Source organism: Bos taurus, chromosome 13 (assembly GCF_002263795.3).
Source record: "Bos taurus isolate L1 Dominette 01449 registration number 42190680 breed Hereford chromosome 13, ARS-UCD2.0, whole genome shotgun sequence".
Classification (NCBI taxonomy): Eukaryota; Metazoa; Chordata; class Mammalia; order Artiodactyla; family Bovidae; genus Bos; species Bos taurus.
Genome location: NC_037340.1, coordinates 36,198,127 through 36,270,215, shown reverse-complemented (window position 1 = coordinate 36,270,215; position 72,089 = coordinate 36,198,127).

Here is a 72,089-nt window from a genome sequence, read left to right as displayed (position 1 = left end):
TTCAATTGTCAGCTTGTATTATTCTAATCTTTCAGTCACCTTCAGAAGTCATGAAATAGAGTTCTTGATTCCCACCTGCCTATCTTGCTGCTAATGAGGAGATTCAAACTGTCAAAATGATTGTGAAAACCCTGCAGCCAAGCTCCACAGGCATGTGATACATGACTCTATGATTTCCCCCACCTGTCACATGACAGACCTTGGGAGTCTCACAGTATCTCTGTGTTACCGATGGACTCATTCCCACTTTATACCCGAGAAAACAAGCAATGATTATCCACGATCAAAAGTCAGACGAATATTATAACTGAAAAAAGACCTCCTATTTCTAGTCCTTCCTGTTTTATAAACTTCCTGTTTTGAACATGGAGCTGTAGCAAAATTATACATGGAAAATGCATGTGATCTAATTTGTTCAAAGCAGCTTCTTTCAGTGCAGCATAAGTGTCACAGTGTTACCTTTTAAACTCTCAGCAGCTGGATAAAATATTAATTACTATGTATGTGCAAATTAAGTGATAGAAAGCACTAACCAAATACAAGGGTGATTTTGCTGTACATCCTATGATTATTGGTTGCTCTTGTTGCTGTTTAGTTGCTAAGTCATGTCCAACTCTTTTGCAACCCCATGGACTGCAGCCCACCAGGCTCCTCTGTCCATGGGATTTCCCAGGCAAGAATACTGAGTGGATTGCCGTTTCCTTCGCCAGGGGATATTCTCGGACCAGGGAATGAACCCGTGTCTCCTGCCTTGCAGGCAGACTCTTTACCATCTGAGCCACCAGGTTGCTGGGACCCAAATCAATTCCTTTATTCTGAATAGCCATGTTTGTGCCACTCCAAGTATTAATATTTTAATACTTATTGAAATATTACTACCCACTAATATGATACATTTGAGCATTTATTTGCCAATTTGTGGAATGATGTGCTTCTCTGAACACAAATTGAAATTTTCCATAAGGTAAATTAAGGAAATTTTAATAAATCTTTGAAGCCCAGTAAAACCTGCTTTACTGACAAACTCAATCATTTATGTTTCAGTGAGCCAACAGAAGAAAACCATTTCTTCTAGTTAAAAACAACAGTCACTATTCATAATTTTTTGTTTAAGAAATATTTCTCTTTTCAGAATTGCAAAGGTTGCTTTACCCTCCCCCTTGAAAAAAGCCCTATTAATCATTTTGAAACATTTTGTAGATAAATGATCAAATATTGGTTACATTACTTTAAAGCAACCCCCAATAAAACCAAACACCAATCTGTATTAACAAAAATTTCTCCAGTAATGATCAATTGATCTCTAATAATGATTTGTCCAATAGTTTGAGTGCTGATCTCTTTTAAAAAGGCTTCTACTTTCTTGTTGAATAAACAGAAAAACCCAGTAGGTTCCAGGATTTCCATGGTGGTCCAGGGGCTAAGACTCAGAGCTCCCAATGCAGCGGTCCTGGCTTCTATCCCCGGTCAGGGGACAAGATCCCATATGCTGCAACTAAGATCCCGTGCAGTCAAATAAATAAATAAATATTTTTTTAAAAATCCATTAAGTTCCAGAATAAAAAAAGAGCACAGTCTGACAAATAGATCAGTAGAACTGAATAGGAGTCCAGAAAGTAAGCCACATATCCAGGGTCAAGTGATATTCAACAAATCACAAGGGTAAATTAGAGCAAAAATGATTTTTTTCAACAAAAGGTGCAGGAATAATTGGATAACCATATGCAAAAAAAAAAAAAAACTTTGATTCACACCTCATGCCATATAAAATTCTCTTAAAAAGATCATTGGCCTAAATGTAAATATAAAACTATAAAATTTCTAAAAGAACTAATATTTCTAAACGATGAAATTTCTCCCTGGTGGCTCAGCTTGTATAGAATCTGCCTGCAATGCAGGAGAGCGCCTGCAATGCAAGAGACCAGCGCTGGATCTCTGGATCAGGAAGATCCCCTGGAGAAGGAAATGGCAACCCACTCCAGTATTCTTGCCTGGGAAATCACGTAGACAGAGGAGCCTGGCAGGCTGTAGTCTGTGGGGTCTCAGACATAACTTAGCGACTAAACCACCACACCATAAAATTTCTAAACACATCATTGGCCTAAATGTAAATAATAAAACCATAACATTTCTAAAGGATTTTTTTTTCAGTTGTAGCATTTATTTTGCTATAGAAAGTTATTTAAAACAGTACATTTTCTGTATCATACCTGAAAGTTCACATCCAGATGTCTTTTCTATCAAACCCATGAAAAACTACTTGTGACTTGTGGCAACATTTCTTAGATATGATCCACAAGAGAAAAAGGTGGACTTGATTAAAATTAGGAACATCTGCTTTTTGTAAGACCTTGTTACAAGAATGAAAAAAAAAAAAAACCTCAAAATGGGAGAAAACATTTGCAAATAACATGTCTGATAAAGGTTTTACATTCAGAAAACATAAAGAACTCTTAAAACTCAATAAGAAAATAAACACATTTTTCAAATGGGCCAAAGAGCTGAACAGACACATTATCAAAGATACACAAATGGAAAACAAATACGTGAAAGACATTTGAATCATGTCATTGGCACAATGGAGTGCTTTTTAATATCGGGCTGTTTAATTCATCTGAGAAAACTGCGTACCCTTGAACTGTAATTTGCATTTATTTAATAGTCTTTAGTGAAAGTTTCATAATTTATTTGACTTTATTTTTGTTCATGTGTAGTAAATGATGTCTTCAATCAATATAAATAATTAATTGATACTGAAACATTACTGTTTTCCCTGTACCTTTGAAGCTCTCTTTCTCTTGTATTCTTGAATAAAGTAAATCTTTGTTTCATATATTCATTCAAAATTTATAAGAGCTTGTTATGTGCTGGCTTCTGGCAAGGCCTGAGAATACAAAGATTAGTGAATCCAATGATGATTCTAAGGATTTATTGCCAGCATTGTGTGGTACAATTATCTGCTAACTCCAAGCTGTTTTATTTAGGTATTTTTCTGGAAGGTGATACCATACATTATTTCATTTTTATACTTTTCTCAGTCTAGAAACATTCCTGTGAAGATGAGGACTGTCTTAGACTCTCCACTGCAGGCAAAAGGACAATTATGAAAAGGGAATTAGGAAGGTTTACCTGGACCAACAGATTGCCAATGGGCTCCAGGATGCACAAAGAGCCTGTGGTCTCACTAGATCCCACACTGTTGGGGTCCTGTGTAGACAGCCCCACGAGTGAGTGACCAAGAGTGGTGGCCACCGCCTGTATTCGTCAGGGATCTCCAGAGAACCAGCAGGTAGAGATATTGATACAGATACAGATTTAGATATAGATCAGATTGAGTGTAATATATTATGGTATTACATATCATATATGTGTATAAAGAGATTTATTATAGGAATTGGCTCCTGTACTTATGGAGGTCAAGAAGCCTCACCATCTGCTATCTACAAACCAGAGAACCAGGAAAGCTAGTATATAATTCAGTCTGAGTCCAAAGGCCTGAGAACCAAAAGCACCCATGCGCAAGGGCAGAAGATGATGTCCCAAGTCCAACAGAGAGCAAGTTTGTCCTTCCTCTACTTTTGTGTTCTGTATAGTCCCTCAAGGGACTGGCTGATGCCCACCCATGCTGGGAGGGACCACCTGCTTTACTCACCAATTCAAAGGCTAATCTTTTCTGGAAACACCATCACAGACACACCTGAAGTTGTGCTTTATTAGCTCCCTGGGCATCCCTTAGCCCAGTCACACTAACATGTGGAATGAACTATATAGCATCAATAGCAGGAGTACGAAGGATTGTAAGTGAGACATGGGCAAAGGGGTACTCAGAGGCTTTTTTTGGTAAAAATATGGGGCACATTGTTCTTAGGATCAGTATTTCCTACAGGTGAAGGAGGGGATCTCCTAGAATTTGTGTAAGGGAGCACTGCAACAAGAGTAATAGCATATTAGAAAAAGAATAATAGAATAAAATGTGTTGCTATTCAACTAGTAACATCATCGAGTAATTGTTTTCATCTACTGTTTTTATTGATTTATTGATGCTGCCCTGGGTCATAGTTGCTGGATTTTCTCTAGTTGTGGTGAGTGAGGGCTAGTCTTCCTTGCAGTGCACAGGTTCTCTCTGTGGTGGCTTTTCTTGTTGCAGAGCACAGGCTCCAGGGTGCAAGGGCTCAATAGTTGTGGTGCACGAGCTTAGTTGCTTCACAGCACGTGGGATCTTCCCGGACCAGGGATGGAACCCAAGTCCCCTGCATTGGCAGGTGGATTCTTAACCACTGGACCACCAGGGAAATCTCCATCAGATAATTTAAATTGTGACTAACTAGATGCTGGGAAAGATTGAGGGCAGGAGAAGAAGGGAGCGACAGAGGATGAGATGGTTGGATGGCATCATCAACTCAATGTACATGAGTTTGAGCAAACTCTGGGAAACAGTGAAGAAGTGAAGCCTGGTGTGGTGGAATCCATGGGGTCGCAAAGAGTTGGACACAACTGAGCAACTGAACAAGTCAGCTTAAGGCTTCTCAGGTGACTCAGTGGTAAAGAATTTGCCTGCCAATGCCAGAGATGCAGGTTTGATCCCTGGATTGGGAGGATCCCCTAGAGGAGGAAATGGCAACCCACTCCAGTATTCTTACCTGGAAAATCTCATGGACAGAGGAGCCTGGCGGGCTACAATCCATAGGGTTGCAAAGAGTAGAACATGGCTAAGCAACTGTGCACACGGAGTCAACCTAATGACTAGAATCAAGAAACTTTTTCTAAAACAGAGGCTGCTGTGATGATCTGTTATACCAATTATTTTGAAAAAAATCTTTTAAAAAACTAATGATAACCTGTAAGGGAAGAGAATCTGGAAAAGAATGTGTATGTGTGTGTATAACTGAATCACTTTGCTGTAATATGAAACTGACATGATATTGTAAACCAATTATATTTCAATTTTTAAAAAAGAAAAAATACTAATGAAAAAATTTAAAAGGTAAAAAGTGAAAGTGAAAGTTAGTCACATATTTATGTCCAGCTCTTTGCGATTCCATGGACTATAGCCTGTCTGACTCCTTCGTTCATGGAATTCTCCAGGCAAGGGGCTGCCATTTCCTTCTACAGGGGGTCTTCCCAACGCAGGGATCGAAACCGGGTCTCCTGCATCACAGGCAGATTCTTCACCAACTGACCACCAGGGAAGCAGGTAGAAAAACCTCAATCTACCCACAAGTATGAAGCAACCATGCATACTTATAATCTTAGCCTTGATTTTAAAATAATATTGAAATATTTATAAGTCAAAAATTCTTAAATTATTTTTAATAGCTATTATGACAGTGTAATTTTTTTAAAAACATTTTAATGCCAGAGTACCATATGGAGACATTAAAAGAGGTTTCATCCTAAGCATTTCCTTGGGTCCCTATAAATGTTTAGAAAGACTCAGTTATTACTACCACATGAGCCAGTGGTTTCTCATCTCCTTCCAACATCAGGTTGTATGACATGAAATCCAGAACTTTCTCCGACGGTCTACAGCAGGGGGTTGGTGTGGAGGGTGGAATTTTAGAAGAAAGGGAGGTTAAAGAAGAAAATAAGAAACGAGGATTAGGAGAACAAAGTATACAGGGAAGGAGTTGGAGGAGAACAAAACAAAACAGGTTGAGAAAAATAGAAGGAAAAAATAGATAAAGGAGAAAGAGTAATGAAAAAAAAGTGTTAATAAAAGGAAACTGAAAAATGAGCTGCTTATGCAGATAGAGTGTTACATATAATTTGCTTCTATCTTTACAGATTGGGGCATGTGACCCAGTGGCTTTTAGGTTTTGGTTTTATTGTTACTGCTTTTTAAAAAGCTAGAAATCCTTATAATTTTCTTTTACTTCCTTCTCAGCCTCTCCTCACCCACCCACAACGTTCACATAGAAAAAGGGGAAGGAGAGAAAGAAGCGGAAGGGCTTCTAGTCACGTATGGCCTGTGGTCGTTACAGAGAATGCTTGCTGGAAAAGGTGAGCCTGACAGAAACCCTCTCATGGTGGACGCAGCTGAGACCCCTGCCAGCTTCCAAAGTGTGAGACGACGTGGCCTCCTCCGTGCTCGCTCTCTGGGCGGTCGTCACTTTTCTGCTCCTGAGAAGGGTTTCCTTTGCAGAGTCAAACTCTCTTGCCAAGCCATCTTTCAGCCAGAACTCCTGTTCCTCTAATTCACAGGAAAAGGAGGAAGACAGAATCCCACCCATCCTTTTCTCAGCTGATTATTTTCCATTTGGAATTAATGAGCTTCCCGCAGGGAGACCAAGTTGCTCTGCTCAGATAACGAAGCTGGACTTTTGCTTGTGGATCTCAGCCGTTTAGGGACAGTCCTTCCCATGGCTAAAAGGAAGAAAGGCCACTGTTTGATGGAGACTGAAGTTAGACTCGAGTTTCTCTCCAAATGTATCTGCCCACTCTTAACAGGGGAATTTCCAGTGAAAAGGTTAATGTTCAGTCAGGACCTTTCACATGTGGATAACACAGTTTATGCGTCTTCCGGGTGGCCAGTGTTTTAGAATATACACTCAGGACAGTAGAGGAAAGAGTGGTGATCCTGGACCAGGTATATGTCACCATTCTCTACCATACAGAAGGCTCATCTCACAGGAAAAGCCCACCTCCCTGTGAGTTGGCATCAAGGAGCCCTCACACCTGGGGGTCACTAGAGACTCACGCCTTCTCACAAGGAGCAACTGACAGAAAAAATACATAGCAAGAGTCTCCTTGGCATAAATTCTTCTCTACATCTCCCACCATCTGGATGCCCTTAAAGCTGGGAGAATTAAAAGGCAGAGCTAGAAGCTATTCCTGAGCACAAATTAGAAATTACCTTCAGTTAGAAGAATCGGAAAAATGTGGCTAGGACTTTCCTGGTGACACAGTGGATAAGAATCTGCCTTCCAATGCCCAGAACACAGGTTCAATCCCTGGACTGGAGCAATTCCACATGCCCCGTGCACGACAACTATTGAGCCCATGCTCTAGAGCCCGAGAGCTGCAAATACTGAAGCCCGTGCCCCTGGAGCTGGTGCTCGGCAGTAAGAGACGTCACCGCAAGGAGAAGCCCGCACACCCCAGTAAAGAGTAGCCCCCCGCTCGCTGCAACTAGAGAAAGTTGGCACATAGCAACGAAGACCCAGCACAACCAAAGACAATTAATTAATTAATTATTAATAAAATTGTTTTATTATTTAATAAATTATTTTGTTAATAAAATAATTATTAATTAATATAATTAATTAATACTAAAAAGAAAGAAAATGTGGCTATTTGTCCACTCAGGCTCACATTTAATGAAAGTACCCAAGTCATAGCCACTAGAACAGCTTTAGCTTCCTGAGAAAAGAAGGGAGATGGTGAGTGTCTGTATCCTGCCCACCACCTGCAGGCCCACCCACCCCTGGGCCAAAGGGCAGGGGGTGGTAGTAGAGGGTTCAGAGAGACGTGAACAGGGCCAGTGGAGGAAAAATCACAGTGGGTCAAGCTTCGGGGCGAGAGTGGCTCTTTCCTACCTATTGACGTGGGCTCTTGGAACAAACTTAGAGAGTAGTCTGCAGATGACTGAATGCATGTAAAATGTCAGCATTTTTCACACCTAAGCGTGAGTTTTAATTTGATGAATTTGCTGTTTTGCAGGTGAAGATGAAGAAGGCAGAAAGTAGACATTTCTATACTGATGAATTTTCGGCATGTGTGTGTGTGCCCAGTCATTCAGTTATGTACAACTCTTTGCAACCCCATGGACTATAGCCGGCCAGACTCTGTTCATGGGATTCTCCAGGCAACAATACTGGAGTGGGTTGCCATTTCCTCCTCCAAGGGATCTTCCTGACCTGGGGATCGAACCCGTGTCTCCTGCATTTTCAACAAAAGGTTTCATTTTGTTATATGCCTCTTTATACCCTGATCACATCCTAAAAGATGATGACACCAGGGAGAAGGGAATCAGGACAAATTGTGAAGTAATCACTAGTCATTTTTACCTTCACCTCCATGCAGGGCCAGGGAGTAAAATTACAAAAACAAAAAAACAAAAAAAAAACCCCACAAAACACTTAAGCACCTTAGTGTGGAAGGCAGATTTCATATGAGGAGAAAAGTTCATTCATTTGACAAATATTTCTCAAACACCTACTGTACGCTCTAGCCACTGGGTACTGAGGGTGCAGCAGCTAACAACACAATGTTCGTGTACTTCTGGGCCTTTGTTCTAGTCAGGGAGACAGAGTGTATACAAATAAACAATACAGTGTTAGTGAGAAGTAACAGGAATAAAACTAAGCAGAGTGGGGGTGAGAGTGTAAGGGTGATGCTCTTATATGGAATGGTCAATGAACAAAGCCCTCCCTGAATAAATGTCTTTTCAGCAGAGATCTGTAGGAAGGGAGAAGGGGATCTTGTGCTGGGTGAAGGAAACCATGTGTGCAAAGGCCCTGAGGTGGCTGGTAGACACTTGTGGGGAGAAGCATACAAAGGATGCAGGATGCTCCAGGCAGAGCTGGAGAGGAGCTGGTCAGGGTGAACTTCTTCCTCTGAAGTCCCCCTTCGTGGTGAAGGAGTTGAATGGCAAAGGTTAGTTCCCTAATTCATTGTCACTTCTTTTTAAAAAAATCAGTTGGTTTGGCTGCAACAGGTCTCAGTTATGGCATATGGGATCTAGTTCCGTGACGAGAGATCAAACACCCTGCATTAGGAATGTGGAGTCTTAGCTGCTGGCCCATCAGAAAAGTGACCTGATTGTCACTTTTATCCAAAAGGTAACAAACCTGGAGAAGGAAGTGACTTACCTGAGGTCACCTCATTGGTTTCTGGCAGAGTCAGATCTGCCTTCTAGGACTTCTGCTGGTCCTTCTGGGACCTTTGGACAAATTAGGAAAAGGTGTCTCTTCCTTTCGGCAATGGCGCCTGGGCAAGGGTAAGTTTCCCAGCAGGTGGGGCCTGGCCAGAGTTTCAGCTCTCACGTGCCTCCTGGGGGCTGCATAACTGGGCCCCCTGTGCACAAGGATACGTGTTGGCCTGGTGTTAACACTCTCTTCCCTGTCCCACTGTACCTCCCCTACCAATGACCCTACAGGTCCCAAGTTATTGGTTCTGGGTCTGAACTCGAGTTCATTCTGATCACACAGCTCATTCTGCAGCAGTTGTGCAGCACAAGGCTCTTTGGAACCCCCGGGGTCTGTGTTGGAAACGGTAGACTGGTGGGCTGGCAAGGAAGCTTGGCCACAGAGGGAGTGTGAGATGGGTATGGGTTTCTTGTTGCTACTGTAACAAATTACTGCAAATCTGCTGGCTCAAAACAGCATAGATTCACTGTCATATAATTCTGGAGGCCAGAGTCCTAAACTGGAGGTGTCAGCAGCATCTTATTCCTTCTGGAGGGTCCAGGGCAGAAGCCACTTCCCTTCTTCTCCAGCTTTCAGGGGCCGCCTGCACTCCTCAGCTTGCGGCTCCTTCCTCCCCTCAAAGGCAGTAGTTTGGCATCTTCAAGTCTCTCTCTCTCTGTCCCCTTACCTCTCCCTCTGCTGTCACCTCTTCTCCTCTGACTCCAACCCTCCTCCCTCCCTCTAGTAAAGGCTCTCACGATTGTACCGAGTCTGCCTGGATGATCCAGCATAATCTCCACATCTCCCCTGGAGGAGGGCACAGCCACCCACTCCAGTATTCTTGCCTGGAGAACCCCGTGGACAGAGGAGTCTATAAGGTCGCAGAGAGTCAAGCGTGACTGAAGCTTCTTGGCAGGCAAGCACCGTGTTCTTAAATTAGTAAACACTCACCTCAAGACTTTAGAAAAGAAGAAAAGAAAATCATAAAATCCTAACAACATGAGAAGGAAAAAAGTAAGGTGATTCATGAGTGAACAAGTTAGAAACCGAGATAGCATTTAGATTAATAATTCCATTCCAACGAGGTTTCTTTCATAAGAAAACTGCCCACCAAAATAGACGAATCCTGAAACATTCTTTGAGAAAAGCACAAATGAAAGGAAAGAAAAAGAAAGAATAAAAAATGCCACGGAGTAGATGAATAAATGAGATCACTATAAACACTTGAATATATATTTTCATTTAGACAAATGTTCTTTCCCCAAAACTGACAAGAGAAGAAATGTAAAGTGGGAACAGACCAAATAGGAAAGGAACTTCCCTGGCCTGGGATCCTGTTAAATCTTCCCAGGAATGTTCAGAATGCTGTTTGCATCTCTGCGCTCTGAACTCCTACCCTCTGCTTCCTCCTTCCTTTTATCCGCCCTGCTCCCCCCACCCAGACCCCTTCCTGCATCATCACCCCATTCCATCCGCCCCTCCCCAGCCACTCTTGTGCCTATGGGACACAGGCTCAATTCTGAACAAGCTCCCCTGCAAGTTTATGTATTTTTAATTAGCCACTTACTTATGCAATTACCGTGTTGTGAACAAAATAGACCAGAATCGCTGTTCTCTGAGAACTTACATTTTCAGTGGAGGAAGGTTCCTGGTTGTAACACCCCCAGGGGTGATAAGAGGAATAAAGAAAAGTGAAGCAGACCCTGGGCCTCATGGTACAAAAAGTCTGTCTGAATCACTATCATAAACTGCGAGGTGGATTTTCTTCTGCCTCTGTCCGTCACTGGATTTTCCCAAGATTAATCTGACACCCTTTGGTCTAATTATCTAAACTAAAAATAGTTATAGGCATAGCCATGCACTTAATCCTCATAGCAAGTCTACCAGGTAATATCACAATGTTGTTATCACACTCTTTTTTTTTTTTTCCCAACAGATGCAGAAACTGAGATCCAGGAACTGTCTCCCAGCTCCAGAGAGTCTGAGCTGCTATTTGAATCAGACTGTCTGTCTCTGGAGCCTGTACACTTTACCGCTGCAGGTCTGTCTACACTTCAGACCAGTCATCTCACAAGAACCCTTTCCACGATCCTCCCCGTCACTTCAAAATTTCTGTGTATTTTCAATCTTCTCTATATTTGCTCAAAACTCCTCACTCCTCTTGCCAGGCCTCGCCTCTGCAGCTTCACACCCCCAGTGGTATACCCCTCTGTGGCCTTTGGAAAATAAGAAACGGAGCACGCGTGTGAGTGAACACGCTTTCTTTCTGTCCTGCTCAGGATACAGAGCTTCACTGCGGTGTCTGGGGGCGTCTGTGAACCGGGAAGGAGATTAAGATTGCCATCAAAGGAATGGCAGCAAGTTCCTAAAGGGGAGGCATGACCGTCTTCTGACTCTCAAAACAGGATTTTGCCTTGACTCCTGCCTACCCTCTCATTGCATTTAACCAACGGGGCTCCACAGGGTCAGTCTTCAAGTCCTCCTGTTGTGTGGGGGAATCCCAGTCAGAGCAGGCTTAGCAGGGCTCCGGACAAGCAGAGTCAGAGGAGAAAAGATTTTGGGGACTGTGAGAAAAAATAGAGCTGGGAGACCTGGGTCCTGGCACTCCCTTTCCAGGCTCCATCTGGGAAGAGGGCAGAGAGTTGACTCCTGCCAGCTGCCCATCTGGGACGCAGGAGACTGTCCATCATACCGCCCCACCGTGGGCCTCACCCACCCAAGGGGCATCCTGTCCACGACAAACACCATCCCACCCGCCTAGTCCTCCTGTCTGGTTTCCTCTTGTAACATTTCACCTGCCCCAGTTCCCTCTCTGCCTTCCTTCTTTCAGTGTCTGTTCTCCAGAGTTTCGCCCGCAGCGTTTTCTCCTTCCTCTAGTGGTCTCACTCCTTTCTAACGATATTAGCAGTCACCTCCAAGAAGGTTTCTCCCAAATCCATATACCTGGTCAAAACTTCCCCTTTGGATTTCTGTGTTTTATCTCCAAGTGCTCTTACTTCCACCTGTTCTTGTCTGTAACTCCAACTCAATACAATTAAAATTAGAAATATTCCTTATGGTCATTCTTTCTGCTTTCCTATAAGTGTTAATGACATCACCATTCTTCGTGAATTACCCTAGTTTCCATTTTGAGGGGAAAGCTTCAAAACATCTCACGTATGTGTGCAATAACTTGGTCCAGGACCTTACACGTAATGGTGATTGTGTGACAGGCACGAAGGGCTGCCCATGTGCTAACTCATTTAATCCTCACAGCAACCCTATGAAATAGCTACTATTATCATTACATTTTATAGTTTTGGAAACTGAGGCAGAGAGGTCAAGATCACACAGTTAGTAAACAGCAGAAGTTGGGGTTTGAACCCAGGCAGCTAGGTCTAGAGTCTGTACTCTTTACCACACTAAACCACTTCTCACTAGATAATCAGTAAAAAACTGATGTGAAGCTGTATGCATTACACAATCACAACTATATCAAACAAGCAAACAAACAGTCTAAGTAACTAGGTAGGAAAAAAAAGACTGGAAGGAAATACACCCAGATATCACTAGTGACTATCCTGGGCGCAGAGAGGACTGAACAATTTATTTCCTATCCTCTACTGTTTTGATTTTCTACACTTCCTCTTACAATGTTTATAATGAAAACTAATACATTACACATTTCATTTTTAAATGACTGCAATATATTGTAACATGGAAAATAAAATTCTCCTCAACAGAAAAATAAATTACACAGCTAACTCCGCCTTTTCATTTCCCCACCCTGGCCCTGGCTATCATTATCTTTCATCTACATCCTACATACCAGATTAATCTTCTTAAGACAATATTTTCTTTATATCACTTCCTATTCAAGAGGTTTCTGTCTTCCTACTACTCATGAAATTCAACTAAACTTTTTAGCCTGGCCTTAAATTTGTCTACAATCCAGCCCTAACCATCTTTGGAGGCTTTTCTTCCACTTTTTTCCCCATATGTTTCCTAGGACTCATTCAGCCCCATGTCAACCCTCTGTCTGGCTCTTTCCTCCCTCTAGGCAGCTGCAAGGTAACCTTGACAGAGTGGACCAGCAGACTAAGCCCAGCTTCTTGAGTGGTTTGCAATTAGCTCCTGCTTCTTGAGTCCCTTCGACTGCAAGGAGATCAAACCAGTCAATCCTACAGGAAACCAACCCTGAATATTCACTGGAAGAACTGATGCTGAAGTTCCAATACTTTGGCCGCTGCAAAGAGCCAATTCATTGGAAAAGACTCTGATGCTGGGAAACATTGAAAGCAGGAGGAGAATGGGGGTGACCAAGGATGAGATGGTTGGATGGCATCACCAACTCAATGGACATGAGTTTGAGCAAACTCCAGGAGATGGTGAAGGATAGGGAAGCCTGGTGTGCCACAGTCCTTGGGGTCGCAAAGAGTCAGACATGACAGAGCTACTGAACAGCAGCAACCTGCCTCCCGTGGCTGATGTCTCTGGCTGCTGAGCATTGCCCTGTCCCACCTGGGATCCTGCAGTGCTGGAAGCCAGGGGGCCTCGGGGGTCTCAGCATCACCAGCTCTCCTTCCAGATGAGCTCTCGGCCTATGGGGTGGGCTCTTCTGCCCTGCATTCCACTCTGCCATCTGATGACCCAGTGTTCTGCACAACTCTGGCAGGATTTAAGCTGAGCCCCACCCAGCCCTCCTTACTTCTTATTGGACAAACAGCTAATTTCCCAGCACAGTCTTCTGCTCACTGAATCAGACCTCTGTGTATCACCTGACACCCCCACCCCAGGACCCTGGGTGCTGGAGGCGACCAACTCCTGAGCTGTTCAGTCTGACCCCAGGCTCTGCTGCCTCACCCTGTCTTCCATATCTGCTCTGCCATCACCTGTCAGCCTTGCGTGGCCAAAGCATCACCCAAGGTACCTGAGAGTTTTTGAGATTTGACAGCTTCTGCTCAAAAAACAAAACAAAACAAAAAACCCTCAATCTTTTCTGTCCCTTGAACCTATTCCTTTTGCCCAGAACGTCCGGTGAACACAAAGTTCCTACCCAAACTTTTTTTTTCTTAATTGTGGTCGGGCTTCCCTAGTGGCTCAGCTGGTGAAAAATCTGCCTGCACAGCAGGAGACATGGGCTTGATCTCTGGGTTCGGAAGATTCCCTGCAGGAGGGCATGGCAACCCACTCCAGTATTCTTGCCTGGAGAATCCCCATTCTCCAAGTGCCTGGCAGACTACAGTCCATGGTGCTGCAAAGAGTCAGGCACAACTGAGCAACTAAGCACAGCACAAAATATATGTAACACACATTTTTACCATTTTAACCATTTAAAGTGTTCAATTTAGTGACATTTGGTACATTTACAGTGTGGGACAACCATCACTTCATGCATCTCCAGGAGTTTTCATCACCCCAAACTGCCCCCATGAAATACGACCTCCACGTTCCTCCTTCCTCCAGCCCTGACAATGAACAGTCTACTTTCTGTCTATGAATTTGCCTTTTCTAGTCTCCTCATACAAGTGGAATTGATAGGCACAGAGTAGGATAATTAGTTAGTTTAGAAATTCCACTATGGGTTAAAGATAGAAAGGGAATTTTAAGAGAGTTTAGGAGACTCTTGTAGGCTAATGACCACTCAAGAAAAGAATGAAGTAACCTAGCAACAACCTACTCTACCTTGAAGGAAGAACAGGTACTTCCAAGTGCCAGGCACAGTCAAGCTACAAACCCTGACAGCTAGAACATAAGACAATAGATATGAGGTCTGAATCTTGTTACATGAATTCAGGGAGTTAATAGTCCTTAAAAAGTAGCATTTCTGCATGTAGCCAAGATAAGAGTATAGGTGAAAGGGGAAAGAAACCAGGTGAAATGGGGCATTATAGCAAAAGCTGAGATGAATTGCCATATTTTATTTAATATGTGTTATCACCCTTCTGGTTTCCCCGGTGGTTCAGTGATCAAGACTCCACCTGCCAATTCAGGAGACACAGGTTTGATCCTTGAGTCAGGAAGGTTCCCTGGAGAAGGAAAGGCAACCCATGCCAGTATTCTTGCTTGGGAAATCCCATGGACAGAGGAGTCGAGTGGGTTACAAACCATGGGTTCTCAAAAGAGAAGCACACGACTGAGTAACTAAACATCACCCTTCTGCTAAAATACATATGATTTAAATAGTGCCGTGACAGTTGCAGTTAAACCACAGAGGGTCAAAGGAGGAACTAATGATGTAGGCTTTGTGTGTGCCCAAGAATGAGGAAGAAGGTGGTCTTCTCCCCTCCCTGCTTTTTCTTTGATTATAAAAACGTAGCCCTCGTTGTTCTCAGGGCTGCACGCCCTCTCCTGCCCTCTTGCATTTCTCACAAGCATCCTATGCTAATAAACTCACCCTGTACCTATTGCTTTGCTTCACACTGAATTCTTTCTACATTGAGACAAGAGAACCTGAGCTTCAGTGAGTCCTGAGACCAGGTAAGCAGTTTCAATTAAAAGACAGTGGGTTTGAATCTCATTTGAGCAAGAGTGTGGTTTCAGAATCGTATAATATTTGTCCTTTTGTGTCTTGCTTCTTTCACTTAGCATAATATCCTCAAGGTTAATCCATGTCAAAGCAGACTCTCTTTCCTTTTTATGGCTGAATAACACTCCTTTAAATGGACCTACCGTATTTTGTTTAACCATCTGTCTGTTAATGGATTTACCTAAGATCCATTTTTAAAATTGTTATTTCAGAGGTATAGTTGATTCACAATATTGTGTTAGTTTCAGGTGTACAGAATAGTGATTCAGTATTTTTGCAGATTATATTCCATTATAAGTTACTACAAGATAATGGGTATAATTCTCTGTACTTGTTATATCCTTGTGCTTGCTAAATCATTTCAGTTGTGCCCAGCCCTTTTGCTACTCCATGGACTATATAGCCCACCAGGCTCCTCTGTCCATGAGATTCTCCAGGCAAGAATACCGGAATGGGTTGCCATGCCCTTCTCCAGGGGATCTTCCCGACTCAGGGATTGAACCCACATCTCTTACATCTCCTGCATTAGTAGGTGGGTTCTTTACCACTAGTGCTACCTGGGAAGCCTGTTATATCCTTGCTGCTTACCTATTTATATAAAATAGCTTGTAGCTGTTAATCCCATACCCCTAATGTGTTTCTTCCCCAATCTCTTCCCCCTTGGGTGACCATAAGTTTGTTTTCTATAAAGTAAAGTGAAGTGAAAGTCACTCATTCGTGTCTGACCCTTTGAGACTCCATGGACTATACAGTCCATGGCATTTTCCAGGTCAGAATACTGGAGTAGGTAGCCGTTCCCTTCTCCAGGGACTGAACCTGGAGATTCTCAACCCTGGGATTGAATCCCAGACGGATTCTTTACCAGCTGAGCCATGAGGAAAACTGCTTTCTATACATATTCATTCTAAATGCCACATCCTCCAGTGGACCCCTCTTTACAGGAAGAACCTGAGGAAGGATCACCTTCCTTTCCCCATGACACCTGGCACAGTGCCTTTCCCCTAATAGACACCCAGCAAATACTTAGAATGAGAAGTTAGTGAGTGAATAAATAAGCACAGGCTTCCCAGGTGGCACAAGTGATAAAGAACATGAGTGTCAATGCAGGAGACATAGGAGATGAGGGTTCGATCCCTGGGTTGGGACGATTCCCCGGAGGAGGGCGTGGCAACCCACTCCAGTATTCTTGCCTGGAGAATCGCATGGACAGAGGGGATTAGCAGGCTACAGTCCATAGGGTCGCAAAGAGTCAGACACAACCGAAGTGACTTAACACGCACACACGTAATAAACACAACTAAGAATCCTCCATTTTTTCTACGTTTCTAGTGAAAACAACCAGTGTTTACTCACTCATTTTCACAATTTCGTTATTTAAAGAAAACTCCTCAAGGAAGCACGCAAATGTTATCTGTATATCATCTTGCCAAAAATAATGATCCATTGTAATCATACAGTTATCTATTATCTAAATGCTCTCTTAAGTTGAAATAGGCCAACTAATTTCTCCGGGAAAGAAAACTGACCCCTGTGAGTGTCTATATCCAGAGTTTAACTTGACTGTGTGATCAGATGCCTGAACTTTGATAAGGGGTGGTTTTAATTCTCAGACAGCCTTCTGAGAAGTCACACTCTCAGAAAAGTTATTTAATTATGGAGAAAGAAGCAGCCATGGGTTTCCTGTACGGAATTCAAAACCTTGCCTAATGTGAATGCTGATCTACAAAGTTTCAGATTTCACAGAACAAGTATTCTCAGAAACACCCAACCACACATGTTAAACAATTTTTACAAGTTTATCAGCGAGTGAATGATGTGGAAGAAAGGAGAAAAAATTAGTGACCCTTAATAACTGGAAATAGACACCATTCCCTGTGCAGCAATTGAACATATATATATATATATATAAAATATATGTATGTATCAGTGGCTCAGGTGTGTCCAACTCTTTTGAGACTCCACAGACTGCAGCCTGCCAGGCTTCTCTGTCCATGGGAATTCCCAGGCGAAAATATTGGAGTGGGTTGCCATTTCCTCCTCCAGGGGATCTTTATGATCTAGGGATCAAACTGACATCTCCTGTATTGGCAGGTGGATTTTTTTTTACCACTGAGCCACCCAGGATTCAAATTATGTAAATCATCTTTTGAGATGAAAAAGTAAATGTGAAAAAGATTCCCAAAAGTGTTACCGACTCCATGCTTACTCTGCTTGCCACACGACAGGCCAATAAGTTGAAGTAAGGAATATTTTATTTAGAAAGCCAGTCAACAGAGAAGAAGGCAGATCAATGTCTCAAGATAACCATCTTATTGGTGTCAGGATGCCAGATTCTTTTGTAGAACAGAGACTTGGGGGTGGCGCTGGGGAGAAGGTGAGGAAACAAAGGAAGAAGGCCATTAATCTTGCAAATATCTCCTAGAATGGCAAGCCTCAGGCAAGGGATGTGTTTATTTCTTCCTTCCTGACATCCTTAGGTGGACAGAGTTCTGAACAAAGGTACTTAACAGTCAGGCAGAGGGGCAGGTTTTCTCTGAGGCAGGCCATTATGTATGATTATAATAACAAAAGCAAAGGAAAAGAAGTCAAAGAATCAGTTCCAACAGGGAGTCAGAATTGGCTTTTCCTTGCAAGAAAAGTGGTTTAAAAGATCTTAAGAAAAAATCTTAAGCAAGTGAAGACAGGGAAGAGAAAATTATGTTGGGATGTCCACATCTGCCATAACTGTAACATCGCAACCCTGTAATTATCTCAGAAACTCCAGGCAAGGACCAAGCTTGGGCCACCACCTGTCTCCACAAACACAGGGAACTGATGTTTCCTGCGCCTCTTCCCTGGGTCACTGTAGAAGGTACTAGGCTGCCATCTGCTGGCTCCCCACCAATATCGCTGGGAAAAAGGGTGAAATTCATAGAAGACCTCTTCTCTTTTTTTCTTTTAACCTCCTTCTCTTTGCGGGGGGAATCATCCTCCAGAAGAGACCACAGTAAACCTAAAGAAGGAAGTGCAGAGCCCTTTTGTCTTGGTTCCCAGTGGTGGATTTCAGCCTCTGAATTCTGGAAACACTCTTGAGTAAATAAACAGGACTCTCCAATTCCATTGAAAGTGTGTGTTAGTCGTTCAGTCATGTCTGATTCTTTGCGACCCCATGGACTGTAGCCCACCAGGCTCCTCTGCCCATGGGATTTTCCAGGCAAGGATACTGGAGTGGGTAAGCCATTCCCTTCTCCAGGAGATCTTCCTGACCTGGGAATCGAACCGGGGTCTCCTGCATTGCAGGCAGATTCTGTACCATCTTAGCTCCCAGGCAAGTCTCTAGTACTACTGAGTGGTAACCAAGTCCTCCAAGGCCTAGAGAATTCAGAAAACAAACAAATCCTATTCTGGTTTCACAGTCCTGACAGAGCTTCCAGGGAGGGGGCCGTGAAGCATGGGACGTGGGAGTCAAACCAGAGAAAAGCACTTCAGCCTTAAATTCAACAGTGTTTCAGCTGCTGCTTTTCTGTGAAATGGGATTGGCAGCAGGACGTGGAGAGATTTTTCCAGCTGAAATCTGGAATGTGTGCTATTCCATCTCGGTCATTCTCTGGCATTCAGGCCCAGAAACTGGCCCTGCAATGGGCAACGTAGCAGCTACCGGCCACAGATGGAGACCGTGCTCTTGAAATGTGGCCAGTTTTGCTGCTATACTTTTAAGTATAAAGTACTCCCTGAATTTCAGACACTTAGGATGGATAAAAAAAGATATGGCTATAAAATGTCTTGCTAATTGTCTATATTGATTATATTAAAGTAATAGCATTTTGGATATATTGAATTAAATATTAAAATGAATTTATCTTTTTTTCAATGTGGCTTCTATAAAAATTTAAATTACACACATGGCTCATGTTATTTTTCCACTGGACAGCACTGAGCTTGACTAATAATTACGGCCAATGTTTTTTAGAAAGCTTATTGGGTCCTAAGTGTTACCTCACATGTGTAACTATGAAGGGTTTTATGGATGTTGGTTTTTCATCTAATCTTCATAATAGTATTGGTGGTGGTTTAGTCAGACACTAAGTCGTGTCTGACTCCTGTGACCCCATGGACTGTAGCCTGCCAGGCTTCTCTGACCGTAGGATTCTCCAGGCAAGTATACTGGAGTGGGTTGCCATTTCTTTCTCCATCATAATAATATTAGAAAGATATATTATTACCATTCTCGGTTTACAGGTTAGGAAACTCAGAGACAGTTAGGAACAAGGCTACGTAGTTGGTGTGACCGTCCCTGGACTTCAGGCTGGATGATTAAGAAGCTGAATCCAGGCTCTACCCACAAGGTGCAGACCCTGCAGCCGGGCTCTCCTGGGTTTTGCCTCTGAGGAAGTCGATCCCTTGCTCACATTCCCTGATCTGTCCAGTGGCTCTTTCCTCCTCCATCCGTCCACCTAACTGTAAATTCTATAGTCAGGTAAAAAGAGGTTTCCCTCCTTAACATATTTTCCTAGACCATATTAAATAGCAAACTTAGAGGTAGAATGGTATATAAAGGTAAATTCTTTCCAACGACTCCAAATTTTTGACCATCTTGGCTTTCCGTGTCTTGAGGTATAAAATTTCTCAGACATTATAAATCCTTGAGAAAGTGTTGTAAGGGGTTTGAGATGCAAAGAGATTTTCCAGATTTGCCTGGAATATTTTTTAGCTTTTTGCAAAGAAAGAAAATTCTGTTTATGACAAAGCACTAGGCAGAATTTCTGTAAGCCACAAACCCTTCTGTTACTTGTGTACATGAAGGCTACACACACACACACACACACACACGCATGCACGCACACATATCTGCTGAAGTCATTTATAATCTCTCTTACACGGAAATAAGGCTTTGATTTTTGTTTTTGTAAAGCAAATCTGAAATTTCTGAAATAAGTAAGAGCTATTATTTTTGGAGTAATTGTTTAGGGTTGGATAAATGTAACCTCTTCCACATGTCCAAATACTTCCTGCACTGTCTCTAATTGTCTTGATTCTTTCTGGTTGTGAAGTGCCAAGAACTTTTTAGCAGTGTCTAACAGAGCAAAATTCAAACAAGTCTTTTGTTAAGTAATATAGTTTTCAAGTGCAAGCAAAGAAAGCGAAGATTAGATTTTGTAAGACTTACCCATCCATCCACCCATCTACCCATCTTCAACCACTCTTTTATCCACTTATCCATTCATCCATCCATCTACCAACACATGCCAGGCATGGAGGAGAATAGAGATTCAACAATAAACAAAGCAGAACTCAACCCCAACTTCATAGTTTCTTATGGGAAAGGCAGATCATAAACAAGGAAACAAGCAAGTAAAAACTACAAATTGAGACCAGTCCTGTGGAGGAAGCAGAGACAGAGGACAACCTGGTCAAGGAAGGCCCCTGCTCTGTGGAGGCTGGTGGAGGAAACGGTGTAGCATCCAGGCAGAAGGAAGTCCAAGTGCCGTCAAGAATGGCCAGTTTCAGGAAAGGGATGTGAATACTGATGGCACAGCGAGCGAAGGCCAGCACGCAGGAGCTAAGGTAGAAGCAGCAGGTATGGGAGAGCTCGCCCAGGGGTTTCAGAGAGAGTAAGGAGGCTGGGTTTTGTTCAGAGTTCTGTGGGAAGCTACTGAGAGTTTCTAAGTATATGAGGGACACACTCAGATTTGCATTTTTTAAAGAGTACTCTTTAAAATAGTGGTGAAATAAGCAATAAATGCTAGAGAGGAAGTGGAGAGAAGGGACCCTTCTACACTGCAGGTGGGAATGTAAACTGGTGCAGCCACTATGGAGAACAATGTGGAGGTTCCTTAAAAACCTAAAAATAGAGCTACTATCAGTTCAGTTCAGTCGCTCAATCGTGTCCAACTCTTTGCGACCCCATGAATTGCAGCATGCCAGGCCTCCCTGTCCATCACCAACTCCCAGGGTTCACTCAGACTCACGTCCATCGAGTCAGTGATGCCATCCAGCCATCTCATCCTCTGTCATCCCCTTCTCCTCCTGCCCCCAATCCCTCCCAGCATCAGTCTTTTCCAATGAGTCAACTCTTCGCATGAGGTGGCCAAAGTACTGGAGTTTCAGCTTTAGCATCATTCCTTCCAAAGAAATCCCAGGGCTGATCTCCTTCAGAATGGACCTGTTGGATCTCCTTGCAGTCCAAGGGACTCTCAAGAGTCTTCTCCAACACCACACTTCAAAAGCATCAATTCTTCAGTGCTCAGCCTTCTTCACAGTCCAACTCTCACATCCATACATGACCACTGGAAAAGCCATAGCCTTGACTAGACAGACCTTTGTTGGCAAAGTAATGGCTCTGCTTTTGAATATGCTATCTACGTTGGTCATAACTTTCCTTCCAAGGAGTAAGCATCTTTTAATTTCATGGCTGAAGTCACCATCTGCAGTGATTTTGGAGCCCAAAAAATAAAGTCTGACACTGTTTCCACTGTTTCCCCGTCTATTTCCCATGAAGTGATGGGACCGGATGCCATGATCTTCGTTTTCTGAATGTTGAGCTTTAAGCCAACTTTTTCACTCTCCTCTTTCACTTTCATCAAGAGGCTTTTGAGTTCCTCTTCACTTTCTGCCATAAGGGTGGTGTCATCTGCATATCTGAGGTGATTGATATTTCTCCCAGCAATCTTGATTCCAGCCTGTGTTTCTTCCAGTCCAGCATTTCTCATGATGTACTCTGCATATAAGTTAAATAAACAGGGTGACAATATACAGCCTTGGCATACTCCTTTTCCTATTTGGAACCAGTCTGTTGTTCCATGTCCAGTTCTAACTGTTGCTTCCTGACCTGCATACAGATTTCTCAAGAGGCAGATCAGGTGGTCTGGTATTCCCATCTCTTTCAGAATTTTCCAGTTTATTGTGATCCACACAGTCAAAGGCTTTGGCATAGTCAATAAAGCAGAAATAGATGTTTTTCTGGAACTCTCTTGCTTTTTTGATGATCCAGCGGATGTTGGCAATTTGATCTCTGGTTCCTCTGCCTTTTCTAAAACCAGCTTGAACATCAGGAAGTTCACGGTTCATGTATTGCTGAAGCCTGGCTTGGAGAATTTTGAGCATTACTTTACTAGCATGTGAGATGAGTGCAATTGTGCGGTAGTTTGAGCATTCTTTGGCATTGCCTTTCTTTGGGATTGGAATGAAAACTGACCTTTTCCAGTCCCGTGGCCACTGCTGAGTGTTCCAAATTTGCTGGCATATTGAGTGCAGCACTTTCACAGCATCATCTTTCAGGATTTGAAATAGCTCAACTGGAATTCCATCACCTCCACTAGCTTTGTTCATAGTGATGCTTTCTAAGGCCCACTTGACTTCACATTCCAGGATGTCTGGCTCTAGGTCAGTGATCACACCATCGTGATTATCTGGGTCGTGAAGATCTTTTTCCTACAGTTCTTCTGTGTATTCTTGGCACCTCTTCTTAATATCTTCTGCTTCTGTTAGGTCCCTACCATTTCTGTCCTTTATCGAGCCCATCTTTGCATGAAATGTTCCCTTGGTATCTCTAATTTTCCTGAAGAGATCTCTAGTCTTTCCCATTCTGTTGTTTCCCTCTATTTCTTTGCACTGATCACTGAGCTACTATATGACCCTGAAATTCCTCTCCTGGGCATATATCCAGAAAAAAACATGGCCTTGTTTTTAAAAGGATGTGTACACCCCAGTGTTCATTACAGCACTGTTTACAACAGCCAAGACATGGAAGCAATCTAAATGTCCAAGGACAGAGGAATGGATAAGGAAGATGTGGTACACACATACAGTGGAATATTACTCAGCCATTAAAAAGAATGAAATCATGTCATTTGTGGCAATACGGATGAAAGTAGAGATTGTCACAGTGAAGTAAGACAGAGAAGGAGAAATACTGCATGATATCCCTTACATGTGGAATCAAAAAAGAAATGATGCAAATGAACTTACATACGAAACAGAGACTCGCAGACTTAGAAAATGAACTTATGATTGCAGAGGGGGTGGGAAGGATGTAGGGAAGAGAAAGGGAGTTTGGGCTGGACATGTACACGGTGCTGTATTGAAAATGGATGACCACTAAGGATTTACTGTACAGCGCAATGAACTCGGCTCAGTGTTATTCAGCAGCCTGCATGGGAGGGGGCTTTGGGAGATGATATGTGCGGCTGGGTCCCTTTGCTGTCCACCTGAAGTTTCAGGTTATACCCCAATACAAAAGAAAAAGTTTAGTAAAAAAACTAGTGGCAGAAACTAGACAGACGAGGCAGGACAGGGGCGTCTCCTGACCTGGGGCATTTTTTTCTCCTTACATCCCTCTTCCCCAGTTTTGCACTGGTAACAATTATGTTCCACCAGATTCCCAAATCGCTCCACCTTTTTCCCAGGTTAAAACCTTTACATTTTCTTTCTTGCTGTTTTTATTTGTTTTCCATCTGTACGTCTAGAATCTTTAAACTCCTAAAAGAATACTGTTTCTTTCCTGGGGCCGGTGAAACATCTGGATGTGATGTAGTGGATGCCTGCCCTGCTCCCAGGTGTGCCCAGGTGTGTCCAGGTGTGCCTGGTGCAGGCCCAGCATCAGCTTGGAGACTCTCCCTGCAGCACTTCAGGGCTTCTTACTGCCAAGCACTGGAGCTTGTTGGCAAAGGTCTTTCCACGGTGATGATGAAACAGGCCTGTGATTCTGACAGAAGCTTTGGAGGACACCCCCTGCCTCTGGCACAGTTTCTGCCCTTGGGGGACCCTCCCTGGAGTGGATGGGCTCGTCCACCCCCTCTCCCCTGTCCCAAGGGGCTGACTTGGTGATCCCTGCACTCAGGCATCAGTGTGCTGCCTGGGTCTCACGGTCCAGTGCTCCCCACTGGTCATCCCTCCACCATCGTCACTCCTCCGCCACCTCCCTACCGTGCTGGTTCAAAGGGTGGATGGCGGTGACCTCTTTCTCAAGGACTGGAAATACTTCCTTCCCTGGAGATATTCCATTTGTCCGTCTCAAGCCCTGCCCTGAGCCCCCAGGGGGTCATCCTGCAGGCACCACCCAGGGGTCCTCCGGCTTCCAGCTGGGTTTGGCCAGCGAGGACCACACAGGAAAGGAGAGGGGCCCAGGGTGGACCCACCACCCTGCCCAGCTCTTTCCACGTGGCCCACCTGGATTGTGTTCCCTCCTGATGCCCCTGAGGCTGAAGGACATTCATGTCCCCCTGCTGGTTTATGTCTCAGGACCCCCTGCTCCTCCCCTTGTCTCTTCATTAAATGCTCCTACAATTATCCCAGGTGGAAGGTGCTGTCTCTTTCCTGATAGATACATCATTCTCCTTGAGGGTCCCTCTTGCCCTCCCATGTCAGGATGTAATGACTGACCTCTGACCTTTGAGAGAGTGACCAATGTCTTGCCCCACCCCTTCCTCCTTTCACCAGGACAGTCCTTCCCGACAGGACCACACCCTGCTCTCCCAGGGCTGGGAGACCCTGAAGTCACCCCCACTGAGCAGCAGCGCCACAGAGAAACTAAACAGCCCCACCAGCAACCACGGCCTAACGTGCTGTTCACCCTCCTTCACTCTCAGTGAAGACCAAACTCGGGATGTGTGTACATTAGCCCCTAAAAGCACAGCAATATCATACAGTGAAGTGAAGTTGCTCAGTCCTGCCTGGAGAAGCACGTGGACAGAGCAGCCTGGCGGGTTACAGTCCTTGAGGTTGCAAAGAGTCCAACACCACCAAGAAAATTTCACTTTCAGTCTGACATTAGAACATTGGTTAAAGCAAAGGTCTATACATTAAGGTCTTCTATTGGTTCACTTTGATAGAACAAACTTAGATTTAAAATCGGTTGTTGGGGAAGATAATTAGATCCCCTCAGATGCTTGCTTTTTAAAAAGGGATGTGATTCATTTATAGTAATGATTCTCCAACTATAATGTAACCGAAATCACTGGGGGTGGGGGGCCGTGGGGTGCTCCTGTCAGAGATAAAGACTCTGGGGCCCCCCATCAAACTTCTGAACAGGAATTCCCGAGGCATCTTCACAGGCAGAATGATAGCTTCCCAAAGATGTCCACATCCAAATACCCCAAAACTTGTGAATATGTTTCCTTACATGGCAAAGGGAACTTTGCAGATGTCATTAGACTAAGGATCTTGAGATGAGACAACTATCCTCCATTGTCTAGGGAACCCAACAAACTTTCAAGGATCTTTATAAGTGAAAGAAGGAGGCAGAGGAGATGTGGCAACAGAAGCAGAGGATGGAACCAAGGGATGCTGTGGGCTTTAGCAGTTGGAAAAGACCAGGAAATAGCTTCTTGCCTAGACTATCCAGAAGTCACACACCTTCCTGACCCATCCTTGACTCTTGATCTTCAGACCCAAAAGACGACACATTTGTGTTGCTTAAAGTCTGGAGGTTTGTAGTCATGTGTTACAGCAGCAACAGGAAACTCGTACAGACAGTTCGCAACTTATGATGGTGTGCAAGTGATACACATTACCTAGAAACTGTACTACTTATACTTGTGAATTTGTTCTCCTCCCAAGTTAGCGATATGCAGTGTGATATGCCCTGGAGGACTGGGCAGCAACAGAGAGAGAGCTCCGGGTCAGCCACATGATTAGAAGAGGAAACAACCCCTACACTGAGAGCCAGTCTGCTTTCCACTCTCAGTACAACAGTCAGTAAATTACATGAGCTATTTGACACTTTATTATAAAGCGGCCTTTGGTGTAGATGATTTTGCCCAATTATAGGCTCATATAAACATTCTCAGCACATTACGCATAGGCTAGGCTAATCCATGAGGTAGGTTAGGTGCTTAAATGCATTCTCGACTTTAACGATATTCTCAAATTACAATGGGTTTATTGGGATGCTATCCCATCATGTGCATGCTGAGTCGCTTCAGTCATGTCTGATTCTGTGTGACCCCATGGACTGTAGCCCACCAGGCTCCTCTGTCCACGGGATTCTCCAGGCAAGAGTGGGTTGCCATGCCCTCCTCCAGGGGATCTTCCCAACTCAAGGGTTGACTCTGCATCTCTTAAGTCTCCTGCATTGGCAGGTGGGTTCTTTACCGCTAGCGCCATGTGGGACTCCCACCAGTCATAAGTCAAGGAAAACCTGGACAAGGGTTAGCCCAGGAATCTGCATTCGTAACACTTTTTTTTTTTTTTTTTCACGTCGTAACCCTTTCTGAGTGATTCTTTCATAGATGTTCTTTGAAGAACTCAGCCTTAGAGCAAAAGCCTAGATGCAGGCTCTGGACACAGGAGAGATGAGAATAAGTTTATCCAGCTTTTCCTTTTTAAAAGGAGAACACCCCCGCCTACCCTCAGCCCCCCTTTCAAAATTTAAAATAATATTCTGGTCTTTCATTTTTAAAATATAGGTCATCGACTTCCCATGTGTATGAGTAACTGATCATGACTTAGTCATGAAAGAAGCACAGTTACAGCAGTAAAAGTGTGGCACTTACAGTTGGCTGCACTGAGGTGCCCCCACATCTGAGGTATGTGATCCTGTAGTTTCTTCACCTCCACGAGCCTCCGTTGTAAACTCTAGGATAGTAACACCCCAAACATGTATACCTCAAAGGGCCTGGCATAAGCAGCAGCTAGTAACAGATGCCCAGGAAAGCAAAGTCCTTTCTGTTTTCCATGTTTCTCCAACTTCTTTCCCAAATTTAATGACAAAACACTGGTAAGATTCCGTGTGTGTCAGTCGACACGCAGCTCATGTTCCTTCTTTGTTTCCACAAAGAGACCCCAGCCCACAGGTGCTAACTACTGCTCCCCCCACCCCCCTCTGCCCAAAGTGAGGCTGGGCCACCCGGCCACACTCACAATTCAGATATTCAAACTCAGTTCTTTATACTTAACCCAGATCCCATCTTGAGGGTATACGATATTTGCAGCTGGAGATCAGACAAGATTTCCCTGGAGAATATAATATGATTGATGTGCTGGAACGTTTCTCTGCCACAGGAAAGCGTGGTAATCACTTTCACTCAGAGGTGTCTGCTGTGCGCTTGAAAAAAATAATTTGCAGTGAGCTGCGTTTTAGGAAAGTGTCCGAGCGCCCTCTGGTGGCCGATCGAAGGGATGCGGTGCGTGTCCGATGGACCCGGTGTGGCTGGAAGGGCGTGGAGATCTCAGATCTCGCCAGAAGGGGAGAAGGTGGAGCTGTTCCCCCGGAATCAGAAACTCGGGAGTGAGTTCTGCTTGAAGCTAAATGAACAGCTGATGAGATGTCCAGTGACATGGGGAGGGCACCAAAGGACCCCCACGCCTTCCTTTTCTTAGTTTCGCAAATGGACTGTTCAACAACCCGTTCTATCATTATTCCAGGGTTTGAGGACAAGCTCACTGACTTTAAATTTCGGGAATCTTTCTCCTCTTAAAAAAAAAAATAGAGTATTTGCCTCCATCAGCTACTTTTCAATAAATAACCCCACAGAAGGGACACCAGCGGGTGGTATCAGGGAGGAGAAAGGAGACTACAATTATTTTCATTTCACATCCCCTGAGTCCTGCCTCTTCCGTATAATGATTTTTTAAAACATATTCAGTGTAAAGGGAAAAGTATATAAGATCATAATGATTTTTCAGAAAAAAAAATCGTATTCTGGGAAACGCAAACATTTCTATAAGAATATAAAGCTATTTAGTACCCTTTGAACCATGCAGAAACCATCTGCTCACAGTTTTGTATATGCATTCCTGGATCCTCTTCCCTGCTTAGTGGGAAACAGCTCAAGTTTCTAATTGTAACAATAATAGATGCTCACTGTTAAAAAAAAAAAAAAAATCACCAAATACAGAGAAGTTTAACCAAAAAGTGAAAATAGCCTCTAGTCCTAACAATAAGGGCTAATTACCAGTAACGTTTGGGGATGTTTGTTGGAAAGTTTGTTTTTTCATACTTCCAGATTCATAATTCTCAGATCTGGGAAAACACCGCTTAGGGAGAAAGCCCGCTAGTCTCCGTGCAGTAAAGCAGTGCCTGAAGCTTCCTGGAGGGGGCGCCCTCGGCAGCCTCTGATTGAATGCGGCCTGAGACTGTAGGTCCGTTATCTGTGGCTCCTTTCCCACTGACAGGGAGGCTTTGGACTCAGTCTCTTTGTTCAAATATAGCTCGGAGGTCACCACTTGACCCCGGTGAGCTATTTAACTTCTGCATCGCTCAGTTTCCTCATCTGTAAAATGGAGGTAATAACAGATACCTTATCAGTTTGGGGAGCATTTCATAAGACAACAAATAATTAGCGCTGTGTCCAACATACAATAAGCTCCCAATAAATGTTGGCTTTTTATCACACCTCTCTTTCACCGACTCTGGGAGCAGGTGCTGTTTGTCTGCCTCCTGGATTTCTACGAGAGAAATTCAATCCCTGTCCCATGTGAGAGCCTCTAGCATTTGAAGGTTTCCCTCCTGCTGTCTCCATGGGATGTCCATGAATGTGTCAGTGCTGTGAAAGGGTGCCCACTGGAGGGGGACACAGGACCCCAGACAGGGAGCTTCGTGCTGCAGGGAACTGCCATGGCTGGTCACTGGCACCATTTCTCACCAAAGACTCGTTCTGATCTTTTTCCTGGACCCTGGTCCCAGCCTTTGCCATTGTTTTTGAAATTATATGAAAAAATAACGCTATACATCTGTCTCTACTCATTTTCACTATTATACTTTGTAATCCACTCTTCTTTTGGAATGTGATTCTGTCAGAGAACGAAGTGAAAACTCTTTCTCACTCTGCACGGTTTACACTTTGTGACCACACCTTCCTTTTCTTAGTTCCGCAAATGGACTGTTCAACAACCTGTTCTATCGTTTTTCCAGAGGTTGAGGACAAGCCCTGGTGGCTCAGAGGTTAAAGCCTCTGCCTGCAATGTGGGAGACCTGGGTTCGATCCCTGGGTCAGGAAGATCCCCTGGAGAAGGAAATGGCAGCCCACTCCAGTATTCTTGCCTGGAGAATCCCATGGACAGAGGAGCCTGGTGGGCTACGGTCCACGGGGTCCCAAAGAGTCGGACAGACTGAGCGACTTCACTTTCACTGGCTTTAAATTTCTGGAATCTTTCTCCTCTTTAAAAACAAAACAAAATTAGGGCAGTTGCCTCCATCAGGTGCTTCTCAAACATGATTATCCAGGGATCATCATTATCTGTTTGGCAACACTGCAGAAAATTCTTTTAGGACTCTGAGGTGTTATTTATTAAAACTTTCTTCATGGGTGGTTTCCTGACTTGGAAAGTCATCTGCCTGGGCTTCCATTTCTATCAATGAATCTACTTGCCTTCTTTGAGATAATGACATGAGACAAAATATATTCAATATATTTCTTCCATAGTTTCCTTGTCTGCTCATATTTATATTTAGGTGGGAGTATGCAATTTCATGAGGCTTCCCTGGTGGTTCAGCGGTAAAGAATCTGCCTGCAATGCAGGAGACCCAGGTTGAATCCCTGTGTCAGGAAGATCCCCTGGAGGAGGGCATGGCAACCCACTCTCGTATCCTTGCCTGGAGAATCCCGTGGACAGAGGAGCCCGCGGGCTACGGCCCATAGGGTGTCACAGAGTCAGGCACGATTGAGCAACTAAGCGGCGGCAGCAGCATGCCATTTTCTGCGTCTTACTGTTATGTCATGTTGCTAAAACTTTTTGTTGATTCGCTTAAGAGATGACTTAAAAACATACCACAGTGACGACGACAGCAATGATGGGGAATTAATGAGAAATAGTCAACATTTAACATAAATATTAAATTGCATCAGGTTACCTGCCGGGTTTGTTTCCTCTAGAGCTCTATCCACTTCTTCTTTTTGCTATTTCTAGCAATAGGAATTTAAAAATATAACTTTTTGTCTTTTGAATAATGAACTTATTTTGCAGAAAATGGATTTAGTGGTCTCAGTTTGGTCTTTAGTGGTTTTATCATTTTAGCTTCTAGAAATGTACCACTCTACATTCAAATTGCATAGATTTTTGTAATACATCTTGTCCCCTTAAACTCATCTTTAAATACTTTCTCAACATTGCTTTATACAAATGTTATTCTATACATTGAAAATAATGTGGACTCTACTTTTCATTCATTTACTTAAAACTAGTATTTCTCTGTTGATTTAATCAATTCGAGTATAATCAATCATGCTGAATTGCTTAGATCCTAAAGTGCATTGATAGTAACAGATTTTAGAGGAAAATAACACATTAAATGTATATGTTGATTTTCTGGTTCATCCCATCTTTGTGTGCCAGCTTATTGACTTTGTACCACAGGTCCTGTGATAGAAAATGCTCCCTCTCAGGTCCTGAGTTTATATGATACAGATACAAGTCACACCAAGTCTAAACTGAGCTCTCTCTTCTTTTCCCCTTCCTCTTCCCTTTCCTTCTTCCTCTCTATCCTCAAGGGTTTCTCAGGTGGCGCTAGGGGTAAAGAACCCACCCACCAGTGCAAGAGGGTTCAGTCCCTGGGTGGGGAAGATCCCCTGGAGGAGGGCATGGCAACCCTCTCCAGTATTCTTGCTTGGAGAACCCCTTAGACAGAGAAGCCTGGTGGGCTACAGTCCATGGGGTCACAAAGAGTCGGATACGACTGAAGCGACTTAACAGCTCTATCCCCAACCCGCCAATTTAAACTGTAAACAAAAGAGACCCCCTGGAAGCCCCATTTGAGTTAAGGAAGGACCCACTCAGTCCATTGACTTCCATGATGCCAGAAACTCCCCTGGGGAATTGTGAGGGAAGAGGTGGGGAGGCAGGATTAATTTGGGAAAGAGGCAGACACTCCAGAAGTTGTCTACTATAAGAGCAGAGTGACCTGATTTCCTTGCTGCTCAATATATTATGTTTTTTATTGAACTGGACCAAGAAGAGAGCTTTCAAGAGTTTAGTAATTCCTGCAATGATCTAATTTGGGGATAAATGTCTTTTTGGACAGTTATGTAATAGGAATACCAATAACCAACTTTCAGTGCAATTTTATTCAGGTCATCATTTTGCCACTCACCATCCCAAATTGTAACTAAATACTAACAGAGTGATAAGTGAAAGTCCATGTGTTTCCTTAAAAAAAAAAAAAAAAAACTCAGAATTTTGGATGGAAAAAAAGTAAATTTCTTAGTCCTTGGGGAAAAAAAAAAACAAAAGCTTCAGAGTTTGTTAGGAAAACTTGCAAGATTCTTGGCATTCAAATCGCTTTTACAAAGCAATACTGGGATGAGTCAAGTGTAATTGAATCAGGAACATATGGATTAAATTCTCCTGTAAATACACACGGGTATAAATACGGAGGGGAAGAGAACTTGCCAGATGGGTTACCAAAACAAAACACTTTCAAAATAACTCAAGATCGTCAACAGACCCCAAACACAGCTGTGTTCTCTTATGTCTGAAAAAATGCATTTTCCCTTGGATGTCTTGATATGTTAATTTAATTTTTGTTGAGTGCCTACAGCACATCAGATACCCTAGAAAGCTCACCACGTCTGCAGGAAGGGCTTCCTATTTGGAAACCCGGACTCTTCATGAAACGACCAGTGCACTTCTCTTCCTGCTTTTCCACATCTATTTTGAATAATTGTTTATGTCTGTGCAGTAATGGGCGTCCCTGACAGTCCTGTGTCTGCAATACATCTTTATGGCTCTGACCCACTTAACAGGAGTAAACTTCTTGGAGAGGGTGAACTCTGATTTGGTTTTTACTGGAGTAAGTTCTGGCTGGCGAGGGGCCCCCAGGGCCGTAGGAACGGCCAACACCAGTTCTACAGACACCAAGTTTGCCAGCTGTTTACTGCTGTAGCAGAGTGATCAGATCTTCGTTTATACATGCTGACTTCTTCACTTTTTCAAAGACTAGAGTTTTCTCACTGAGTCTGGGTGATTTTATGAGGTTTGGAATTTTCCCATTATTTCCACATTTGTCTTTCAACACAGTGAATTAGAAGTCAGGTTATATCACACTTGAGAACTTTCTAGCTCTCCTGAGTTCTACCTGGGGCAACACGCAGCCCATCAGGCCGAGGTTAGCCTCTCGAAGCTGGCTTCTGGAAGGGAGTTGCTTATTTCACTCACTGCGGCCACCAGATTCCTGACAACAAAGAGTCATCAGGCTCTGTCTGAGCCAGATACGTTTCAATTATAGTGTCTCAGGGTGTTCATTACTCCAGGGTTTACAAAGGCAACAAAAGATAGGTTGATCACTATTGAGGATCATGTTATATTATGTCAGGCTTCCCTGGTGGCTCAGACCATAAACAATCCACCTGCAATGAGGGAGACCTGGGTTCGATCCCTGGGTCGGAAAGATCACCTGGAGAGGGAACAGCTGCCCATTCTAGAAACCTGGCCTGGAGAATCCCATGGACAGAGGAGCCTGGCAGGCTACAGTCCATGGGTCGCAAAGAGTCAGACATGACTGAGCGGCTTTCACTTCACTTACATTATGTCATACAATAGATCTCGTTTTTACTACGCAAGAAACGAGGAGTTGGGACTCCCCTGGTATTACAGTGGTTAAGAATGCACCTTCCAAAGTAAGAGACTGAGGCTCCATCGCTGGTCAGGGAACTAAGATCCCACCTGCATTGGGGCAACTAAGCCCACTCGCCATAACCAGAGAGCCCGTGCTCCGCATCCAGAGAAGCCATCAAGCTACAACAAAGAGCCCAAGTGCCGTAATGAAGACCTAGCGCAGTCAAAATTTTAAAAAAGGAAAGAAAGGAAAGAAATGAGAAGTTCACGGATCTAACTAGATCTAGCAGACAGGGAGACTGGACATGAATTTCTGGCCTCACCTCCCCAGAAATCCTCTGGAAACCCGGTCAGTGTGGCTAAGAGAATAATCTCTCCTCTAGACTGAAATCCTTTGTCTGCTTTTTTTCTAAATTCTGCTGAAGTTTGTCTGCATGTTCCTGAGTGAATCTGTGTAGGATGTTACTAACTGGTCCTTGCTACCAGTGGCACAAAAGCATCAGCCTCTGCCTGTACAATTTCTCAAAAATGGCAATTGACATAGACTTTAATCGGCGATGGTCCAATACTGACCTGAGGATTCCGCTTTCTAGAAAGTGATCCTCCAGAATTGCTCAGGTGTCCATCTTCCTCTGGCAGAGTTGCTCTTTCGGTCGGAGAGGTCCTCCCCTCAGCTGGTCTGACCTGCCTTCTGTTTTCTGTACAACCTCTTCAGCTCTTTTGGGCTCTACCATCCTTGTGCTGCTGGCCAAACGGTACAGCAGTGAACGGGTTCATCCTCAAGGCAGCCAAGCAAGGAAGCCAGAGAACAAATCTCAAACCCGTCTCCCCCGAGGGCAGAGGCTGGGGTATTTACGGGGCAACAATGAGGCGTGGAGAGTGTGGGAAACATGGATTGGAAACCAGAAAAAGGTGAGGTCATCGCTATCTGTACAGACGCATCTAAGCTGTGGGCTTCCTCACATGACACAGGCTCAGAAAATAGTGCTGTTAGCATAGGCGGTGCAGTGGTAAGGAGTCCGCCTGCCAATGCAGGAGACGCAAGAGGTGCGAGTTCGATCCTTGAGTCAGGAAGATCTCCTTGAGAAGGAAATGGCAAACCACTCCAGTATTCCTGCCTGGGACATCCCATGGACAGAGAAGCCTGGCAGGCTACAGTCCATAGGTCACAGAGAGTCGGACACGACTTAGCAACGCACAACAGCACAGTTTGAGGATGGAGTTTGGGGCTCTCTGATGTCAAATGTCACTGAGCAAACACCAGCCATGTCCAGTTGGAGGGTCAGTGGTCCTAACCAGCCTTAATGGGCTGCAGCTGAACTGGACACAGCTGACTCCAAGTCCCTGAGAAACGACTCAGGCAAAAGTCTATTTAGGCTGTGTGGCACTTGGAGTTCATGCAAGTTTTCTGTAGTGAAACTAAAGGCACTTCATCAGTGAAGACAGTTTGCAGGTGTGATGGATCTAAGGGATGATTACGCTTAATTTCATGACAGCAATGCAAACTGTGAGCACAGAAGAGTAACTTCTCCAGCTGAAGGTAGATTGTCCCCACCCCACCCCCTTTTCACCCTGTCGGGGAGTTCAACTCAGTGAGTATTTATGAGGTGGCTGCTATGTTGCCAACACTGGCCTAGGTGCCAGGAGTATAAAGAGTGACAGGATACGGTCTCTGCCTTCCTAGAGCACATGACCTACTGGGGAAATTATAGAAATCTGTGTGGTGGGTCAGGAAGATCCCCTGGAGAAGGGATAGGCTACCCACTTCAGTATTCTTGGGCTTCCCTGGTGGCTCAGACGGTAAAGAATCCACCTGCAATGCGGGAGACCTGGGTTAGACCCCTGGGTTGGGAAGATCCCCTGGAGGATGGCGTGGCAACCCACTCTGGTATTCTTGCCTGGAGAATCTCCATGGACAGAGGAGCCTGGTGGGCTACAGTCTATAGGGTCACACAGATTCAGACACGACTGAGCAGCTAAGCACAGCACAGTGGTGGGTGCAGAGAAGGATGCCCAGCCCCGGGAGGTGGGCAGGGAAGGGGACAGTTCTCCAGAGAGAGGTGTGTTAGTTCTCTGTGGTTGCTGTAACAAATACCCACAAGCTGAGTAGCTTAAAGTGATGCACATTTATTCTCTTGTGGTTTCAAGATCAGAAGTCTGAGATGGGGTTCACTAGGTTGAAACCCAGGCGTTGAGCAGGCTGCCCTAGGGGAGAACCCTGTCCTTGCCTTCACCAGCTTCTAAGGCTGTAGTCCTTTGCTGGTGGCCCTTTTCTCCATCTCCAAGGACAGCATCATAGCATCTTCAATCTCTATCTGCTCCATCTTCACCTCACCTCCCCTTTTGTGTAGTAAAGCCTTCTATACTTCATTTCTTACCAGTTGCAGTTAGTGACCACCCAGATAATCCAGGATAATGTCTCCATCTCAAGACCCATGACTTAATCACACCTGTAAAGTCTTAGAACCTGGTGTCTTTGGAGGGGGGGCATCCTGCAGCCCTGAGGGTGGGAAAGTCTTCTTTCTCAGGAAGCTGGAATAAGTATTCCAACAGAAGGGACGACCTCAGAGAGCATGCAGCCTGGGTCTGTGAGGAGCTATGGGAACCATTTGTAGTTTAGTGTTATTGGAGCATAAAATGTGAGCCAGGAGGGAGGGGCTGGCTTGGAAAGGATGACACGTGCCAGGCAAAGTCACTTGGGTTTTATTTTGTAGGTTCTAGGCAGTGGTCTCCAACCTTTTTGGCACCAGGCACCTGTTTCATGGAAGATGATTTTCCCACGGCAAGGTGGGAGTTGGTTTCAGGATGACTCAAGCACGTAATATTTATTGTGCTCTTTATTTCTCCACCTCAGATGATCAGGCATTAGAGCCCGTAGTTTGGGGATCCCTGTTCTAAGGAGTCTATGAAGGCTTTTCAGTAGGGCAATGATGTGGTCAGATTAGCCATTTAGAGAGATCATTCATGCAAACAGATACAGTCAGAGATCATGAGTCTGAAACACAACAGGGATTAGGATGAGAAGATGTACTGAAAAAGAAAGTTCTCCCAATCAATAGAAACAGTCACTAACTGAGAGAAATCTGGGATGATCCTCAATTTTCTGCCCAGGTGCACAGTGGCACATTAAATATAAGTAAGTACACAGAGAAAAAAATACGTTCAAGGTAGAAACAATTGGTATTTAGTTTGACTGTGTATAATTTGAAGATAATCTGTGGGCAGGACCAGTTTCTGGGGCTTGTGACCTGTGCGGTCGCTCAGAGTTCCACAAACAGAGGAGCCTCTCGCCTGGTTTAACGTCCGGCTATAACCATCTTGAAAGTCTTAATTGCTTTTAAACAAAAGACGTTATATTTTTATTGTGCACTGGGCCCCACAAATTATTTAGCCAGTTCTGCTACTGGGTTAAGAACTCAGTGCTAGAGTGGCAAAAGATCTGAACAAGGGCTTCCTTGGGTTCACAGTCTTTCCCAGGAGCACAATCCCACCTTCCCCACTTCCACCCCAACAGTACTTGCCCCTGGAGAAAGCCATGTACCCCCCTCGAAAAAAAAGGGCTCTTGAAGCAAAGCTCAGTGAATAAAAAAGGCCCTGAAGTGGGCTCGCTCTTCTCCACCAGCCTCAGTTCAGAGGCCCAGGGAGTTAAATATGAGAGCCTAGAGGTTTTCATGTGAGTAAATTTGGTGAACAGAAGAGACAACCCATGGGGCGTGTTAATTCCTTTTGACTGAGGAAGCACTTGTGACACTCCTCAGTGACAGTAGAGTAGAAATGAACATTCAGAGGATTAATTTTGGTGTGCTCTGGAATGCTCCAGAATTAGCGGAAGGAGTACTGCCCCTCCTCGACCCATCTCTGCCTCCTCCACCCTCCTTCCCACCTCCTCTACTCCCCCACCCTCTGGATGGCAGAGCCAGCTCACTTTCCCTTGCAAAGTCAGGCTCCCCCACGTTCAGAACAAGTCCCAGCGTAGGAGAAGCCCCCGCTCTAAAAGACACCTGCCTAAATATCTTCTCTTTGAAAGTGTGAAAGTGTTAGTCATTCAGGCCGGGTCTGACGCCTTGTGACCCCGTGGACTGCAGCCCACCAGGCTCCTCTGTCCATGGGATTTTCCAGGCAAGAAAACTGGAGTGGGTTGTCATCTCCTCCAGGGGATCTTCCCCACTCAGGGATCAAACCTGCAGTCTCATGCACTGCAGATGGTCTCCTGTACTGCAGGCAGATTTTTACCATCTGAGCTACCAGGGAAGCCCATCTTTGCCTTACCTAGATGGTAAAATCATGTCGGCTGCTTTTTTCCAGCTACCAGATCTTGGTGTCCTGGTTTTAGCTTTGATCCTGCCTTCATTTGTTATACGGACTTAAACCTTTGCCTTCTGAAGAGCGTGGGGTCACCCCACACTGTAAACTTCACTTTCTGTTTTGAATCAAGTGACACTGAGGAGTCAGACAGAGACCCACGGGACAGCAGAGCAGGCACCCAATCCCTGTGTCTCAGGTCTTACTGCTTTCCAGGTCCAGAAATTCTTTCTGGAAAGAGAAAGGAAACTCCATCTCAAAATATACAGATGTGTAAACCAGAAAGAGAAATTTATTTAAACAGTAGAAGTGAGCAAGGAAAGTAACCAGTTTCTTTCTAGAGATAGGAGTGCTGGCAATGTCTGGCTTGTTTAGTATATCAAGGTATGTGGGACACTAAATTATTTATTAGAAAGTTATTTAGAGCAACAGGAGATGGATTTTCCTAAGGGATAGTTTATCCTCCAGGACACAGTGAAACTAAGATCCATTCCCAAACTGTGCGGAGAGTAGAAGCCGGGTGTCTGGCAGACTTGGGAACTCCCTTCCCTGGACACTTGGCAGAAATGGTGCACTGGATTCCCTAAACCAGCTAACTTTCCTCGAGGAAGACTCTGTAGAGACCCTGGGCTGGAACCACTTTGGGGAAGTCTAGTTCTCTCAGTAACCACGTGGGGACCCATACTAGTCCCAGTGGACTCCCAGCAGGACAGAAAATCCATCTTTATTGTGTTCAGGTACTATTTCAAGGCCGTTTGTTATAACACTTAGCCTCTCTTGACTCATAGAGAAACTATCCAATAAGCTACGACAAGCACTTACTTTTGGGGGGTCCTCTTTGAAGACTGTGCCAGCAATTTCCATTTTATGTCTATGCTCTTTTTTCCAGACAAAGTAAAAAGCAATTGAATCATTTAATACTTTAGCCAATTTCCCATTGACTTACTACTAATACAGTTGATTGAGCTGAGGCTTTGTGCTTATTGGGACGACCCCCCCAGCCACCTACTGGGAATCTCAACTCTGGAATTAGCTCAACTCTTTGGTCTCTGCAGGATGCATCAGTTCTCCAAAAGCTGATCTTATCTAGTAAATGTTTCAAGCCTTTTTTTTTTAATTAAAAAAATTTTTTAAATAACTTCTTTTTAAAATTAAATACATTTTTTAAGAAATAGAATACATAAAACATAAGGAAAATTAAAATCACACGAAACTCTATAAGCCAATAATTTTGTGCATATCCCTCTTTCCCCTTCATATACAAGCATGCATACCAACAGATATATAGGAATACACGCATATATCTGCATACACATATGAATATATATACATAAACACCAATATGGTGACTATGTGTTGTGTGTATGTGTGCATAGTGTTATTTTTAAACAAAGTGTGCTCTTGCTACTTTTTAAAAGTAATTCTATATTTATTTGCTTATTTGGCTGCATTGGGTCCTGGTTGTGACACGTGGGACCTTTCGTTTCAGTGGACAGACTCTTTAGTTGTGGCTCGGGGGCTCAGCAGCTCTGGCTCACAGGCTTAGCTGCTTTGTGGCACTTGGCACCTTAGTTCCCCAACCAGGGATCGAACCTGAGTCCCCAGCACAGCAGGCAGACTCTTAACCACTAGAACACCAGAAGGCCCTCCTACTACTGTTGTAGGTATTTTTCTCCCCATTTCATTATCTTTTAACTTTGTGGGGTTTTTCCATATTAAAGATGTTATGCAAACAAACATATCACTTTTCTTGGGTTTCAGGATGTCATATGATGCTTTCAACCTCAATGCCACGCTTTTTGCTTAAGTTTTATGTTTTCATGTTTTACATACAATCTCTGGAATTTTTTCTCATATAAAGATGATTAGCTCGTTTTTTCCCCCACAAATTATCATTAATTAATATTACTACCATTTATTGGGCATTTACTCTGGGTCCAGCACTAAGCACCCCTGTTCACCCCAACTAGAGAAATGCCTGTGCAGCAACAAAGACCCCGTACAGCCAAAAATCACTAAATAAATAAAATTATTTTTAAAAAATAAGGAAGAAGACAAGCCATTTTTCTACTCTGGCATCCCTACCCCTGCCCTCTCCAGGCCCCAGCCCTCCTGATAAACTGGGTGTGTCTTGTGATACTGAACACTAGGAAGAGGGCACCAAGGTCAGGGTTCAGGGTGAGCGAGGTCTGTGCCTGAGCCTACATCAGTGTTCTTGGGAGAGACAGGAGGGTAGGAGCAGATTGTGACGTGGGGAAAGCTGGCCTTCCCAGCCTCACTCTGTCTCACCTTTCAGCCTGTCCCCTTCCCATAGCATCTTGCTCTATGAAATGAACAGCTGCTATGAAACAACCCCTGAGAATGTCTCTGGTATCAGCTTGAGCATGTATTCTCTCTTTAGAGATACTTTCAGAATTGAAAATACATATAAGGACCGACTGGTGAGAGACACTGAGTAGTGCAGACTGCTGTGTCTGTAACATTACTCAGCTTGACAGCCACTTTCTCCAGGGTGAAAATAGCTGGAAAAATCACTGTATAAAGTATGTCCAGCATGATCGGTGCAAGGAGAATTCAGACAGTTCAGTTCAGTCGCTCAGTCGTGTCCAACTCTCTGCAACCCCATGAATCGCAGCACACCAGGCCTCCCTGTCCATCACACAACTCCTGGAGTCCACCCAAACTCATGTCCATCGAATCGGTGATGCCATCCAGCGATCTCATCCTCTGTCATCCCCTTCTCCTCCTGCCCCCAATCCCTCCCAGGATCAGGGTCTTTTCCAATGAATCAACTCTTCGCATCAGGTGGCCAAGGTATTGGAGTTTCAGCTTCAGCATCAGTCCTTCCGGTGAACACCCAGGACTGACCTCCTTTAGGATGGACTGGTTGGATCTCCTTGCAGTCCAAGGGACTCTCAAGAGTCTTCTCCAACACCACAGTTCAAAAGCATCAATTCTTCGGCGCTCAGCTTTCTTCACAGTCCAACTCTCGCATCCATACATGACCACAGGAAAAACCATAGCCTTGACTAGACGGACCTTTGTTGGCAAAGTAACGTCTCTGCTTTTGAATATGCTATCTAGGTTGGTCATAACTTTCCTTCCAAGTAGTAAGTGTCTTTTAATTTCATGGCTGCAGTCACCATCTGCAGTGATTTTGGAGCCCCCCAAAATAAAGTCTGGCATTGTTTCCACTGTTTCCCCACCTATTTCCCATGAAATAGATGGAGAAATTAATCTTTGCTAAAAGGATCATGCCCAGGAATTGGGGCTTGAATATTTAGCATCTTGTGAATATGATATCCCAGTAGGAGTAAGGAAGGTTTCGTGGTTATGCTGATGGGGAGAAGGAAATGAATCTGGGCAAAAAGTAGGAGTTTGTGGGGAGGGCTTGTGGATTTTCTATGCAGAAGGTAGACCATGACAGAGTTGTGAAGACCCCAGGAGGTGGATTCACAGAGATTATGGGATCTGTTATGCAGAGGTAAAAACAGAAAAAAAAAAAAAAAGATTATGTAGGAATTTCTCTGGGATTTCAAGCGAATGTCTGGATTACTTTTAACTGAAGCCAAAAGGTTGGATCTTGGATTAAAAGAGAGGATGAAAGAGTGACCCACCCAGAGAAGTTAAGACCAGAGCAGGGCCCAAAGGGGAGAGGGGTGGGGGAGGGAAGGACTGGGACTATGGGGTTAGCAGATGCAGACTATTATACAGGATGCATGAACAAGGTCCTAGTGTATAGCACAGAGAACTACATTCAATCTCCTGTGATAAACCATAGTGGAAAAGAATATGTAGAAGAATATATATATATATATATACATATATACATATAACTGGATCACTTTGCAGCAGAAATTAATACAACATTGTAAATCAGTTATACTTCAATAAAATTAAAGGAAAAAAAAAGTCAGAGCATAGTTAAAGCTCTAAGTTCTAAAAGGCCGCACTTACAGGAGAAGCCCACATTTCTTAACACAGCTGGCAGGCATAATAATTTGGCCCCTGGTTGATTTCCTTTGTGCTCACAATACTTCAGTTGCATCTACCTTTTCAAACATTTCTAAACACAGTGTGTGGTGGGGCCTCATTGTATGCATAACCCATTCTCCCACCTGGAAGGCCTCTTTCTGTGCTGGCTGGCAGCAGAGTCCTGGCATCTTCAGGATGTAGCCAAAACATCACCACTGCCGAGGAGCCTCCCTGACTGCATCTTCCTGCAGGCATCTGCCCTGGGCTGTAAAACACTGGGTGTGTATGTCTATTAATATTTAATAGACTATTTATCACACTCATTTTATAGGATCCCCTCAAGGGCAGGGAGCACCCTGCTTTATCTGAGAGTCGAGCCCTGATACAATGACTGGAAAGCAGTTGGAGTTAACACATTTGAGATAAATGGGGGTGGGGGAGGGTTACAGGAAGATTCCAGAAGAGGAAGGGAATATTTTGTGACATGATTTGAAGAAGATTATGAAACATACCCTTGAAATAAATTTCTTTTTCTCTTCTTCAAGGTGGTGACAGTGAGAAGTGACTTAAGGGCAGGATTGCCTGATGGGTGACCTGGCGTTTAAGGGGACAAGGTGCGTGCCGACACTTGTGGCCGGGCAGTAAAGGGGCAGTGGGCGAGGCTTCCCATGTACCTTCCCACCTCCGCAGAAGCAGGCAGGGTGTCCATGGGGGCAAAACAGCCTGCACCATCATGAGACACACCCGGCTTGTGGGCACCAAGTCCAATTCCGGATCGGTGGTTCTCACCTAGAAAAGATTTTGCTCCGTCCTCCAATCAATGTTTGAAAATGTCTGGAGCTATTTTTGGTCGAAATAACTAGTGGGTTGTGATGGTTATTTAACTTCTATATAGAAGTTATTTAAGTTCTATATAACCCTGCTTATTTAACTTCTATGGAGAGTACATCAAGCAAAATGCTGGGCTGGAAGAAGCACAAGCTGGAATCAAGACTGCTGAGAGAAATATCAATAACCTCATTTATGCAGAGGACACCACCCTTATGGCAGAAAGTGAAGAGGAACTAAAGAGCCTCTTGATGAAAATGAAAGAAGAGAGTGAAAAAGTTGGCGTGAAAACTCAACATTCAGAAAACTAAGATCATGGCATCCAGTCCTGTCACTTCATGGCAAATAGATTGGGGAACAATGTAAACAGTGAGAGACTTAATTTTGGGGGGCTCCAAAATCATTGCAGATGGTGACTGCAGCCATGAAATTAAAAGACACTTGCTCCTTGGAAGAAAAGCTATGACCAACCTAGTCAGCATATTAAAAGCAGAGACATTACTTTGCCAACAAAGGTCTGTCTAGTCAAAGCTATGGCTTTTCCAGTGGTCATATATGGATATGAGAGTTGGACTATATAAAAAAGCTGAGCACCAAAGAATTGATGCTTTTGAACTGTGGTGTTGGAGAAGACTCTTGAGAGTCCCTTGGACTGCAAGGAGATCCAACCAGTCCATCCTAAAAGAAATCAGTCCTGAATATTCATCAGAAAGACTGATGCTGAAGCTGAAATGCCAGTACTTTGGCCACCTGATGCGAAAACTGACTCATTGGAAAAGACCCTGATGCTGGGAAAGATTGAAGGTGGGAGGAAGAGGAGACGACAGAGAATGAGATGATTGGATGGCATCACTGACATGATGGACATGAGTTTGAGTAGGCTCCTGGAGTTGGTGATGGACTGGGAAGCCTGGCATGCTGCAGTCCATGGGGTGGCAGAGAGTCAGACACAAATGAGTGGCTGAATTGAACTGAACTGAACTGGGATGGTTAGGGGCTTCACACAACTGAGTGACTGAACTGAACTGAACTGATCTGGGATGGTTAGTGGTAAAGAACCTGCCTGTGAAGGCAAAAGACATAAGAGATGCTGGTTCCATCCCTGGATTGGGTCGATCCCTTGGAGGAGGGCATGGCAATCCACTCTGGTATTCTTGCCTGGAGAATCCCATGGACAGAGGAACCTGGTGGGCTACAGTCTATAGGGTCGCAAAGAGTTAGACACGACTGAAGTGACTTAGCACAGGGGTGTTACTGGCCTCCAGTTGGTGGAGGCCAGGCATGCTGGTAAACAGCAACACAGTGCACAGGACAGCTCCCCAGCGAAGAGTTATCTGACCCCTGATGCTAATCACACTGAGGTTGAAGAAGCCTGCTGTCCGTCATGATGTCATGGGAGAGGTCAGTCATTCTCAGAAACACCAAGCCTGACGCTCCACTCAGCCACTCTGGGCAGGCGTGCCCAGAAACACGTCAGCATCCTCCTGAGATTCTGGATCAGGCAGAGTCACAGTGACCTCACTGCTCACTGCTCATCACTCTCACGTGGGGGCCTGGTCTAAAGCTCTGTCCCCTGCCCTAGAGCCCAGTTCCTCTCCTCTTTCTTGCTCTGGCTTTACCTGTGACAGGACCTGCTCTGTCTGGTGTGTCCTCCATTTCCACAGCTAGTGTCCCCTGGAGCTCAGCCTCTCCAGCCCCCGCCAACACCTTCCTCCACTGCCCCCACCTCCCCCTGTATGTTCAACCTCCTCAGAATCCTGGCTCCTTCCCTGAGTCTGTCAATATACATGAGATTCTGCATCCTTTAAAAAAAAATGAAAGTTGTCTTAATCCAACTCTGTCAAGTTTTTACCTTATGTCCCTCCATCCTTTTACCACCTAGTTTATTTCATTAATCTGAATACATACTGTCATTGTAAAAAATTACCAAAACTTTGAATAAAACTCATTAACCCATACCAGCCAGTCACAAAGAAATCTCCAGTAATTGGCTTGAAGTTTCCCTCTAGACCTCTGTCTGTGTATTCCTTCTGCTATATAATTAGATTTACTTTGTGAAGTTTTTATTCTCCCCTAAATGGCACTATTTTGTGCAGGTTGGATGGCTGTTTTTTTTTTTTTTTTTCTTTCTCTTTTCTGTAGATAGACTGTTACCTCGGCACCATCCTTGTTCCTTCCTCTGTCCTTCCCGGTGTTACAGGGCCTGAAAGCCGGCTCCCAGACTCCCTTGCTCCGAGTCTCCAGTTTAGCTTCCATTAATTTCCGGTCCTTGCTTGAGATTTGGAAGGTGAAGGAGAAGCAGAGCCCTGGTTTAGGAACAGGGCTGGAGCAGTGGGCTTCTAGGGATGCGAGCACAATTTCTAGACATGATTCGGTTCCTCCTGGAAATCACCTGGGTGCTCAGGCCGCCGGGCTCGGCCCCACCATCGTCCTGTGATTCCTGAACTTCCTGATTCCCCAGGTGTTAGTGCTGCCTCTCCTGCCTCTCCTGCTCCTATAGTCCTGTCAGCAGTGGCATTGAGCTCCAAGCCCCTGAATTAAATCACCTGAATGGTGTGTTTGTGTGAGTCCCAAATCCCTGAGTTAAATCACCTGAGTGATGGGTTTTCCTGATTGAACCCTGATGGTACAGTGTAGTATTCCTTTTTCTTATTCATTTAGTAATATTAATGTTAATTATTAAAAGAACATAACTGGTGAATATTACATTGATTGCATCAATAATGTGTTGATATGCATATGATATAATTCAAGTAATAATGTGATGTAATGTGTAACCATTCAGAAATGGCCTTGGGAAAGAAATCCATGAGGATGGGGCTCCAGGATTAGGTATCTGATCTGGTGGATAAGAAAGTTGTGGAAGATGGAATCCTGATAGTCCATGGCTTGGAGTAACAAGCACATTTTAAAATTATCACCTGGAGTTGTCTGGAGTGAAGAGCATACTGAAAGGGAGGCTTTGTGGGACCAAGCAGTTGCTGTGGAACGATAATGACAGTAGAAGTGAAGACTAAAGGTGCTGAGAGTGGGCTGGTCACTTGGATTGCCCAGCAGAGGAGAAGAAAGGCAAAGACACATTAGGTGCTCCGAACTGTCCACTAACGTCCGGTCAGAGGACCCAAGTGCTTCAGAGACAGGGGTCTCTGGTCTCTCATTGCTGTGGGCAGGTGAAGAGCAGACCCAATGTCTGAGACTAGAGATCCTCAAATTACAATCTCCGCCAAATTCACAGCTTCTCTGGGTCCTCTTTATGCTAATGTCAGGGAACTGGTCCAGAAAGAATGAGTACAGAGAATCTGAACTGGACAACCCTTGACAAGGAAGCAGCCCCTTCCTCTGTCTGAAGAGAAACTTCCTCTTGCTTGAAGACCCTGCAGGGTCCTCATCAGAGAGAGTTTTCTTACAAGGAGATACCACGTTATCCTCAAAGCCCACCCTTTCACCTCTTGCAATATCCAGACCCATAACTGGAAACCTTAGGGGGCAAGTGCAGCCCAGCAGTAAGCATGGAGAAGGAGACGACACTGCGGAGGAAATCAGACTTTGGTAATAAATGTCCACTGACGCTCTCCACCACTCTCCCTGTAGGTCACACGCTCTGTATTTTCTTTGTGGATCTCATCACATTTGATAGTATCAAACTCAAATTTTTGTCTGTCTGATGGAAGAAAAATGGTGTCTCTTTCTGCTTTGTCTGCATGGCCAATTATATTTTCACATGATTATTACCCTCCTGTACTTCCTTTTCTGTGAATTGCATAAACACATCCTTGCCCATTCTCATGTAAGTAATATTCATTTTTATCTAGTAATATTAATGTTAATTATTTAAATAATGGGCTTTCCTGTTGGCTCAGGTGGTAAAGAATCTGCTTGCAATGTGGGAGACCATGGTTCAATCCCTGGGTTGGGAAGATCCTCTGGAGAAGGAAATGGCAACCCACTCCTGTATTCTTGGCTGGAGAATCCCATGGATGGGTTAGCCTAGAGGGCTACAGTCCATGGGGTCTCAAAGTGATCAGCACTTTCACTTTCATTAAAGTAATATAACTAACATATATTAGCTAGTATATTGATTTTTATATATAATATGTTGATATGCATGTGATATTATCCAAGTAATACAATGATACAATGTAGAACTAATGTATATGGTATTAATAACAATGTATGGAATATTTAATGATGATTACATATAATAGTATGATAATATTAACTGTATTAATCTTTACAAAAATATCAGTTGATACTAATACAATTATTTTATTTACTATAATAATATATATTAATGTGTTATTTTAATTAAATTATATTGATACATCATTAATATATTAGTGTCATGAATATTTATGACTTTTTGTTGTATATGTTGCTAAACTTCTTCAATAGAAGTGAATGTTGGATTACAAAGGAAGTCTATGTTCATTGCTTTTATTTACCTAACTTCTCAGTAAACCTCTTATGATTTGACTTCTGACCCTAACATCCTACAGAAATTCCTTTCATTAAAGTCTTCTGTGATCTTCAGAGTCAAATCCAAAGATTTATTTTTAATCTTGATCTGACTTATATGGAGCCTTATATGCATTCTGAAACTGTCTTCTTTCTTTTTTTTAATATAAATTTATTTCTTTTAATTGGAGGCTAATTACTTTACAATATTGTATTGGTTTTGCCATACATCAACATGAATCTACCACGGGTGTACACGTGTTCCCCATCCTGAACCACCCTCCCACCTCCCTCCCTATACCATCCCTCTGGGTCATCCCAGTGCACCAGCCCCAAGCATCCTGTATCATGCATTGAACCTGGACTGGTGATTCATTTCACATATGACATTATACATGTTTCAATGCCATTCTCCCAAATCATCCCACCCTCTCCCTCTCCCACAGAGTCCAAAAGACTGTTCTATACATCTGTGTCTCTTTTGCTGTCTTGCATACAGGGTTATTGTTACCATCCTTCTAAATTCCATATATATGCATTAGTATACTGTATTGGTGTTTTTCTTTCTGGCTTATTTCACTCTGTATAATAGGCTCCAGTTTCATCCACCTCATTAGAACTGATTCAAATGTATTCTTTTTAATGGCTGAGTAATACTCCACTGTGTATATGTACCACAGCTTTCTTATCCATTCATCTGCTGATGGACATCTAAGTTGCTTCCATGTCCTGGCTATTATAAACAGTGCTGTGATGAACATTGGGGTACATGTGTCTCTTTCAATTCTGGTTTCCTTGGTGTGTATGCCCAGCAGTGGGATTGCTGGGTCATAAGGCAGTTCTATTTCCAGTTTTTTAAGGAATCTCCACACTGTTCTCCATAGTGGCTGTACTAGTTTGCAATAGTGTAAGAGGGTTCCCTTTTCTCCACACCTTCTCCAGCATTTATTGCTTGTAGACTTTTGGAAAGCAGCCATTCTGACTGGCGTGAAATGGTACCTCATTGTGGTTTTGATTTGCATTTCTCTGATAATGAGTGATGTTGAGCATCTTTTCATGTGTTTGTTAGCCATCTGTATGTCTTCTTTGGAGAAATATCTGTTTGGTTCTTTGGCCCATTTTTTGATTGGGTTGTTTATTTTTCTGGAATTGAGCTGCAGGAGTTGCTTGTATATTTTTGAGATTAGTTGTTTGTCAGTTGCTTCATTTGCTATTATTTTCTCCCATTCTGAAGGCTGTCTTTTCACCTTGCTTATAGTTTCCTTTGTTGTGCAGAAGCTTTTAATTTTAATTAGGTTTATTTTTGCTTTTATTTCCAATATTCTGGGAGGTGGGTCATAGAGGATCCTGCTGTGATGTATGTCGGAGAGTGTTTTGCCTATATTTTCCTCTAGGAGTTTTATAGTTTCTGGTCTTACGTTTAGATCTTTAATCCATTTTGAGTTTATTTTTGTGTATGGTGTTAGAAAGTGTTCTAGTTGCATTCCTTTACAAGTGGTTGACCAGTTTTCCCAGCACCATTTGTTAAAGAGATCGTCTTTTCTCCATTGTATATTCTTGCCTCCTTTGTCAAAGATAAGGTGTCCATACGTGCATGGATTTATCTCTGGGCTTTTTATTTTGTTCCATTGATCTATATTTCTGTCTTTGTGCCAGTACCATACTGTCTTGATGACTATGGCTTTATAGTAGAGCCTGTGGAAAATTCTGAAAGAGATGGGAATACCAGACCACCTGACCTGCCTCTTGAGAAACCTCTACGTAGGTCAGGAAGCAACAGTTAGAACTGGACATGGAACAACAGACTGGTTCCAAATAGGAAAAGGAGTACGCCAAGGCTGTATATTATCACCCTGCTTATTTAACTTATGTGCAGAGTACATCATGAGACATGCTGGACTGGAAGAAACACAAGCTGGAATCAAGATTGCCGGGAGAAATATCAATAACCTCAGATATGCAGATGACACCACCCTTATGGCAGAAAGTGAAGAGGAACTCAAAAGCCTCTTGATGAAAGTGAAAGTGGAGAGTGAAAAAATTGGCTTAAAGCTCAACATTCAGAAAACAAAGATCATGGCATCCAGTCCCATCACTTCATGGGAAATAGATGGTGAAACAGTGGAAACAGTGTCAGACTTTATTTTGGGGGGCTCCCAAATCACTGCAGATGGTGACTGCAGCCATGAAATTAAAAGACGCTTACTCCTTGGAAGGAAAGTTATGACCAACGTAGATAGCATATTCAAAAGCAGAGACATTACTTTGCCAACAAAGGTCCGTCTAGTCAAGGCTATGGTTTTTCCTGTGGTCATGTATGGATGTGAGAGTTGGACTGTGAAGAAAGCTGAGCACCGAAGAATTGATGCTTTTGAACTGTGGTGTTGGAGAAGACTCTTGAGAGTCCCTTGGACTGCAAAGAGATCCAACAGGTCCATTCTGAAGGAGATCAGCCCTGGGATTTCTTTGGAAGGAATGATGCTGAAGCTGAAACTCCAGTACTTTGGCCACCTCATGCGAAGAGTTGACTCATTGGAAAAGACTCTGATGCTGGGAAGGATTGGGGGCAGGAGGAGAAGGGGACGACAGAGGATGAGATGGCTGGATGGCATCACTGACTCGATGGACGTAGGTCTGGGTGAACTCTGGGAGTTGGTGATGGACAGGGAGGCCTGGCGTGCTGTGATTCATGGGGTCACAAGGAGTCAGACACGACTGAGCGACTGAACTGAACTGAACTGAACTGAACTGAAGTCAGGCAGGTTGATTCCTCCAGTTCCATTCTTCTTTCTCAAGATTGCTTTGGCTATTTGAGGTTTTTTGTATTTCCGTACAAATTGTGAAATTATTTATTCTAGCTCTGTGAAAAATATCATTGGTAGCTTGATAGGGATTGCATTGAATCTCTAGATTGCTTTGGGTAGTATACTCATTTTCACTATGTTGATTCTTCTGATCCATGAACATGGTATATTTCTCCATCTATTAGTGTCCTCTTTGATTTCTTTCACCAGTGTTTTATAGTTTTCTATATATAGGTCTTTAGTTTCTTTAGGTAGATATATTCCTAAGTATTTTATTCTTTTCATTGCAATTGTGAATGGAATTGTTTCCTTAATTTCTCTTTCTATTTTCTCATTATTAGTGTATAGGAATGCAAGGAATTTCTGTGTGTCGATTTTATATTCTGCAACTTTAGTATATTCATTGATTAGGTCTAGTAATTTTCTGGTGGAGTCTTTAGGGTTTTCTATGTAGAGGATCATGTCATCTGCAAACACTGAGAGTTTTACTTCTTCTTTTCCAATATGGATTCCTTTTATTTCTTTTTCTGCTCTGATTGTTGTGGCCAAAACTATGTTGAATAGTAGTGGTGAAAGTGGGCACCCTTGTCTTGTTCCTGACTTTAGGGGAAATACTTTCAATTTTTCACCATTGAGGATAATATTTGCTGTGGATTTGTCATATATAGCTTTTATTATGTTGAGGTATGTTCCTCTAATTTTGCTTTCTGGAGAGTTTTTCTCATAAATGGATGTTGAATTTTGTCAAAGGCTTTCTCTGCATCTATTGAGATAATCATATGGCTTTTATTTTTCAATTTGTTGATGTGGTGTATTACATTGATTGATTTGAGGATATTGAAGAATCCTTGCATCCCTGGGATAAAGCCCACTTGGTCATGGTGTATGATCTTTTTAATGTGTTGTTGGATTCTGATGGCTAGAATTTTGTTAAGGATTTTTGCATCTATGTTCATCAGTGATATTGCCCTGTAGTTTTCTTTTTTTGTGGGATCTTTGTCAGGTTTTGGTATTAGGGTGATGGTGGCCTCATAGAATGAGTTTGGAAGTTTACCTTCCTCTGCAATTTTCTAGAAGAGTTTGAGTAGGATAGGTGTTAGCTCTTCTCTAAATTTTTGGTAGAATTCAGCCGTGAAGCCATCTGGACCTGGGCTTTTGTTTGCTGGAAGATTTCTGATTACAGTTTCAATTTCTGTGCTTGTGATCGGTCTGTTAATATTTTCTATTTATTCCTGGTTCAGTTTTGGAAAGTTGTACTTTTCTAAGAATTTGTCCATGTCTTCCAAGTTGTCCATTTTATTGGCATATAATTCTTGACAGTAGTCTTTTATGATCCTTTGTATTTCTGTGTTGCCTGTTGTGATCTCTCCATTTTCATTTCTAATTTTATTGATTTGATTTTTCTCCCTTTGTTTCTTGATGAGTCTGGCTAATGGTTTGTCAATTTTATTTATCCTCTCAAAGAACCAGCTTTTGGCTCTGTTGATTTTTGCTCTGGTCTCTTTTGTTTCTTTTGCATTTATTTCTGCCCTAATTTTTAAGATTTCTTTCCTTCTACTAACCCTGGGGTTTTTAATTTCTTCCTTTTCTAGTTGCTTTAGGTGTAGAGTTAGGTTATTTATTTGACTTTTTTCTTGCTTCTTGAGGTATACCTGTATTGCTATGAACTTTCCCCTTAGCACTGCTTTTACAGTGCCCCACAGGTTTTGGGTTGTTGTGTTTTCATTTTCATTCGTTTCTGTGCATATTTTGATTTCTTTTTTGATTTCTTCTGTGATTTGTTGGTTATTCAGCAGCGTGTTGTTCAGCCTCTGTATGTTGGAATTTTTAATAGTTTTTCTCCTGTAATTGAGATCTAATCTTACTGCATTGTGGTCAGAAAAGATGCTTGGAATGATTTCAATTTTTTTGAATTTACCAAGGCTAGATTTATGGCCCAGGATGTGATCTATCCTGGAGAAGATTCCGTGTACACTTGAGAAAAAGGTGAAATTCATTGTTTGGGGGTGAAATGTCCTATAGATATCAATTAGGTCTAACTGGCCTATTGTATCATTTAAAGTTTGTGTTTCCTTGTTAATTTTCTGTTTAGTTGATCTATCCATAGGTGTGAGTGGGGTACTAAAGTCTCCCACTATTATTGTGTTATTGTTAATTTTCCCTTTCATACTTGTTAGCATTTGTCTTACGTATTGTGGTGCTCCTATGTTGGGTTGCATATGTATTTATAATTGTTATATCTTCTTCTTGGATTGATCCTTTGCTCATTATGTAGTGTCCTTCTTTGTCTCTTTTCACAGCCTTTGTTTTAAAGTCTATTTTATCTGATATGAGTATTGCTACTTCTGCTTTTTTTTGGTCTCTATTTGCATGGAATATCTTTTTCCAGCCCTTCACTTTCAGTCTGTGTGTGCCCCCTGTTTTGAGGTGGGTCTCTTGTAGATAACATATATATGGGTCTTGTTTTTGTATCCATTCAGCCAGTCTTTGTCTTTTGGTTGGGGCATTCAACCCATTTACATTTAAGGTAATTATCGATAAATATGATCCCATTGCTATTTACTTTATTGTTTTGGGTTCGAGTTTATACACCCTTTCTGTGTTTCCTGTCTAGAGAAGATCCTTTAGCATTTGTTGGACAGCTGGTTTGGTGGTGCTGAATTCTCTCAGCGTTTGCTTGTCTGTAAAGCTTTTGATTTCTCCTTCGTATTTGAAAGAGATCCTTGCTGGGTACAGTAATCTGGGCTGTCGGTTATTTTCTTTCATCACTTTAAGTATGTTTTGCCATTCCCTCCTGGCCTGAAGAGTTTCTATTGAAAGATCAGCTGTTATCCTTATGGGAATCCCCTTGTGTGTTATTTGTTGTTTTCCCTTGCTGCTTTTAATATTTGTTCTTTGTGTTTGATCTTTGTTAATTTGATTAATATGTGTCTTGGGGTGTTTCACCTTGGGTTTATCCTGTTTGGGATTCTCTGGGTTTCTTGGACTTGGGTGATTATTTCCTTCCCCATTTTAGGGAAGTTTTCAACTATTATCTCCTTAAGTATTTTCTCATGGTCTTTCTTTTTGTCTTCTTCTTCTGGGATTCCTATGATTTGAATGTTGGGGCACTTAACGTTGTCCTGGAAGTCTCTGAGATTGTCCTCATTTCTTTTAATTCGTTTTTCTTTTTTCCTCTCTGATTCATTTATTTTACCATTCTATCCTCCATTATTCTACTATTTGTTCCCTCCAGAGTGTTTTTGATCTCATTTATTGCATTATTCATTATATACTGACTCTTTTTTATTTCTTCTAGGCCCTTGTTAAACCTTTCTTGCATCTTCTGAAACCTTGTCTCCAGGCTATTTATCTGTGATTCCATTTTGATTTCAAGATTTTGGATCATTTTCACTATCATTATTCATAATTCTTAATCAGGTAGATTCCCAATCTCTTCCTCTTTTGTTCGGTTTTGTGGGCATTTATCCTGTTCCTTTACCTGCTAGGTATTCCTCTGTCTCTTCATCCTGTTTATATTGCTGTGTTTGGTGTGGCCTTTCTGTATGCTGGCAGTTTGTGGAGTTCTCTTTATTGTGGAGATCCTCACTGTGGGTGGGGTTGTACGGGTGACTTGTCAAGGTTTCTTGGTTAGGGAAGCTTGTGTCGGTGTTCTGGTGGGTGGAGCTGGATTTCTTCTCTCTGGAGTGCAATGAAGTGTCTAGTGATGAGTTATGAGATGTCAGTGGGTTTGGAGTGACTTTGGGCAGCCTGTATATTGAAGCTCAGGGCTGTGTTCCTGTGTTGCTGGAGAATTTGTGTGGTATGTCTTGCTCTGGAACTTGTTGGCCCTTGGGTGGTGCTTAGTTTCAGTGTAGGTATGGAGGCATTTGATGAGCTCCTGTCGATTAATGTTCCCTGGAGTCAGGAGTTCTCTGGTGTTCTCAGGATTTGGACTTAAGCCTCCTACTTCTGGTTTTCAGTTTTATTTTTACAGTAGCCTCAAGATTTCTCCATCTATACAGCACCATTGATAAAACATCTAGGTTAAAGATGGAAAGTTTCTGCACAGTGAGGGACACCCAGAGAGGTTCACAGAGTTACATGGAGAAGAGAAGAGGGAGGAGGGAGTTAGAGGTGACCCGAATGAGATGAGGTGGAATCAAAAGAGGAGAGAGCAAGCCAGCCAGTAATCACTTCCTTATGTGCACTCCACAGTCTGGACCGCTCAGAGATGTTAACGGAGTTATACAGAGAAGAGAAGAGGGAGGAAAGAGACAGAGGTGGCCAGGAGGATAAAGGGGGGAGTCAAAAGGAGAGAAACAGATCCAGCCAGTAATCAGTTCCCTAAGTGTTCTCCATGTTCTCCACCGTCTGGAACACACAAAGAGGTTTACAGAGTTGGGTAGAGAAGAGAAGGGGGAGGGAGGAGATAGAGGCGACCTGGTGGAGAAAAAGGAGGGTCCAAAGGGGGAGAGAGCAGTCAAGCCAGTAATCTCGCTCCCAAGTAAAAATGGGTACTGAAGATTGGGTTCTTAAAGGTACAAAATTGATAACAAATACCAAAAAGCAAAGATTAAAAATCTAGAGTAGAGGTTGGATTTTCAAAAATACAATATTAAAGAAAAGAAAAAAAAAACAAAGTCACAAAAATTATTAAAATATATATATATATGAAGTTTGCTTTAAAAAATAGGGTCTCTTTTTTTTGCAATGCAATAGTAGGTTATAAAATGAAAATTAAAGGAGTAATAGAGGACTTAAAATTAAAAAAAATTGTTTTAATGATAGTAAAAATAGTAAAAATATATCTAGGACTTTCTCTGGTGTTGTTGTGGGCAGTGTGGGGTCAGTTCATTTTCAGATAGTTCCTTGGTCTGGCTTATGTTTCTCAAGATCTATAGGCCCCTTCCTATGTAGTCGGTACTAACTACAGGGTTTTAATCTATTGCACCTGTCCCTTCCAACACGGTTCCCTCTGTTTTAGCTTCTTCTGTTTGCTGGTCTCTTCAGTGTCTAATTTCCACCCTGACACAAGGGGGCGGTGGTGGACACTTTTTTAGGCTCACTTGTTCAGTCGCACTGTGGGGAGGGAGGAACACTGCAAACAAATAACACTGGCGCATGCTCACAGTGTCTCAGCCACACTGGGCTTGCCCCCGCTCACTGAGCGTGTGCCCTCCCTGCCCACACAGCTCAGGCTCTAGGTTCCTCCACTGGGAACCATCCGAGGCTGGCCCTGGGCTGCATGCACCTCCCAGGTCTAAGCCGCTCAGGTTCAGGCACTCAGGTAGTCCTCAGAGGCGTAGACTCGGTTGAACGTGCATTTTGTGCCCTTCCCAGGTCTGAGCAGCTCAGGTGATGAGGTGTTTGGCGAGTGCAGTCGCTGCGACTTATCGTCTCCCCCATCCCTGCTGCTCAGTTTTCTGGGTGTACAACCGGCGCACCTTCTCAGGCAGATGTCGACCTCCCAGAATCCCAAGAAGTCTTAGTTAGCAAAGAAGCCTGCTTGCAGTTTGGTAGATAATGCCTCTCTGGGGCTGCGATTGCCCCTTTCCGGCTCTGGCTGCCTGTCACCGGAGGGGGATGGTCTGCAGCCGGCTAGCTCTGTTCAGTCCTTTATTCTGTAAGCTGGCCTGGCGGTGTCTTAGGTTAGGGCTTTTCGCGTGGTAGCTGTGCCACAGTTTGGTTTGCTAGCCCAAGATAGTTCCCTCAGATTGCCCTCGGGGCATTCAGGCCAGATCCTTACTCTAAGCGATGCAGCCCACGCCTCCAAGCCCAGCCCCCCGCTTGCTAGTGGCGGGTGCAGGCGTCTGCGCTGCTTCTCCACTGGGGGAGTTACCGTTGGGCAAGTAATCTGTGGTTTTAATTATTTATTTATTTTTCCTCCCAGTTATGTTGCCCTCTGTGGTTCCAAGGCTTGCCACAGACTCGGCAGTGAGAGTGTTTCCTGGTGTTTGGAAACTTCTCTCTTTTTAAGACTCCCTTCCTGGGACAGAGCTCTGTCCCTACCTCTTTTGTCTCTCTCTTTGTCTTTTATAGTTTTTCCTACCTCCTTTCAAAGACAATGGGCTGCTTTTCTGGGTGCCTGATGTCCTCTGCCGGCATTCAGAAGTTCTTTTGTGGAATTTACTCAGCGTTTAAATGTTCTTTTGATGAATTTGTGGGGGAGAAAGTGGTCTCCCCGTCCTATTCCTCCCCCATCTTAGGACCGCCTCCCCAACTCTCTTCTTTCTTAAAGTCCAGCACCTGCTCTTCTGGTTCTCTTCACCCCCCATACACAAAAGTGAAGGTATTAGTCACTCAGTTGTGTTTGACTCTTTGCAACCCCATGGACTGTAGCCCATAGCCTGCCAGGCTCCTCTGTCTATGGAATTCTCCAGGAGAGAATACTGCAGTGTGCAGCCAGTCTCTTCCCAAGTCTCCAACAACTGTTCATCAGTCTTTTAGGCTTTACCTCCTTTGACTTCCCTTAAATGTTTGCATTCTTCTAGCTTCTTTTTATGGGGCAGGGAGGTGCTTCACAGCATGTAGGATCTTGGCTCCCCAACCAGGGATTGAACCCACGGCCCCTACATTGGAAGATGAAGTCTTAACCACTGGACCACCAGGGAAGTCCCTGTGTTCTGTCTGTGTTTCTGTCTTTTGTTCTTGTTTCCCACAGTCTTCTTTGGTGATTTCACCTAACCTCAGGTTTCAACAACCACTTAAACATTGTTACAAACCAAACATATTTTTTGCAGTCAAGACATGTCACTCCATTTACAGTTTTTTGTATCTGACTCTTCTGGAAATCTCCACTTCAATACCACACAGGTATACCCAGTGCAATATGTCCAAAATGGCAATCTCACCCCTTCACCACCAATTTTCTCAAATTGCTTACTTTCACAATGAAAGTTGTGATAAATATAACAGTTCATTATAGTTGTGACAAGTGTGATGAAAGAAATGTTCACTGGTGCCAGGAGACCATGTGTTAGTGAGATCTAACCTGGCTGAGAGAGTCGTGATGGGTTTCCCTAAGAAATGGACTTCTAAAGTGAGCTTCCCTGGAGCTCAGTGGTAAAGAATCCCCCTTCCAATGCAGGAGACACAGGTTCAATCCCTGGTCTGGGGACTAAGCCCATGTGCTGCAATTATTGAGCCTGTGCTTTAGAGCCCAGGAGCCAGAAGAAAAGCCACTGCAACGAGAAGCCCACACACCACAACTAGAGAAAAGCCCATACAACAACAGAGACTCAGCACAGCCAAAACTGAATACATAAATAAATAAAGCTCCAAAGGACGAATAGAAATTTTCTACACAACCACAGAGTGGAGAGCTCCTCAGGCACAGGAAACAGCTTGTGTGAAATCTGCAAAGCAGCAGGGGCTTTAGTGGGATCAATGGACTGAAAGGAGCTGAATGAACAAAAGAGAGGATTGAGAAGAGAACGCAGTAGTGGGCAGGTGGCGGGGATCATACAGACCCTGGAAGGACTAAAACACTGGTCTGCCTAAAACCAGAGTCAATCCTTCCAAAAGTTAATCGCCATTTGCAGATCTGTTTTGCAAGGTTGCCTACTTGCTAAAATGTATTTGTAACCACGATATTGATACTGATGGCACTTCAGCCATCATTTAAAGATACATACCGTCTCCTCCTGCACAGGTTTCCAGCTAAGGCTGAACAAGAGGACACCACCTTCTTGTTTCAGCTCCCCCTGAACAGGGACCTTTCTGCAGTCTGTTCAGTGCCACATCTTCCACATTTCCGTGCTTTTTCTTGGTGATTGTTCTGTTTGAAATAGCCCCCAAGCAAAGTGCAGTCTGATGTTCCTGAGCACAAGAAGGTTGTGGTGTGCCTCTGGAAGAAAATATGTGTGTTTAATAAACTCTGTTCAGGCATGAGTGACAGTGCTATGTCTATAGGTTTAATGTTAAGGAATCAATCAAACGCAAGCAAGCAAGCAATCGCTCAGTCATGTCGACTCTTTGTGATCCCGTGGACTGTAGTCTACCAGGCTTCTCTGTCCATGGGATTTTCCAGGCAAGAGTACTGGAGTGGGTTGCCATTTCCTTCTCCAGGGGATCTTCCTGACCCAGGGATTGAACCCAAGTCTCCTGCATTGCAGGCAGACGCTTTACCCTCTGAGCCACCAGGGAAGCCCATCATATGGGGCACCCAGAAAAAGGAAGAAGAAATTCACTGGCCTGTGCATCAGGCCACTCCAGAAAGTACTAAGTATCTGTTGTGTGTGACAAACCTACAGGAGAGATGGAAAAGAGTTTAACCTTGCAGATTTGAAAGAGAGAAGAGCAGAATTAACACCATGTCGGAACTGCCTGCATCATTCTTCACCCTACATATCCCATCACTTTAGCTCTGCACATAAAGAGTTAAATATTAGAGAAATGTTGCTTGGGCATAACTAGCTGTTTAAGGTACCTGAAGAAAGTTCCTATAACACTGGCCAGGGTTAGTTATGGCTGCTACTTGTAGATAAGCTTGCTTTCAGCCTAGAAGCCTTGCTGAGATAAGAGATAAGAATGCTAAAGTAAAAATAACTGCTAACAACTTGAAATTTTTGCAGGAGATTTGTGACACAGCCTATATGAGCAAATAGAAGAACAGAGACACGTTATGCTTCCTTGAAGGCTAGGTGTCCCCAAGAAGTCTTTGCTCCATGTTTACCCTTTCAATCTTGACTCCTCTGACTTCCCCTTTTCCCCTAGCATAAAAGAAGCCTGGATGCTCTTCCAAGCTAAGATAATTCTTTAGAACATTAGCCCACCATCTTCTTGGTTTGCTGGCCAAAGTCACTATTTCTTGCCCCAACATTTTGTCCCTTGACTTACTAGCCTGTTTTGTGGAAAGTAGTACAAGTAAAACAGATTCAAAAAAGAAATACACAGTGGACATCATTGCTGTGAGGCCATGAGAGCCAAGGAAATTTACTATCACATTCCCCAGCATCAGGAAAACATTAGACTCTTGTGGGCCAGTGGTGGCTCACACATTTCAAAAGCCAGTATAGCATGAAAAACGTGAAACTTTCAGATATGGCAGGCTCTTCAGGGCAGGAGGCTGGGGAAGAATTTTTTTAAATGTCTGCTAAGTGTTATGTGTAGGTCTTTAGGACTGATGAGACGGGCTTGTTTCACAAGGATGCTGGCAAAACAGAACACGAGTGGTGTTTTGGTCGATGATAACATAGGCCAGGAAGCCTGCGGGAACGTCATCCTCTGTTTCCCCTTGGAGCCGTAGCTCAGTATTACCAGATTCAACATTCGTGGTGACCCTGTAGCACATTCAGTTCAGTCACTCAGCCGTGTCCAGCTCTTTGCGATCCCCATGGACTGCAGCACGCCAGGCCTCCCTGTCCATCACCAACTCCCGGAGTTTATCCAAACTCATGTCCATTGAGTCGGTGATGCCATCCAACCATCTCATCCTCTGTTGTCCCCTTCTCCTCCTACCTTCAATCTTTCCCAGCATCAGGGTCTTTTCCAATGAGTCAGTTCTTCGCATCAGGTGGCCAAAGTATAGTTACCATGAATAATGGAGCCTGTATGGATGGGAGAAGGGAGAGTAGCACCTCCTCTTGAGGTTTTTTCCAAAAATAATTTTTTTTAATTTATTTATTTTGGCTGTCCTGGTCTTCATTGCTCTGAGGGCTGCTAGTGGCGGCATGTGGGAGCTACTCTGTTGCCATGTGTGGGCTTCTCATTGCACTGGCTTCTCTTGGGGAGCACAGACTTGGAAGGAAGCAGGCTTCAGTAGTCATGGTTCCTGGGCTCTAGAGCACAGACCCAGTATTTGTGGCGTGTGGGCCTACTTGCTCCTCTGCCTGTGGGATCTTCTTGGTCCAGGGATCAAACCTGTGTCTCCTTCACTGGCAGGCGGATTCTTTATCCCTGAGCCACCAGGGAAATCCAGCGCCTTCGCTTTATACCTAAGAATCCCCTCAATACTTTTGCTACAGTCTTCATGGTTCTAGGTTCTGATGGTTTTGCAGTCAAATACCCAAGGAATGAATTTTTGTGCCAGGGGATACACTGAGAGTCTTTCAAATATTTTTAAAAGCTTTAGCAGTCACTGCTATGTGTCTGTACTGTGGTGAGTGTATATGTGTGTGTGTGTGTGTGTGTGTGTGTGTGTGTATGGCGGTCAGGGTAAGGAGTCTCCCATAAACTCCCAATGTCATCTGTACTGCTGGTCACTGTAGTTAGGTGGTTTCCCTCCTAACCTCCTCTGAACTAGTTTTCATGCCTGTTACTCCACTGAAAATGCTTGTCAACTTCACCAGTGACCTCCTTATTGCCAAACACAATGAGTCTCTGACTTCAAAGTTCCCTAATTCTCAGTAACTTTTGACTTAGTTGACCACTATCCTATCCTTCTCTTAGTTCTATGATATCTTTGTCTCACTCTGCCTTTTTTTTTTTTTCTTTTAGGTCTCATTTGTTAAGTTCTTCTCTGTGTGTGTGTGTCAGTCAATAAGTCCTTTCTGATTTTTTGCAACCCCATGGACTATAGCCCTCCAGGCTCCTCTGTCCATGGAATTCTCCAGGAAAGACTACTGGAGTGGGTTGCCATTTCCTTCTCCAGGGGATCTTCCTGACCCTGGGATGGAACCCAGGTCTCCTGCATTGCAGGCAGGTTCTTTACCATCTGCACTATAGGGAAGTCCCTAAGTTCTTCTCGACTCAATCATTAAAATTTGATCCTCCTCAAAACTTGGTTCTGGGTCTTCTTCTCTTCAATACCTAAATATTTTTATCCACTGCAATATCTTCACTTACATTATACACGTCACAATTTCTAAATTCGTATCTTCAGTTACATCTCTCTCCCCAGCCTCAAAGTCACATATCCAACCACACACGTGGCACCTGCCACCTGGTGTCTTCACAGATACCTCCAGGTCCATGCATTCAAAACAGGACTCCTAGTTGTCACCTCACAGCTCCAGGGTTCTTCTCCAATCCCACTCTTGGCTCTCCCCCGTAACAACAAATGGTAATACATTCGTCCAGGAACCAGAGTTAGAAATCTAGAAGTCATCCTTGACTCTCCTCTTGCTCATCTCTTGCCTCCAGATCAACCCTTCAGAAATTCTACCTCCAGATATACTTCAGCTCTGGATCTCCTTCCTCCGTATCTGCTATCCTGGGTGTCCACCGTGATGCAGGTGAGAGAGAAGAACCGTGGACAGGATCAGGTTTCTTAATCTCAGATTTGTGACCCTAGAAGAGAGAGAAAGCTTCTCTCTCCCAGCATTAACGTATGAAACCCCAGAGAAAGGGCCAGGTTTGGGTCATTTGCCAGTCATTTTGACCAGAGAGGTGTGATGTTGTGGTTTTTCAGGCCTTGCTTCTGTGTCTAACCCTGTGGCCAGGGATCCAAGGAATGTGATTAGAATCCCTGGAGAGACGTGGAGGAAAAACAGCCATTTGCCAAAGGGATGGTGGTGCTGTTATCAGAAGAAGACGAAGATGACACTGTGAAGAGTTGGGGCGAGTAGTCTAGACCTCCACCTGCCTTGTTAGTGCTTTGCTGTCCTGTGTACGTGTCCCCGGAGAAGGCAATGGCACCCCACTCCAGTACTCTTGCCTGGAGAATCCCATGGACAGAGGAGCCTGGTAGGCTGCAGTCCATGGGGTCGCAAAGAGTCAGATACGACTGAGCGACTTCTTTCACTTTTCACTTTCATGCATTGGAGAAGGAAATGGCAACCCACTCCAGTGTTCTTGCCTGGAGAATCTGAGGGACGGGGGAGCCTGGTGGGCTGCTGTCCATTGGGTCGTACAGAGTCGGACACGACTGAAGCGACTTAGCAGCAGTAGCAGCAGCAGTACGTGTCCCAGAGGGATCAGAACACTGGGTGTACTTGACTCCTAAATGGGTTGGCGTCATCGTAATGCCGATAAGCTTTGAGGATTTCCTGGAATGGTGTTGTGTACTGCTTACAAGTCAGATGGAGCCTTTAGGACTTTGAAAACACTCTATGAGGTTCTGTTGAGTGAATGGGTCAGGTAATAAGTGGAAGCTGTCTACTTCTGAGTTCTTTTTCAGTATCTTAGGATACTTTCAGCTGAGTTCCCCAGATTGGCAGAATATATTAGTGTCCATTCTACTCTCTGAACTGTGATGTACAATTATACACATGAGAAAATTATACACATGAGAAAATCTACACTTGAAGAGCTAAACAGTAAGACCTATATAAAAAGAGGTCAAACTAGTTTTCTTCCACCTCAAGCCCACATCCAAACACCCTCAGTACTTCAGATTAATCTAATCCACTAAAATGCATGAGTTGAACATTTTTAGAATTAGGAAGTGCAACTGGAATTTTGATCTCCCAAAACAGAAACCAGTTAGGAGAAGCCTCCCAGGGTCAGAGAACAATTCTAATCATTCATGTTCTTCTACTGAATGACCAGCAGAGGGCGAACAAGATGACAAAATCAGAGGCTTGGCGAAGGCTGAGGAGTGGCTTTTCTTCATGATCCCTAACTTAGGGAGTGAGAAAAGAGCGAATACTGTGTCGACTTAACCTTGGCATTTTCAAGTTGTTTCCAGAAAATCTTAATCTGTGATAAAGACGAAATCCTTGCAGCCAGGACCCACTCAAATCACAGTCTCCTAGAGACAACTTGGGGGAAGATGTGCCAATGGAGAAAACCAACATATTTTTATTTTAATGATAGGACTTGGCAGGCTTGTAGCAACTAGAACCTAACCTCCCCTGAATACTTAAGTAATCACAAGGTCCTTAGGTTTGAAGGGGAAAGAACTGGTTTTCATATACCCTAAGTTTCCAACTGAAGTCATACAGAAGCATTATGGGAAGAAAAGACAAGATTTCATAAATCTTGATGCTAGATAAAGGTGAGAACGTTCTATTAAAAATTTAAATATATAATGTATGGTCTCTGCTCTGTTTGGTTGCCTTATAGGTCTTTTGGGTAAAGTGTTTGTTATACTGTAATTCAATGTGTCAAAGATCAGCTATAGTCACCCACTAGATGAGAAATTTTATTATAAAATCCAGTCTGGGGACTTCCCTCGTGGTCCAGTGGTTAAGAATCCACTTGCCAATGCAGAGATCACAGGTTTGATCCCCAGTCCAGGAAGACCCCACATGCTGTGGAGGAACCAAGCCCAAGCACCACAGCTACTGAAGTTCTTGCTCTTAGAGCCCATTCTCCACAACAAAAGAATCCACCGCAGTGAGAAGGCTGAGCAAAGCAACAGAGAGTAACCTCCACTTGCCCCCACTAGAGAAAGCCCGCTCAGCAACGACAACCCAGTGCAGCCAAAACTAAGTCAATAGATGAGAGTGTGTGTAAGTCCAGCCAGTCTCACTAGACTCTTTGTGACCCCATGGATTGTAGCCCACCAGGCTTTTCTGTCCATGGGATTTCCCAGGCAAGATTACTGGAGTGGGTTGCCATTTCCTTCTCCAGGGAATCTTCCTGACCCAGGGATCAAACACATGTCTAAGAATTGCTAAATGCTAAAAATATAGTTTTTAAAATATATAGATAAATAAATAAAATCCAGTTTGGGCAAAAGCGTGGGGGAAATAGATCACCATGTATACATTGTTGGCTGGAGTATAAATTGGTACAACTTTTGGAAAGCAGTTAGGCAAACCTCCCTCTGTGTGAACAGCCTACATAACCCTTCATTCTCACTTCTGTAAAAACACTAGTAAGTGTTCAAAAATATACGTACAAGAACGTTGATTGTAGCACTCCTTGTACCAGCTACACTTTAGAAAGAGCTTACGGCTCCGTTAATGAATGGAAGAGGTGACGGATATGGGACAGTGCTGTGCGGTTCTTCATGTTTCCTTTAATCCTCACTAAAACATTTTGTTACAACACAGTTTGCATTAGTTCCCGTTCTTATTCCCTGCAGTCTAACTGCTCTTCTTGCTCTGCTGTTGGAAAAATAATAAGGAAAGTGTGTATTTACTGATATGAAAAAATATCTGTAACACACTGTTAAGATTTTTAAAAGTCAGCTGTTGAATATGTATGAATAGTATAATCACATAAAAACGACGTGACAATCTACTGATAGAACGTGTTACGTTGTTAGACATGGTTTCCTCTGGGGAGGGGACTGAAGGATGAAAGTGAAAGGTAAGCACGTTCGCCTTTTCTGCATGCAGGTGTGTGCTTTTTATGTACACAAACACAAATTTCTGCTATAGAGATTTTTAAATACCGAAGCAAAAGCTTACGTATCTAGCTCTTCCACCTGGGATATCTAAGCCAGCTCTGTCGTGAGGGAGCCATAAAGAAGTCGCATAGAAGGTTAGGTCTGAAAGATCAAAGAGAGCAAAGCCATGGAACTGCAGTGGATCAACTGACATTTTTTAGTGATTCTTTAGACCCGGATTTGAACCAGCAATATAGATTAACTGATTGATCTGACAATCCTTGGACTCAACTAATTTTATATCAGATGCTGATTCTAAACCAGATAGCTGAGAAGGGTGGATCCACACGTAATTGCTGAAAAATGCAAGCATTATAATCTCAACCTAATTGACTAAACCATGCAACCCATAAAGTTTGATTTCTAAGTAGCATTGGGAATTCTTAATTAATATAAAAGTGAAAGAAATATTATACATTCATAATTAATGTAGCCATTGTGATGATGACAATTGCCATTTGAAAAATTCTCTTTGAAAGACAAATACCATATGATATCACTTATATGTGTCATCTGAATATGATGCAAATAAGCCTATCTACAAAACAAAAACAGACTCACAGACATAGAGAGTGGGTAAACAACAAGGTCCCACTGTATGACACAGGAACTATATTCAATATCCTATGATAAACCATAATGGAAAAGAATATTTTAAAAAAGAAAAATGTATACATGTGTATAACTGGGTCACTTTGGTGTACAGCAGTAACTAACACAGCATTGTAAATCAACTATATTTCAACTTTTAAAAATTGGTGGGAAAAGATTATTTAAAATGGAAAAAAAGAAGAAAGATTCTCTTTCCTAAGCATGAAAGATGGTGGCTTTTGTAAGATGACCAGTTGTGATCCATACTTTGCCCATGAAAGGGATCATTCTCAGGGGAAGGTCTGGTTGGCTCTCCTGATAGGCAGCCCTCAAGATGGCTCTTATTTCTGCTTACATGGGGCCCGTAAAAGTGTTTCTTTTTCTACATACTCACCTTCTGCCTTGCATACTCATCCTGGCTTTCAATTGACATGTTCCTCCAATCTGGCTTTATTTTGCCTCAGCCTCTCCCCAAATCAAAGCTCATAAGAAGCCATAGAGGTGTGGCAAAGAAACCAACATTGCTGGGCCTGTGCTGTGTGCCAAGTACTAGACGAGGTGCTTGTCATAAGTTTGTCACTTAGTTCTAACGACACTGGAAGGCAGGCCCTAGGGACTTCCCTGGTGGTCCAGTGGCTAAGACTCCATGATCTCAATACAGGGGGCCTGGGTTTGATTCCTGGTTAAGGAACTAGACCTCACATGCTGCCACTATGACCCAGCATAGCCAAATAAATAAATATATTAATAATAATAAAAAGATAAGTTGTAGGACAACCCCTCTCCCAGTGAAAGAATAGATTCAGAGAAGCTGAAAGCTAGCCTTGGGTCATGCAACTTGTTAGTGACCCAGCTGGGGTTTGCCCTGGGTCTGCTGACCTCCAAAGTTGACACCCTTACAATAATCCATACTTCACTCAAATATGTATTTATATTTCTTGTGTTTATATCACTGGCTGTCAGATCTTTCCGGAGCAAATGCTTAGCATTTACAGAGTCATGAAATCCTGTGAACGTTAATCCAAACCCACTGCCTTTTCCCCAGCTTCCATCCAAACAGAAAGCTGAAAACTTTTCTGAACTGGAGGACTTTCCAATACAAAGAACACAGGTCTGTTCTGTCCAGTAAATGAGCATTTGTGCCATAGGATGCATTCTAACACAAGGATGTTAGAGGAAGAGTGGAGGTGCTGGGGTGGCTGAAGAGGAGGGGGCAGGTCACTGACATCTCAGCCTTCCTCCACCCTTCTGGAAACTCCCGCTTTGGTCAATCTTCCACTTCCTTGGAATGTGAAAGATTTTCAACCTGCTGGTGGAACTCTTTCTCAGAAAAGGAAGACCCACCAACACATTCTCAACCAAGGGGTGATCATGTAAGCAGGAGGCAAGCAGTGTTTTGAGGCTGATGACATTGTGACACTCACATGGCTAGATTTGCTGGAGATCAGCCATGAAGTCCAAGAAAAGACTAAGTGTATCAGGAGTGTACAGACATGCTTAGTGGCAAGAAGTAGAGCTCTTTAAAATATCAACTCACGGTAAAATCGCCTTGCTTTTCAAGATCTGGATTTAACACTTCATTCAACCACCCATACCAGACTGTTGTTTGCAGCTTTGGTTTTATGGATGAGTTCAAGGATCCCCAGTTTTCTGCTGGGAGGTAACCTTGACCAAGAACTCACAGTAATAAGGAGTGAAGAGACTACATTTTTCTTTATTGCAAGACAACATTTTTTCTTTTCCTTAAAAATGACTTCTATTGTCTGCATTGTTGTTCTTAATCTGGGGATGATGCATGTCCGTTGAGAAGAATTTGAAAACTATCAAAGAGAATGAAGGCAAATAAAAAAAATTACAGCACCACTACTCACAAGTGACCAGTCAGCATTTTGGTGTCATCTTCCAAGGTCAATGTCTATATAAATATACTCATAGACTTGAGGCTTGCTTTTTAAAATCTGGGTTATGCTGAGCCTACTGTTTTATTAGTAGCCTTTTCCACCTAATTTGTTTAGAAAGGTTTCTTATTTTATTAAGTACTCTCTTCAAATATTAAAATAATTGATCAATAAAAATGGAGAAATAACACAAAATGTTTCATCTCCAGACCCAACCATCCTGAGCACCGTGATCTTACCCGCAAGTTTGAACCTAACTGAGCTGTGTCCTATGTCAGCAGCCTCAGGTCCAAGAGTAGGGCGAATCTCTCTCAATGGTCTAATCATATTTCTCTGAAAGCACATCTCCCCAGGTGAAATTTTTTTCTCCTCTTCAGGGGTCTTCTCTCCCATGATAATGCAAAGAACACCAAGAATAGCTTCAGGCAGGTGATCTTAACTACCACGGCCTCAGGTAATGATAAGTGGAAAGCTGTGCATTGGACAAGGATTGGCACCTGTGGTAATAAACCCAAATTTCAGCTGCTGAACCTAACACAAGCTTATTTCTTATTCACTTGGGGGTTCAAAGGTGTCTTCCTTATTGGGGGTCAGCTGATGGGGAGCAGCTGTCTTCAGTCACCTCTCAAGATGACCTTGACATCCAGCCATCAGAAGGGGAAACACTCTCCAGGGGGACCCTCATGGGTCCTCCCCAGCATCCCACTGGTCAGAAGTCATGACATGCTCCCCCTTGCTGCCGAGGAGGCTGGAAGCTGCAGGTGGACTGTCCTCTAGAGGGAGGAGAACAGGATTTGGTGAGCACTATTGGTCTTTGCCACCTGCTCCTCTTGGCACCAAATGCTCATTGGCAGCCTCCTTCCTGCACCATAGAACACACCCTCCCGTCCCCCTCCATGGAAAGTGCCGTCTGGCTCCTGCATAAGCCCACACTCCAGAGCCTTCTTTGATGCATGGTTTTCTCCCTCAGATTTGGGTGGGGCTCCTTATGGTCTGGGGCAGCGAGGAGGCATGAGCTAAAATCAAATAATCCCACTTCCATCCCTCCAAATACACACTCAGCACACGGTGATAGAGCAGGGTCATGTCAGCCACCATAAAAGCTCCCCTTTGGAAATGGGCAGGATGACAGACTCCTACCAGTGACAGATTTGCAGCCACGATGACCTGCAGGGGACAAGACACCTGCCATGGTGGAGTAGGAAGCTCCCGGGGGAGACCCGGGCCTGCCAGCTGGGAGGAGCTGCCTTGCTCCTTGTTCCGCACCTGGAGTGGGCACAGGGGTGTGCGCCTCCTTCAGAGCTTGCAGCAGTGACTGCTTTTTCACTCCTGGCCAGCCAAGGGTTGTTTTGAAAGAACAAGGCTCTTTTCAGGTGAGGGTCTTAGTGTCTTCAAATACATAATTTCCTCAGAAAACAGAGCACACCTCTGGTCTAGTTCTTGCTCAAGACTCAATTCTCAAGATTATTCATGCTTCCTGTGTCCATGTCATCTCCAACCCTGCCCCCCTGCCTAAAAAGGGTTACCCTGATACTATGAAATAGCAGCTGCATCTTCAGAGCAGGGTCGAGTCCCTCTGTTCAGTTATGGAAACTTTGTCTTTCCAAATCCTTTCCCATCTTATTTTCCGCTGTTGGGGTCCAGAGGCAGCTGGCTTTTCAATTGATATCTTCCTTTTGTTGTCATCAAAGCTTTATTGACCTTCACCCTCAATGTTCAAATTCCTTTGACTATAGTGTCTTCTTCATTCTTGTGTAGTGTAGACCAGTGCTCTTGGATGGGATGTCTTTCTACAATTTTCATTTATTTGGCCAAAATACTTGGAGCAACCACCCTGTGCCAAGTACTGGACACAAAGATACTGATTCTGGGAGGCTTAAGAACACACGGTTATCCAAAAAGGACTGAGAGAGAGCCCAGGCAAGGGAACACAGGGAAGGTCAGGGAAGGCTTCCTGGAGGATACAATGTTGAAGTTAATTTGAAGACTGAGTCAAGGTTTTCCAGAGGTTCACAGAGGCAAAGGATTTGTCATACTAAATGAACAGTGAGTACAAAGAGCATGCGTGCATGCTCAGTCGCTTCAGTCATGTCCAATTCTTTGCAACCCCATGGACTGTAATTCTCCAGGCTCCTCTGTCCATGGGATTTTTCCAGGCAAGAATACTGGAGTGGGTTGCCATGCCCTCCTCCAGGGCATCTTCCTGACCCAGGGATCAAATCCGCATCTCCTGTGTCTCCAGGACTGCAGATTCTTTACCGTTGAGCCATCTGGGAAGCCCCATGTACAAGGTAGCTTCAGCTTATTCCAGACAGCTTTTCTCTCTCTAGGCAATTGCTTAAAGCTCAGATTTTAAGTACTGAGTGTCTATACATTATCCTTTGACAGGCAGGCTACTGAAATTCAGATTGCACACATGCTCAGTCGCATCTGACTCTTTCCAACCTCGTGGACTGTAGCTCGCCAGGCTCCTCTGTCCATGGGATTCTCCAGGCAAGAATACTGGAGTAGGTTGTCATTCCCTTCTCTGGGACATATTACTGACCCAGGGATCATGCCTGTGTCTCCAGCATTGGTAGGTGCATTCTTTACCACTGAGCCACCAGGGAAGATTGGTCATGTCTAAAACCTTTCTTCACCCATGCTCTTTCGGGCAGGCATCATCAGTTAAGTTCAGCTCAGTCGCTCAGTCGTGTCCGACTATTTGCGACCCCATGGACTGCAGCACACCAGGCCTCCCTGTCCATCACCAACTCCTGAAGTTTACTCAAACTCATGTCCATTGAGTCGGTGATGCCATCCAACCACCTCATCCTCTATCGCAGGCATCAAAGAGTGTACTTAGAGATTCTGGTAGGGAGTACAGACACGTATGCACCCTTGATGGAGAAATGTCTTCCTCTGCTCCAGCAGGCAGGCTGTGTGAGGAAGGAAGTGTGTGCTGTTGTCACCAAAATCTTGACTCTCTGTGCACTGACGCTGAAAAGAAATACAGAGACAGAGTTTGGGAGTAAAGAGAAAGACTAGTTTTATTCTTTGCCAAGCAAAGAGGGAACACAGCAGTTTAGTGCCTCAGGAACAGTGCCCCCATCCCTGGAGAACAGGGACGGGTCTTATAGTCAGGGCTCATAGTTCTGGGGTAGGAGATAAGGCTCAGAGCAGGGATGGCTTGCATTCTTCTTTCTTCTGCAAGATTTCAAAATGGCTACAGCTGGCATTAGGCCATTGGTAACTGGGGCTGGTCCTTTCCAAAGTTATCTGCCTGTGGCCTTCTTTCTGAAATGAAAATGCTACGAGGGAGTGGGGCAGGGGGAATAATGCCAGGTGCAGGACAGAATTCACTGAGTGATTAGAGAGTGATTAACAAAGCAACTTTGTGAAGGACAAGTCTAGTTATGTGTGCCATAGATGAGAAACAGCTAAAGTAAAGCCAGGATTGCTTCACTCTTACAGGCCTGTTCTTGGGGGGTTTTAGAGCCATGTTCTCTTTCGTTTGTTTCTCTTGAATGTTAGCAGAAAAAAAACCCCATTTTCCATTTCTGTTGTAACACTGTGGAGACACGGAATGTGTCCCCACACACGTCAGCAGGATCAACCCTGGCATCAGCAGAGAGATGGATGCTGAGACCACGTCGACCTCCCCCCCAGCTCCCCTCTCTGGCTCTAGCTGTCTCCACTCTTCATGGCACAAAAGTTGAGGAGGTATGTCTTCTAGAATATTCTGCAAAATGCCTGCTGCCTAGGAAGTCACGTCTCATGCTGAGTTAGCCATCTTTCTCCTCTGTGGAAACCTCGCTCCCACATCTGTGTCCCCATCCTATTGTGGCCTTGAGACGGACCCTGCAGGTTAAGGATGCTCTCAGCATTTCCCCCTCCTGCTAGTGCTGGCTGAGGTCTGACTCCTGAGCTTTCACTTGTGAATGTTGCCATTACACATCACCCTATATATTTTTGCATTTAAAAATATATATTTATTTATTTGGGGCTGTGCTGGTCTCTTGCTGTGAGCAGGCTTTCTCTAGTTGCAGCAAGTGGAAGCTATTCTTTGTTGTGATGGGCAGGCTCGGTAGTCGTGGTCCACGGGCTTATTTGCTCTGCAGCATGTGGGATCTTCCAGGACCAGGGATCGAGCCGGTGGCCCCTATGTTGCAAGGCAGATTCTTAGCCACTGGGCCACCAGGGAAGCCCCTCTGCATATTGTTTAATTGAAAAGGGGAAAAACTAGAAGGTCAATGCTCACCTAGCATTACTGAGGTATTTTTATTCACTTTTCAACTGATCTGAATAAATTCTTAAAAGAAAGTAAATTACTGAGCTGAATCATTTGGGTATCAAGGACAGAGTCTAAGTTACCTCAGGAAAGGGAGATTAAGGACAGGCCCCAGACCATGGGGCCCAGGGACAGTCTCAGGAGGGGCAAGGAGGAGGGCCCCCTCAGCTTCCAAAATCAACGCCCCATTCCCTGTTTCAAATTCCCAGGAGAGAAACTGCTGCTGCTGCTGCTGCTGCTGCTGCTGCATCGCTTCAGTCGTGTCCGACTCTGTGCGACCCCATAGACGGCAGCCCACCAGGCTCCCCCGTCCCTGGGATTCTCCAGGCAAGAACACTGGAGTGGGTTGTCATTTCCTTCTTCAATGCATGAAAGTGAAAAGTGAAAGTGAAGTCGCTCAGTCGTATCCAACTCTTAGCGACCCCATGGACTGCAGCCTACCAGGCTCCTCCGTCCATGGGAGTTTCCAGGCAAGAGTACTGGAGTGGGGTGCCAGAGCCTTCTCCAGGAGAGAAACTAGGTCAGCGCAATTCACTTTTCCCACCAGGCCACCAGATTGCAGGTTTCAGGCCTGCCCTGTCAGGTACCCTCCCCAGGATAATTAGCTGTGGCCCTGGGGAGTGAGTGCCAAATGCCCCCTCTCTCTACACACACAAGGGGCATGGGGGTGGGAGCCAGCCCCAAACATACTTGATGTACCATGAGACCAAAGGTGGACATTAAGAACTATACTCTGGACCCAGAGTGCCTGCTTCCAATGTTGGCTTCACCCCTTCCTAGCTGTGTGACCTCAAGCAAGTTACTCAGTCTCTCTGTTCCTCCATTTTTTTATCCTTAAAATAGGACATATGAACAGTGGTAAGGACTAAATGAAATGAGAACTCCTAGGATTGTAACCTGATGGACAGGGTGACTGGCAGGGATGTTTAGTGCAGTGAGGGACTCTGGGCATGGAGCCCACTGCCAGGTGGCGGGCTGATGGCCCTGGAACTTCTGCATCAGGGAAAGGGTGACCGTTGCCTTTGTAACAAGTACTTGCTCCGGATTTGGATGTGGCTCCCCTGCTGTCGTCATGCTGTCGCCACCACTCTCTCTACGGACTTGCTGGACAGCTTATGTTCTCCCCCACGACATGTCTTCTGACCACGGAGCCCACTTTACAGAGAAAACCCAGGCCGTGGGCTTACACGCATGAGACTCCCTGACCTTATTAGGTATCCCAACACCAGAAGCAGGCAGCTCAGGAGAAGGGAGGGATGGTCTGTTGGCAGCCAATCCTACGCCAGCTGGAGAAGCACCGTGCAGGGATGCAGCATATGCTCTCCCCAGCGTTGCTGGTTCTCCCTTAGGGATACTCCCAGAATACACTTGGCTAGGGACCCAAGGGGTGGTAGTGGTGATGGTTAAAATTATACCTACCAACTTACCCAAAACCATCTGCCTCCTTTACTCACAGATTCCATGTGGGACATTTTGGTACCTGGAGGGACAATGCTTTCACCTGGAGACAGTCTCCTAAAAGCGACTGACTGGGCCATCCTGTTAGCCAAGCCAATGAACCTTTAGCTAAATTTGATTTCACGTAGAAAAGTAAAGACTGGATTTTCATTGTACATATGGAGCTCTTCACACTCACATGGAACCTGTTTCCAGGCCCAGCATCTTCCATGGGGATCCAGAGTCCTTGCCTCATCACCCTCCATGACCTCCACGGCTGAGTCTTCCTGCTGCCGTGTTCCTCCCTCCCAACTCCCCACTCCAGTCTCATGTCTACTGTCTACCAGGCTGCCCAAAGGAGCCTGTCTGCGGCCCTCACATGAGGGGACCAGTGTCCCTGCTGACTGCCCTTTAATACAATACCCCAGGGACCGGGGCGGGGCTGGGGTCCACCTTTGCATGTTGCACAGGGCCACTGTAACGCTGCACATCTCCGAGGGTCTCCC